We start from the raw sequence: 72,089 nt of genomic DNA on the forward strand, positions 1-72,089 counted from the left end.
CTCCTCCTCATCGCCATGATTCCACGTCACATACCTGCACACCACAAACAACAATTGAGATGCGTAAGTATTATCATAAATACAACAAATCAAGCAAACAAGATAAGCCATGATCATGCACTCACCTCTTTTGCAGAAAGATTCTGACTCAACAAAGACGAATCCAACCCTTAGAAGCCTTCTCCTTTGTTCCTAGCACCAGATCTCCACTCCACAGCAACAGATCTCACCACACAAGCCAAGAATCTCTCCAAAAGCCTCCAAACTCTAAAGAACACCTTTATTCTCTCTTTTCTCTTAGAACGGCAAGACAACCTCTTTCTACGACGTAGGTCGAGTTTTCCATTATATACATGGTTTAGACAACCCAATCAAATCAAACCAAACCAGAAACGACAATTAAAAACAACCTGGTCGAACCAAACATTAATGGTGTCGATCGACACTCCCCTTGGTGTCGATCGACACCCCTTCCCAATAACCAGAAATTGGTTCGCAGGTGTTACAGTTCTCCACTAGATCCCAACCTTCATCAACATCCTTGTTGAGTAAGTTACCATTGCTTGCGGTGTCCAGCAAAATCCGTATCTTAGGGACCACTCCTCGGTATAGTGTACGTAGAAATGAAGCATTGCTGAAACCATGATGAGGGAATCTAGTAGTGTATCCCTTGAAACGTTCCCAAGCTTCACTGATCGTCTCATTGCTTTTCTGAACAAAGCTGGAGATGTCATTTCGCAGCCTTGCGGTTCTGTAGTTGGAGAAGAATTTGGCTAGAAACGCCTTCTTGCATGCTTCCCAGGTGGTGATGGACTCCTTGGGAAGTGATTTCTCCCAGATGTGTGCTTTGTCTCCCAAAGAGAATGGGAAAAGCCGGAGTTTGAATCCATCTTCACTAACTCCATTGATCTTGGTTAGGCTACAGAGCCTATCAAACACATCCAGATGGTCCAATGGGTCCTCCATTGGCAATCCATGAAACTTGTTGCTTTGTATCATCTGGATGAGACTACTCTTTATCTCAAAGTTGTTGTTCTGAACAGCAGGTGGCACAATGCCATGTCTTTGAGTGTGAGTAGATGGAGCATCTTCTACTCCTATGTTTGTCCTTACTTGAGGAGCTGGTGGACCATTCTAGTTATTCATTTCCTCCTCAATTGTTGTTGGTTGTGGTTGCTGGACTTGTTGTTGACGTAGTAGCCTAGGTCTGTCGATGTTGTCGATGAAAGGACTCAAGTGTTGGCTACCTTAGGATCATGTTTGGATGCACAAACAGTTGACCAAGTGAATACACGAGGGTACTCAGGTTGTACCTGAAATGCAAGACAAACAAATACGAAAGTAAACAAGTCTGTAATTAACCAAAGTAAATTATAGAACTTGATCTAGCAAGTGTTGAAAACCTAAACGTAGCAAACTATATTCAACCAAATGGCAACAGTGCCAAATTGATAGTAGGATTTTCACCCAGGGTATCAATTCCCTATGCAGTTGTAGTACAAAGGGTTATCAATCCAAATGGTTGTTATGCTAGAAGATAGGATGCGATCAGAACTATGCAAGTCAAGCAAGCAATAAAAGGGGTTTTATCTAACAATCCTAGAATAATGAAAAAAATATTATAAACGAGAAACCACACGACCTAAGCACTCGATGCAAGCATTCGAGTACAGGATCGGGTGGGGTGATCGAGTAAGCAAGATGAGTATGAACAGCTCGAAGGTATACTCGAAGCAGGTGATCGTGTACCTGTTCGGGTAAGGGATCGAGTAAGGAATAAAAATGCAAACAATTAAAATGCAAAAGCTTCTAAGGATGGGGTAATCGACTCCTAAGTGTTCCTGACCAATATGGATGTCCTACATGCCTCAAGCAAATATTCTCTAGACAATGAATCTCTAAAATCTTGTTAAAACACTCTCGTGATAGAAAAAATCAACCTTGATCATTCCCCTACCCAACTCTCGTTGGAGAAACATGACCAAACAGGCAATACGAACCGATTCATTATTGTCAATAAACCCCTTAATCATCTAATCTCTTAGGCTAGGTGAGTAAATCTCTAGCATTGATTGATTCAAGCATTTAATCTACACCTCTCGATGGTAATACACCCTAGATCTAATCTCACCCTCTCGGTTTGTTGATAGAATTAAGAACACCAATCTAGAAGGGAATTTATAAAACATAAACAATCAAGCTAAGACATCCTAACCGATCAAGAACACAAAATCGTCTATCCTATCCCTAGAAACTCTACTTCACTACTCAGATCTCATTGCAGAAAACATAAAAACATAGATAAACGAAAATTGCATTGTATTTAAAATAGAAGTAGAGTAGAAGAGTATAAAGTAGAAATCTAAAAGGATAACAAAAAGATGTAAAATAAATCCTAACAAAGTGTAAAAAGAGTTTGAATCGCTCAGTTTCTCTCCTTGAAGCTCTCGCTCTCTGTTCTGAGGGTCTGCGGCGTGCTAGGGCGAGAGGAAGAAGAGGGGGGTTTATATATGGAAACCCATTAACCCTAGCATCCCAGTCCTGCCCGAGTATCTGCTCGATGAGGTGCTCGAGGATGAGCTCGGGTTGCTCTGCGGATAAGTCCTCGGGTTGGTCTTTCCTGCCCTTGGATCCTCTTCGATCGGGTTGAGTTTTGGACTGTTCTTCTTGCTCCATAGCTCCTTCGGGTACATGCTCAGATTAACTTTGGGTAAAGCACCTGTTTTCATCCAAAAAGTGCAAATGCAAGAATGCAACACCCCAAATGGCGTAAATGTGGATTCCTACAGTAAATGACCTAAAAATGCTAAGGTTAGGGCAAATACAATGCAAAATATGGACAAAAATAGATGCTTAAAACATGTAAATTAGAGAGTTATCAAACAGTGAGATAAATAAGACGACCTACCAACCTACGATAGGGAAACGAATCCGACAAACAAACACCTGGAGCCAAAGTCAGTGTATGATCTTGTTCAAGAGGAAGAGACGCCAGTTTAGATCCAAGTAAGCCAGTATCAGAAATGATATCGAGAGTGTACTTCCGTTGGCATAAATACATCCTGTCGAGTTGCGAGCAACCTCAATGCCTAAAAAATACTTGGAGATACCAAGGTCTTTCATATGAAAGCATGAACTCAAATATGTTTTGAAGCCAACAATAACCTCAAGAGAACTCCCAGTGTTGATGAGATCATCCACATACACAAGAACATGGAGTCGTATATCCGCATCAGCAAAAGCAAACAACGAGTAATCCTTAACACATTGCAGAAAACCATAGTCTTTCAAGGCAGTGGACAGCTTAGCAAACCAACATTGGGGAGCATGGCGAAGACCATATAGAGACTTATGAGTTTTGGAGAAGATGATGTTCACCATAATCATCACAGGGTGAGCTTTCTTCTCGGTTTGTAAATTAGAAAAATGAATGAAGATTTTTTTTTTTTTTTTTTTTTTTTTTTTTTTTTTTTTGTGGTTCTTCTTTTGTGCTTATTACAGGATCCATGTTCATCTTTTGTGCTTATTACAGGATCCGTGTGTATGGTAAATTATACTTATATGTTTCAGAATGGTGATTTTTATTCAGGTGGCGAAGTATGAAACAGGTTCTTAATTTACATTTAATTGTTTGGAAATGGTATGAAAGCATTGTGAGAAGGATATACGTATTGACGGAGTTCATAGGAAAACGAAGCCATATATGTATTTATGGAGTTCAACGAATTTGCTTGCATGTGCAGGTGTTGTAGTGATGGCTCACAATTCTTTACTGTGAAGTGTAAGCTCTCCTCTCATCTTAATTCTCATGCTCCCACTTCATGCACAATATAAATTGCTTTTTTTCCTTACGAAGAACACACTAGAAATATGATACAGGAACTCCAGTTTTTAATGCAGAAACACTCAATAGTTTTATTCTTGTGAAAGTCCTGTGACTATCATCTAGCCAACACACGGAAAATTCTTGTGGATTTAGTTTTTGATTTGAAAAGTTAGATTTGATTATTGTAAAAAATGTGGTGCAGGTTGGAAGGAGAACGTGTGGTGTTGGGTAAGGTAATATAAGGAATGAACAATGTATTCACCATTGAAGGTGGAGATGGAAAGAGATGACAAAGACCACATAAAATACTCATCACTTCAAATATGATAGTTTGTCTCTCTGTTATCTTCTTTCTATTTATAATATAGCACATGCGATAGTATGAATTTTAAACTCAATGTCAATGTAGTTAGTGTCAGTCTCAAAAGCTGGAATCATCTGTAGCTTTCTACTTCAAATTTTTCTCCAAAGTTTTCATGTAGACTTTATTTATATGATTTTTAGTCCAGTCTACACATTATAGAGATATCTTTATTCTCAAGGTTTTCACCTCTTAATACAGTTGTAACTTGTAAATATCATCTTCATTCACCTCTTAATTCGCATTGGATCCTAGCGGGTCTGTTCTGGTATATAATAACATATTCTGTTTCAAATAACATATTCGTATCAAATATCATCTTTCGTTCACCTCTTAATTCGCCAATTCACTTTGATATAAAAAATTAAAAGGTTGATATGATTATAAGACAAATAAAGAATAATAGTACTATTAACAGTTTAGAATTCGAAAATACCAAATAATAAGAATAATAATAATAATAAAAATAGCAATAATAATAATACAATATATAATTATTTTTTTTTTATAAATATAGTGTAGTAAAACATGTAAAAAAATATTATAACTGAACTGAAAAATGTGTCCCGCGGTGTACCGCGGGTTTAGAGCTAGTTATGTATGATTCAATAAGTCAATACATCTTGTTGTAGTTAATATTTGTCTCACATGGATCCATATATATGTTCTTTCCTATACAAAATTAACCCTAATAGGGTTAATTATTTGTTTATTTATAATAGTGAACTAATTAATAGATAAATTATATAGTCAATTCAATAAAAATTTGGGCTATGCGTTTGTTATCGTATTATTAATTATTTTTATAATCATTTTTTGTTAATAGAAGGTACCTATTAGTTTGTGAAACGACCCGACCCGTTTTTTTTGTTTTCAATAAATAATATATATAATAACAGTAATAATAATAAACTATACTAGTGGTCCCATATCCACTAACCACCTAACCATAACACTTAACAGCGGATAACATAACAATACCAATAACCAGTAGATAACCAATAACCAATAACCAATATTAAAACATAATAAATATCCAAACAACATGAATCAAAGAACCAGCAATCCTAAACAATGTTCTAATGACTCAACTCTAACAACATAGCAAGCAAGACATCAACCAAGTGAATCACTAGTACATCCTCCTCTTCATTGCCTTGATTCCACGATCATACTTTGTCTTTACCTGCACCACAAACACAAGTTGAGATGCATGAGTATTTTATAAACACTCAGTAAGGCAATCCTCCCACACACAAGCAATAGACACATCTCTAACCATCAACCAACAATCAATAACCAAACAACAACTGGGGTTATTGACCATGATCAATAGATAAGCCATGGTCATGCACATCTCTAACCATCAATAGATAAGACATGGTCATGCACTTACCTTTGCCAAGATGATTCTGAACCTTACACAAGAAAGAAAACGCTCCTAGGAAGCTCCTACAACGATCCATCTACAGATCTCTATAGGAAAAGACTCAAACTCCAAGAACTTCTCAAGAACACTCACAAAACTCTTCCTCTCTTTCTTTCTCTGCATAAACGGCCAAACCTCGTCCACAACACGACAAATCCCTTTTATACACGTTTTCAGGGTTTCCTAACCCCAAAACGCAACGTTTAACTTAAACTCGTCCGCGAGAACCAACCTTGCATCGACCAATGCACATAGTGCATCGACCGATGCATCCCCTAAACCGGAATTCCGGTTTGCGGATGTTTCAATTCTCCCCCATCAACATAGATTTGTCCTCGAATCTCGAACAACCATCAGTCAAAGACTCCCGTGCAACTGCCACCACAGCCCGTACTCCTCCGACCAATCCATGAAGGTCACCTTAAGGCGATAAACTCACGTTCCATGAATTATTTGCTCTCGACTTTTGGACTTTCTTTTACTCATAGGTCTCGACCTTGAGTTTTTATTGGCTCCTCATCAGGCCTAGGCCCGCTTGCCATAACATATAAGGGAGTCCAATATTCGTCCCTCGGGTTGCCACCCTACAACGCTCCATTGGATCGTCATCCGAAGTCGATATACCAACCATACTCCTAAGCCACAAAGTCCTAGAATATGACAGTACTAGGAGAACTAAAGTTTCCCAAGAGTCGCGAGCAAACAATTTCGATTCGCGGATATTGCTGTTTGATTTATCATTATCTTTACTTTGTGCTATAGAATTTGTTTTGTCATATTTATTAGTGTTTTATGATTTCATTATTCGTTTTTTAGTATATAGCATATATTTTTGCATGGTTATTATAACTGTTTTCTATAATTTTTATCTCCACACATATGTAACAAACAAATAACTTGTACAGTTACAACTTCAAAACATGAAAAGAGATTTTTTCTTATACAAATGTTGTCGCTATTCTTTTACTCTCAGTTTTTTTTAAAAAAAAATGAAGATTCGCCTTCTTTTGGTTGCAGTTTCACCATTCTTTAAAAATAGGTACTTGGACAGCAGAAGTAATTCGAATTTTTTACCATCATTATCCAAAAAAATCAATAAGTTCATTTTCATTCTCGGTTTTCTCTTACTCTTCATCAAAACCTGCATATGTTGAAGAAGAAATATTACCTCAATGTAGAGAAAATTATGCAGCAATATTTCTATATTCTATCGATAGTTAAAACAGAAGTAAACAATGACGTCGTTAATTAAAAATTAAAAAATATTAATTAATATTATTCATTAAAACTGAAAAAGAATGACACATGCCAAAATTTTGGGAATAATTTGGGAGCTTTTAAAAGCTCAAAAATATAATAAAATATATAAAAATAAAAATAGTAGGTTATAAATATAACTAAAGATAAGAAATCAAAAATTTATTAGTTTCTTATATAATATAAGAAAACTAAAACAGAAATCAAAATTTACCGCTATGCCGTATTTGAATTACTTGAACCTCTAATAAACATAATAATATGGATATCTACAAACTAAAACCAACATTTGCTTCCATATCTTCAAAAGTGATATAAATAAAATATTTGAAACATAATCAGTTATATAGAAAATGATGTTCTAGAATTCTAATTTTTATGGGGTGTTTGATATTTGATGGTGCTTAGTGAGGTGTTTACTATTTACAGGAATTTTGTTGATAACAAATGTGTAGGTCATGCAAAATTGAGTGTACGTCACAAAACTGATTTGAGTTAATGGTGTTTTTAATGCATTCAGCTATTTTTCAATGTAAAAAAATATCTTAGAGGTTAAAGGTCCCAAGAAATATGAAAAATGTTTTGATAGTATAATTAGTGGTTTAAATGAGTAAATTATAAATTTAAGATGATTAATGTTAAAAAGATTATAATACAAATACAAATTTCTAATGCATGGGTGAGAGACGAAACTCAACATAAAAAGATTTATTAGTTACTGAAAATATCCAACCCGTTTTTTTATATATAGTAATAATCTATTGATCCCATATTCACTAACCAGCTAACCACATTCAAACCAAACAGTGGAATAATTAAACATTAAACCAATAATCAAATAACCATTATTAATTCCATAACAATTAACCCAATGAATCAATTCAACATAAACCAATAAACCAACAATCCTAGACAACATTCTAAGGACTCCATTCTAGCAACCTAACAGAAGCCAGACCACAAACAACTGAGCCACTAGAACATCCTCATCTTCATTGCCTTGATTCCAAGATCACACTTTGCCTTTACCTGCACCACAAACACAAATTGAGATGCATGAGTATTCTCATAAACACAAAGTGAGGTAATCCTCCCATCTACTGAGCAATACACACAAGCAATTGAGAATCTCCAACCATCAAACAACAATCAACAAACAAACCAGGAAGCTGCATCGACTGAAACCAAACCACTGCATCGACCAACGCTGACTGGGGTTGCATCGACTGACACCAAGCCTGCATCGACCGATGCATGACTCGACTGCATCGACCGACACCAACACTGCGTTGACTAATGCATGCTCGAAAATTATTGAAATCCCTAATTGCATCGATCGATACTTCCAAATGGCATCGACCAATGCTCCAAGGTCTTATCGCGCCGTCCTCGCACTACATTGATCAATGCACATAGTGCATCGACCAACGTACATAGTGCATCAACCGACGCACATACTGCATCGGTCGATGCACCTACCGAGTATCGTCTTCCCCGAAGTTCCTCGACAGATCTTCGTTCCTAAACACATCAAAATCGATCCAATGCCACAAAGAAGCCACACAAAGCCCCATGTGACCGAAAAACATTCTAACAAGCCAAGGAATCTACCACATAACACATAAACACAAAAATCAGAGAAATCTCAAGCTTAGATAAGCTATGGTCATGCACTCACTTTTGCCAAAGAAGATTCTGACTCTAAAACCAACGAATGCACACTCCTAGCAAGCTCCTAACACGAACCCAGCTACAGATCTCCACTCCACCGGCAAGATCTCTCAGGAAAAGGCTCTAAAACTCCAAACTCTCTCAAGAACAGCTTATTTCTCTAATTTCTCTCTGAAAGAGGCCAAACTCCACGAACTTCTCCTTAAATGCTAGACCTTAGGGTTTTCTCAAAAAAAAAACGCAAACCGGAATCCGGTTTGTGGATGTTACAGTTACTAAAATGAGATTGCAAAACAATTTAATAATATTGTTGTGTAAAATATTTAGAGGTGTTGATAACAAATTAATATATATTATTTATGGTAATTCACATTCAAGTGTATTAATTTGTTGGTCAACCATGAACATGACCCAAATAGTTTGACTTAATTTTGTTTTGAATGCATATAATTGAGTTTTAATCTTGATTTGAATTTCCCCCATATATGTTTTACTTTCATCCTTGCATTTATAGATGATTTATTCGAGTCTTATGAGGATTTACTTATGCTAAATTAATAGCTGATTTCCTCAGTCTTCACCATAAGATTGTAAGTTCATATTGGCTTGCCTTTTCCCGTAATTACCTCCCAAGAGGCTCACAGATTTCTATTTTATAAGTGTAATTGCCAATTGACGGATCGTCAATTATTTTTCATGATTTTTCCATGATTGTTGTTGTGGTTAGAGATAATCATACGTGAAACGACCCGACCCGTTTTTTTAAAATTAAATAATAATAATAATATATATAATATAAATAAATACTTTAGAACTAGTGGTCCCATACCCACTAGTCTCCTAACCACAATTAAACCAAACAGTGGAAAAATACCAATACTAATAACCAACAAATTATCCAATAATTAATAACCAATAATTAAGTATATCAATTCCAATAACCAAACAACATGGAAACATAGAACCAACAACCCTAACAATGTTCTAATGACCCAACTCTAGCAACCTAGCAATGCCAGACAACAACCAATCGAGTCCCTAGACATCCTCCTCTTCATTGCCTTGATTCCACGATCACACTTTGCCTTTACCTGCACCACAAACACAAATTGAGATGCATGAGTATTTGATAAACACTCAGTGAGGCAATCCTCTCATCTACTGGGCTATACACACAAGCAACAGTAATTCCAATGTTCCAAACAAACAACAAACAAAACATACTAACCAGGAAAACAAACATCATCTCGCTGGAAGGGAGGTGTTGACCGACACCAGCCAAGTGTCGACCGACACTGGCATTGGTGTCGACCGACACTACCCCACAGTGTCGATCGATGTTGTTCTGCTGGTGTCGACCGACACCAAGTGGTGTCGATCGTCTCTACCCCTACAACTGCGATCCGCACGAAGCCGAGAGTCGAATCTCGCTCCCAAAAGTCCACCAAATCGTCCAATACTCAAAACCCAAGCCGAAAACATCCATAGGAACCTGTAGCAACCAATCCCAGCAAGAAAAACACACAAAACAACAACAAGCAAGCAAGAACAAGGAAATCAAAAGCTTAGATTAACCATGGTCATCTCGAACAACACTCAGCCAAGGACTCCCGTGCTACCAAGTCCACGGCCCGCACTCCTCCGACCGATCTACGAAAGGTCACCTATAGACGATAGACTCATGTTCCAGGCATTATTTGCTCTCGAATTTTGGACTTTCCTTTTACTCACGGGCCTAAACCTTGAGTTTTTTCAGACCGAAGCCTGCATGCCATAATATTGGTTCCCCATCGGGCCTAAGCCTGCATGCCATAATATATAAGGAAGTCCAATACTCGTCTCTCGGGTTGTCACCCTACAGCGCGCCCCGGGATCGTCATCCGAAGTCGATATACCAATCATACTCTCAAGCCACAAAGTCTTAGAATATGACGGTACTAGGAGAACCTAAGTCCCCCAAGAGTCACGAGCAAACAATTCTGAACACGTCTGAGTCCTATCCCTATCCAGTTTTCCTTCCCGTGGCTCGCGTAAGACAACATGATATTCTACCAACCACATATCCCCCTCACTGGAATACCTCATGACCACACAAGGATCATATACATGCCGCAAGGGCCACCACAAAGGCCATACAAATGTCCTAAACAAGACCTCCACCAAGGCCAAACAAATGTCCTAAACAGGACCGCCACTAAGGCCAAACAAATTTCCTAAACAGGACCGCCACAAAGGCCACTCGTCCCGAAGGACCGTCACAAAGACCATCTGTCCCGAAGGACCGTCACAAAGACCATCTGTCCCGAAGGACCGTCACAAAGACCATCTGTCCCGTAGAGTTGATATGTTACGGTTTTGACTCACTTTGACCCCGTTTATTTGATAGTTTTGTAGTTGTTTGAGTCCTTTTTAGGTTATAATACGAGGCTAGGAAGCTAAAAGCAAGGATTGGAACAGCAGGAGCAATCGGAGCAGAAAGGAGTTGAATTGGAGCAGAAAAGCTGATTTTAGACCTAGGAGCACATGCTCCCGATTTCCGAGCACATGCTCCCAACTCTACGGATTCATGACGACACATGGCAAGCATCTAGGCGCCGATTCCCTGCCTAATTCCCCTTATTTTAGGCGATCCTTTGTGAGAGAAAGAGGAGGAGATCGATTTTTAATAGGGAGATTTGATTTGGATTCTTTCCTTATTTTTCTCTACTTGTATGCTATTTAACCTAGGGTTTTTAGGAGAGAAAATATACTCTTTCTTTTTGTTTTTTTTGAGCGACGTTTTTGAGAGAGGGAGAAGAGCGGCTACCTTGTGAAGGATTCTCTGAACCCTTTTTATTTTTATGTCATTGAATTTCTCATCTTTTGCTATGATTCATTTCTCTATGTCTGAGTAGATTTCTTTGCTAGATTAGGGGTTTCAAAGGGGTTTCATGGGTTAGCAACAGAACACAAATAGGGCTTTATATAATCGATTGTCTTCACTATTGTTAGACTTAATGCTTAGGTTGATTTGATCACCCAATCTATGATTCTAGGTTTATCTATTCATCAAAAGTGTAATAGGTTGCTAGAAAAGACATTAGTGGGCAAATTATCCTAGACCTGCGAAAGTTGATGTGTAGGTGATTTGTGAACTTATCATTCCTGTTCTTTAATGCTTGTCTGCGATTCTGGGCTCAAACGACAGTTTAGGGTTTATGGACCGCCGAGCATGTGCTCCGGATGTCTGAGCACGTGCTCCGCGTTTCCGCACAGAATCGATCAGATAGAGTTATTGATGCCACGACAGTGGATCAGTTTATATTTATGTTTGAGTTCTAGACTAGTACTTAATTTATGTCCTGAATAGTTGTTTGGTTGATATCTCTGAAATTCCCGAGAATCACCCCTGATCTAGTGTTTTGTTTATTGCCTTTTTATACCGTTTTTAATCGCGTTACTGTTACCAAACAAACCCAACTTCGAATTGTCTTAGCTTGAAATTGAACCAATAGAACCATAGAGTAAAACTTGGTCTTCGTGGGATTCGACCCCTAAGTACTACTTCTTTGCTGTGCACTTGCAGTAGGAAAATAGGGTTTAAAACTCTGTGTTATCAAGTTTTTGGCGCCGTTGCCGGGGACCAAAATTTTACCTTTGGTTTTCGGCGAAATTACTAGACTAAGACCTTACTGATTTGTCTTTCTGCTTCTTCTTTGCGTGTGTTTCAGGTGCATGTCAAGAAGATCTACAAGAAGAAACAACACCGAAGAACTAATTGCTTTGTCAGCCGCAAAGCTCTCTTTGGCAGAAAGAACAAACCGCAAGAACAGAAAGTTTCAATCCGTCAACATGGGTGACAACAGAAACAATGAGGATATGGCTGCCGAGTTGCAGCAACTTCGACAACAGTTGGGGCAGTTGCTCCGTGCTCAACACGAAAGAGCCGCGCCGCCGCAAACGTCCATTGGGGACAAGGACAACCCGCATGTGTCCTACACCAACCGAGCGGCGATTGTTCCTCCCACCATCCCGAACCAAGATTTTGAGATCAAGCCACAGATGATCTCTCTAGTGAAGCAGCACCTATTTCACGGTCTCCCAGCTGAGATTCCGATGGACCACATCGAGAATTTTGAGGAGATATGTAGCACCACTGGTTCAAATGGGATACCGCCAGGCTTTCTGAAGTGCAAGCTCTTCCCCTTCTCTCTTGCGGATAGAGCTTCACGTTGGCTGAAGTCACTGCCACCTGGGTCTCTGACATCATGGGAACAGTGTAGGTCTGCGTTTCTGGACCATTTCTACACCAAGGCTAAGACCGCTGCCCTGAGGAACAAGATTTCATCGTTCCAACAGCACACTGGAGAAGCCTTCTGCGAGGCTTGGGAGAGGTACAAAGAGTACCGTAGAGAGTGTCCACACCATGGATTCAGTGATGAACAGATCCTGGGCATTTTCTATGATGGAGTTAACTGGGACTACAGAAACGTTCTCAACTCGGCCAGCAATGGGGATTTTATGACAAAGTCTAAGGAAGGAGCATATCAGTTGATTGAGAACCTAGCTGCAAGCTCCAGCAACAAGGCCCCTGAGTATGACAGGTCCGTGAAGGTCAACAGTGTCGATACGCAAAAGATTGATGAGTTGACAGCCAAGGTGAACCTTCTTCTGAAGGGGAGCCAGAAAACTGTCCATTTTGTCGATGAGACCGGAGACATGCCGCTAGCTCAGGAGATTTGTGATGGAGAGGATGACACGATGGAGGTTAATTATGTGAGTGGGCAAGGTTTTGTGCAGAATAGGGGTTTCAACCCAAACTACAGAAGCCATCCAAATTTGTCCTATAGAAGCACCAACGTGGAGAACCCTCAAGATCAGGTGTATCCGCAGCAAGGAGCTCAGAATCAGATGGGTTATCAGGAAACCTTCTCAAACAACTTCCAAGGCAAACAGTTTGTGCCCACTCAAAACCGTTTCCAAGGGGGGAACCAGCAGGCATATACAAGCGCTAAGCAAGCACTGCCTTACACTAACCAGCAGTTGGGACCTTCATCTGCTAGCAGCTCTCAGGATGAGCTGAAAAACATGATGCAACAACTCTTGGTGAATCAACAAAAAGCTTCAGTGGAAATCAACGCTAAGGTCAATACCATGTACAATGACCTTAATGGGAAGTATGAGGCAGTAATGTCACATGTGAAGAAGCTTGATGTTCAGGTTGTACAGACTGCTGAAGCCGTGAAAAGAACTCTTGGGACTCTGCCCGGAAAAGGGGAAGCAAACCTGCGGAACGAGTATGTCTATGCGATTGAGCTAAGGGGAGAAAAGAAGTTACCCCCTAGAGAAGCACCATCCGCTAGGATTGACAAGGGCAAGGGTATTGCTGAAGAATACCTTCCTCAACATGCTGCTGAGACTCCACCGTCGAGTCAAAAAGAAGCCGAAGCATCCGGCGAGCATGTGCTCCCATCCAGCGAGCACGTGCTCCCGACTCCCGATCAGACTGTTCCTACTGAGGTACCTCCTGCACGCGTGTACACCCCTAGGGTTCCTTACCCTGTTCCTCCTAAGAAATCTCGCAAGGATTTGGAGGATGCTAAGTGCAAGGAGATGTTGAGAGAATTGACGGTAAAACTACCCCTAGCTGATGCTGTTCAGATGATACCTGCTTTGAAGAGATATGTGAAAGGGTTAGTTTCTGGGAGAGTGTCAGAGGAAGAGAACGTGATGATGGTTTCAAGAGAGTGCAGTGTTGTGCTGCAAAACAAAGTGCTAAAGAAGAGAGATGATCCAGGACGATTTGTCTTATCCGTGAGAATCGGTAAAACAATTTTTGCAAACTCCCTCTGTGATCTATGTTCCAGTGTGAACCTTATGCCATATTCAGTGGCTAAAAGGCTGGGATACACGAAGTTCAAGTCTACACGGATTTCGTTAGTATTCGCGGATAGATCCACCAAGCGCCCCATAGGAGTGTTAGAGGATTTACATGTCCAGATAGGGGACACGCTTATACCAGCAGACTTTGTGGTTCTGGAACTTGAAGAAGAACCACGTGACCCCCTGATCTTAGGTAGATCATTCTTATGCACAGCTGGTGCGATTATAGATGTGCAAGGGGGAGCGATCGATCTCCAGCTGGGGGATATGATTGCAAGGTTTGAGATGAATAAGCTGCTCAAGAAACCTATGATAGATGGTCAGACTTTTGTGGTTGATGATGGTTCAGAGGTTGCACATGAGGTTACCGATGAAGTTCTCACTCTCGACCCGTTGGAGGTTGCCTTGACAAAGGCAGAAGGAATGTTGGAAGAAGATGCGGAGCACATGCTCGCAGGACGCGAGCAACCCGATGCACATGCTCGGCAAACTGAGAAAAAAAGAAAAAAAGATGCGGAGCACATGCTCGCAGGACGCGAGCAACCCGATGCACATGCTCGGCAAACTAAAAACAAAAGAAGAAAAAGAGAAGAGCGATTGGGCCAGGTAAGTTTAATGAATTTCAGGCCCATGCCCACCAGGCCCAGACCGATTTCAGTGATTTTTGAGACTAGATTGCTTTATTATCCACCACGTCGGAGACGCCGCCTTGCCCGTTTGGAGAGCGAGAGCCCAGACAATTCCGACGCCTGATCACGGTTACACACACCATCATTGTCCTATCCGCCTTATTTTCTTTTCATTTTTGTTGTTATCTTTATTTTTCTTCTTGTCTAGGTCTCTTTTTGGCTTATTTTCACACCGGAGACGGTGTGAAGTAAGTCCGGGGGAGGGTCACCTATGACCTTTGTTTTCTTTATTTTTTCTTTTTATTGAGTCAGTTTGTCATGTGAGTCGAACCAAAACTTGTGGGAATTAGGACCGAAATCTGTGATGTTTTTAACCATTTGTGAGTTTGACCGTTTCCTAGTGACCATTGTTGCAGAACTAAGAGTACAGAGACGAGCTAATACCTCTTCACATTCGGACCCTTCTCCTGGCCAGAAAAGCTTCATCCCATTAAGGTTTCACCGGAAAGACTTAGACTCTACCTTATTGGAACCTAACCGGATTTAAATTCTTCTCGTTTTGGGCATTAGGATAGGGAACGTGTCACATATTCAGGACTTCTTATTCATTTTGCCAATCTTGCTGATCCTGAATAGCTAGCTCATTTTAAGTTAGTACCCACCCCGAGCCTAACCTCCTTTCAAACCACTTGCACTTGTATTTTTGTTTTCTCATTTTGTGCAGCTATGTGCAAAACGGTCGGGGAGAGCAGGACTGACACAATCTCTAACTCGCTCTTGCTGGAGAACCAAAGAGGAAAGAGCCGGACGGACAGAGCACGTGCTCCAACCCAGCGAGCACCTGCTCCGAAATTATATACATCCGAGTCCGCGAGTTGTTTTGAGCAGAGAGAGAGCCTAGGATACGGTCCGCATGCTCCAGGGGCAATATCAGAAGAAGATCCCCCATCATCCTTCAATTCATCTAAAAAAAAAAAAAAAAAAAAAAAAAAAAAAAACGTTTAAGGATGATGGAAAGGGACCAGAGCTAGTGTTACACACCCCCGAGCATGCGTTGTAACCTGAGGAGAAAAGAGAGGCTGAGTTTGAGAAGATAAGAAGAGGAGAGCGATTAGAGGTTGTGGACACCAATGAGTCCACTCTCCCTTACCATTTTGTGCGATATCCTGCATCTCTTTCGAAGTAATGGTAACCCCTAAACACTCTATAGCTCCACCATTAAAACAGCCTTTTATCTACCAAGCCTCGATTTCACTAGCTTAATGCCTTTAATGAGAAGCTCACGCCAATTTTAATTGAATGTAAAGAGTCTTTGTCTGGAAAGTGATATTTTTCTGGGTTTGATTGCCAATTATGGTTCTGGTTTTGGAGATGTTTGCTGGAGAAGTTTTTGGTATAGCTTGTTCTAACACATGTGGTCTGCAGGTCATGGTCTACTCACGGTTTCTGAGATTTTTGCGAGTTCCCACCTTGGCTCTCTTGGCGCTTGGTTTGAGTTTGTTTGAGGACAAACAAAGATCTAAGTCCGGGGGAGTTGATATGTTACGGTTTTGACTAACTTTGACCCCGTTTATTTGAAAGTTTTGTAGTTGTTTGAGTCCTTTTCAGGTTATAATACGAGGCTAGGAAGCTAAAAGCAAGGATTGGAACAGCAGGAGGAATCGGAGCAGAAAAGCTGATTTTAGACCCAGGAGCACATGCTCCCGATTTCCGAGCACATGCTCCCAACTCTACGGATTCATGACGACACGTGGCAAGCATCTAGGTGCCGATTCCCTGCCTAATTCCCCTTATTTTAGGCGATCCTTTGTGAGAGAAAGATGAGGAGATCGATTTTTAATAGGGAGATTTGATTTGGATTCTTTCCTTATTTTTCTCTACTTGTATGCTATTTAACCTTGGGTTTTTAGGAGAGAAAATATACTCTTTATTTTTGTTTTTTTGAGCGACGTTTTTGAGAGAGGGAGAAGAGCGGCTACCTTGTGAAGGATTCTCTGAACCCTTTTTATTTTTATGTCATTGAATTTCTCATCTATTGCTATGATTCATTTCTCTATGTCTGAGTAGATTTCTTTGCTAGATTAGGGGTTTCAAAGGGGTTTCATGGGTTAGCAACAGAACACAAATAGGGCTTTATATAATCGATTGTCTTCACTATTGTTAGACTTAATGCTTAGGTTGATTTGATCACCCAATCTATGATTCTAGGTTTATCTATTCATCAAAAGTGTAATAGGTTGCTAGAAAAGACATTAGTGGGCAAATTATCCTAGACCTGCGAAAGTTGATGTGTAGGTGATTTGTGAACTTATCATTCCTGTTCTTTAATGCTTGTCTGCGATTCTGGGCTCAAACGACAGTTTAGGGTTTATGGACCGCCGAGCATGTGCTCCGGATGTCTGAGCACGTGCTCCGCGTTTCCGCACAGAATCTATCAGATAGAGTTATTGATGCCACGACAGTGGATCAGTTTATATTTATGTTTGAGTTCTAGACTGGTACTTAATTTATGCCCTGAATAGTTGTTTGGTTGCTATCTCTGAAATTCCCGAGAATCACCCCTGATCTAGTGTTTTGTTTATTGCCTTTTTATACCGTTTTTAATCGCGTTACCGTTACCAAACAAACCCAACTTCGAATTGTCTTAGCTTGAAATTGAACCAATAGAACCATAGAGTAAAACTTGGTCTTCGTGGGATTCGACCCCTAAGTACTACTTCTTTGCTGTGCACTTGCAGTAGGAAAATAGGGTTTAAAACTCTGTGTTATCAGGTCTCCTGAACAAAATCTGCCCCGTACATGCTCCTCTCCCCCACCTGAGTCCAGCATAACGGTGTACGACACGGTATCCCATACAAAACCCCATAAGGAGCAATGCCAATACTCGCTTGGTAACTGTTGTAAGCAAACTCTACCAAGCTCAAGTTTTCTGCCCAATGGCCACCCAATCCAACACACACATCCTCAGCAAATCCTTCAACGTCTGGATCGTCCTCTCTGACTGTCCATATGTCTGGGAATGATAAGCTGTACTCATGTGCACCTTAGTGCCCATCTCTGCCTGAAATGCCCTCCACAACACCGAAGTGAACTTGGAATCTCTATGAGACACAATGCTCGCTGGCACCCCATGCAACCTGACTATCTCCTTCACATACTTCTTAGCCAAGACCGCTGCTCCATCAGTCTTCTTAATGGCCAGAAAATGTGCCGACTTAGTCAACCGGTCCACAATGACCCAAATCGCATCAAACGTCCTAGACACTGGCAAACCAACCACGAAGTCCATAGTAATCATATCCCACTTACACTCTGGAATGGGAAGACTCTTCAGCAATCCACCTGGTACCTGATGCTCAGCCTTCACTAGCTGATACACATCACACCTCGCAACCCAACTAGCCACGTCCTTCTTCATCCCAACCTAGTGATAGTACCGCTTGAGATCACGATACATCTTAGTCGCTCCTGGATGAATAGAGAACATGCTCGCATGAACCTCTCTCAAGATCTCCTGCCTCAACTCCTCATCCTTAGGCACACAGATCCACCCATGCACCAAAATAGTACTATTAGCCGAAACCTGATACTCTTAATCAACATCCTTTGAGGCATTCACCAGCCCCAAATCCTTCTCCTGAGCCAACCGCACTCTGCTCAACAGATATGCTCTATCAGCTGCCGCCAAACCCAACGGCTCCTGTGAAACCACACACAGACTCAATGCACTGATCTCTCCTACCAGAGACTCCATATCCTGCTCCTGAGCCGAAGCCGCCCGCTTCTGACTCAAAGCATTAGCAACCAAGTTAGCCTTATCGGGGTGATAGGCTATCTCCAGATCATAATCTGCCACCAGCTCCATCTACCGCCTCTGCCTCAAATTCAGCTCAGGCTGAGTGAATATATACTTCAGGCTCTTATGATCTGTAAGCACCTGTACCTTTGCACCATAAAGATAAGATCTCCAAATTTTCAGAGCAAAAACTACAGCACCCATCTCCAAGTCATGAGTAGGATAGTTGTCCTCATGCTTCCGTAACTGCCGAGAAGCATAGGCAATCACCTTCCCATGCTGCATCAACACACACCCCAAACCAACTCTAGATGCATCTGTATAAACCACATAGGGTTCTCCCTGCTCAGGCAAAGCCAAAACTGGAGCAGTAGTCAATATCTCCTTCAGGCTTGCAAAGCCCTCCTTGCACTCATGTGACCAGACAAAAGGAACATCCTTCCCTGTCAACTTAGTCATAGGACGTGCTCTGCTCGCAAACCCCTGCACAAATCTCCTGTAGTAACCTGCCAACCCAAGAAAACTCCTGATCTCCGTGACACTACCTCCGCAACTGCGATCCGCACGAAGCTGAGAGTCGAATCTCGCTCCCAAAACTCCACCAAATCGTCCAATACTCAAAACCAAAGCCGAAAACATCCATAGGAACCTGTAGCAACCAATCTCAGCAAAAAAAACACACAAAACAACAACAAACAAGCAAGAACAAGGAAATCAAAGGCTTAGATTCCCATGGTCATGCACTCACCTCTTTGCAGGAAGTTTCTGAACCACAACAACGAATCCAACCCTCCTAGAAAGCCTCTAACTCCTTCCTAGACTTGGATCTCTCCAGAAACAGCAAGGAATCTCACAAATCTCTCTCAAAAGCTCAAGAACAAAGTTTTCTCCCTTTCTCTCTCAAAAACGTTAAACGGCGACAAAGACAATGCCAAAAACCCTTCCTTTCATCGACAAACACTTAAGTAACCCGGTTCAAAGGTTTCCCAAAACCAAACCGAATCAAATCGACGATTACATCAATCTGGTCGAAGCAGAAATAAGTGGTGTCGACTGACACCACCATGGTGTCAATCGACACCCTCCCCCAAAACACACAGTTTTGGTTTGCGGGAGTTACAATAGGAATCAAATGAAGTGTTTTTAAGACCTATTTAAAAGTCTGTACAAATAAAATGAATGGTTTTAATTTAGTGATTTGTCACTTTCTTTCTGGTTGAAAATATTTGGAGGAACACTTATTTGTTATACAGTAAAACTTCTATAAATTAATAAACACTATAAATTAATAAATTTTGCTGGTCCCAAGTCGGACCAGTGTAAAAATTAACAATATTCGATAAGATAATAAGATAATAATTTTTTCGAAATCTCCTTATAAAATATAGTCCCAATAATATCATAAATTAATAATTATGTAAATTTATATATATATATATACTGATATAATAGTGTATGTTTCTCCTAAAGCTCAATTCTATAGAATAGTTGTAATATTTTCAACCTATAATGATATCTCTAAAATATTTTATAACATGTCATACAAATAATTAAATTTAAAGTTTTAATTTTTAGATATGCATCATTTACAATTTGATAATTTGACAGATTATTAAAATAGGAGAATTGATATTATTATTCATAGATTTGAATTTATGTGTCTCATGTGTATAAGTCAATTTGTCTATAATATTTGTAATTTATTGTAAATAGTGCTTTCTAAATATTACAAGTTCAATTCCTAAACCATAAAATTTATAACATCCGAAAGTTTAATCTTATTTTGCTATAGTTGTTCCAATTCATAATTTTTTAAAAAATAAACAATTAAAAATATATCTATAAATTAATAATTATTAATTTACACTATAAAATAATAATTATTAATTTATCGATAAATTAATATCAATATAAATTAATAAAATGTCTTAGTCCCAACATTATTAATTTATAGAGGTTTTACTGTATTAGATACTATAGTAAATTCTTTTTTGAAATCTAAACTTTTTGTTATATCATATAATATGCTGAATCTGACTATAGGCATGTTCGTTTCATCGACGCAGGTGGCTGCGGCTGCGGCAGCGGCAGCGGTAAACACAACATTTTTAATCGCCGCATCTAATCAACGTTTAAAATGTGAAGATGTGTTTGCCGCAGTGTCACGTCGCAGGTATCTGCAGCAACCAAACGAACAACAATAGCTGCGGCTGCCGCAACCGCAGGTACTTGCGGCGATGAAACGAACATGTCCTATATTGTTATTTTTCTATCATACGTAATCAAAATTTGTTTATGTATATCAATTTTTTTTTTGTAAATATGTATGTTTACGTTGTTTTGTAGGCTTTCTCGATCAAATAATCATTTGTTACATATCTAGTCTGTTAATAGGCCTCTTTTGGACTTCCGAAATAATATAGTAGGGATACACAATAAATAATTGGTGAGTTCACTTCTATCCATTATCCAAACACATCTCAAACCATGGTATCGTAGCAATATAATATAATCATACATACATACATAATTTGTTCTTATATAATCTTATCATACATAATTTGTAAAAGCTCTTATTCAAGAAATATTTATGGCTCGTCTGCCATTTCTTCATGATTACGGTCTGTTGTAGCCAGTGCCGGCTTGAGAGTATTTGATGCTTAAAGCAAATCAGAAATTAATGGCCAATTTTTTTTTTCATATGACAAAATGATATACACTTAATCTTATTCATAAAAGTTCAATAAAAAAAATGTCAACAAACATCAGCAGACTTGTAAATGTATGACTAAAGAAGAAAAATGGATAGAGATTGAAGAAGATAGAAGAAAACTAGTTATTATTTGTTTTTACCAAATGATTTTTTGTTCAAGTATAACGAAACCGTTTGGTTTTTACTTTTTAATGGTTGTTTTCGATCAGTTACTCTTCACACGAGAAATTAAAGTTGTAATATTTGATGAAGTTGAGTAATGAAATTACCGTAAAAAGAAGAAAAAAACTTGAGATGTAGTATTTATTTTTTATAATAACTACAAGATTAACCCTTTATTATTATCTTCTACCATCCCTCTCTACCACCACTTCCGGCCACCAGCGCGGGCTGAAACGACCAGACCCATTTTTTTTTAAAATAATAAATAATAATAATAATAATAATAATAATAATAATAATAATAATAATAATAAATAAATAAATACTCTACAGTTAGTGGTCCCATACCCACTAGTCACCTAACCACAAACACACAACATCGGATAACATAAACCATAACAATAAACCAATAAATATCCAATAACCATATAACCAATAATTAAAGTATAATAATTCAAATAACCAAACATCAGGAAAACATAGAACCAGCAACCTAGCAATGTTCTAATGACCCAACTCTAACAACCTAGCAATGCCAGACAACAACCAATCGAGTCCCTAGAAGATCCTCCTCTTCATCGCCTTGATTCCACGATCACACTTTGCCTTTACCTACACCACAAACAAAAATTGAGATGCATGAGTATTTGATAAACACTCAATAAGGCAATCCTCCCATCTACTGGGCTATATACACAAGCAATTGAGAATCTCCAACCATCAAACAACAATCAACAAAAAAACCAGGAAGCTGCATTGACCGAAACCAAACCACTGCATCGACCAACGCTGATTGGGGTTGCATCGAACGACACCAAGCCTGCATCGACCGATGCATGATTTGACTGCATCGACCGACACCAATACTGCGTCGACCGATGCATGCTCGACAATTATTGAAATCCCTAATTGCATCGATCGATACTTCCACATGGCATCGACCGATGCTCCAAGGTCTTATTGTGCCGTCCTTGCAGACCAACGTACATAGTGCATCAACCGACGCACCTGCCGAGCATCGTCTTCCCCGAATTTCCTCAACAGATCTTCGTTCCTAAACACATCAAACCCGATCCAATGCCACAAAGAAGCCACACAAAGCCCCATGTGACTGAAAAACATTCTAACAAGCCAAGGAATCTACCACATAACACATAAACACGAAAATCAGAGAAATCTCAAGCTTAGATAAGCCATGGTCATGCACTCACTTTTGCCAAAGAAGATTCTGACTCTAAAACCAACGAATATACACTCCTAGCAAGCTCCTAACACAAACCCAGCTACATATCTCCACTCCACCGGCAAGATCTCTCAGGAAAAGGCTCTAAAACTCCAAACTCTCTCAAGAACAGCTTATTTCTCTAATTTCTCTCTGAAAGCGGCCAAACTCCACAACTTCTCCTTAAATGCCCGATCTTAGGATTTTCTGAAAAAAAAAAAACGCAACAAAACGAGTGTTTAACTTAACTCGGCTCGTGAAAACCGACCTTGCATCGACGGATGCACCTCCCATATCGGGAATCCACTTTGTGGATGTTACAGTTACTAAAATGAGATTGCAAAACAATTTAATAATATTGTTGTGTAAAATATTTAGAGGTGTTATATAAGATACTATTGAAAATATTTGGAGGAACACTTATTTGTTATATAAGATACTATTGTAAATTCTGTTTTGACATCTAAATTTTTTGTTATATCATATAATATGCTGAATCTGACTATATTGTTATTTTTCCAATCATACTGAATCAAAATTTGTTTATGTATATCAATTTTTTTTTGTCAATATGTATGTTTATGTTGTTTTGTAGGCTTTCTCGATCAAATAAACATTTGTTACATATTTAGTCTATTAATAGGCCTCTTTTGGACTTCCGAAATAATATAGTAGGGATACACAATAAATAATTGGTGAGTTCACTTCTATCCATTATCCAAACACATCTCAAACCATGGTATCGTAGCAATATAATATAATCATACATACATACATAATTTGTTCTTATATAATCTTATCATACATAATTTGTAAAAGCTCTTATTCAAGAAATATTTATGGCTCGTCTGCCATTTCTTCATGATTACGGTCTGTTGTAGCCAGTGCCGGCTTGAGAGTATTTGATGCTTAAAGCAAATCAGAAATTAATGGCCAAATTTTTTTTTCATATGACAAAATGATATACACTTAATCTTATTCATAAAAGTTTAATAAAAAAAATGTCAACAAACATCAGCAGACTTGTACATGTATGACTAAAGAAGAAAAATGGATAGAGATTGAAGAAGATAGAAGAAAACTAGTTATTATTTGTTTTTACCAAATGATTTTTTGTTCAAGTATAACGAAACCGTTTGGTTTTTCCTTTTTAATGGTTGTTTTCGATCAGTTACTCTTCACACGAGAAATTAAAGTTGTAATATTTGATGAAGTTGAGTAATGAAATTACCGTAAAAAGAAGAAAAAAACTATATCAATAAAGAATTGGTGAGATTTATTCATTATCCAAACACATTTTAAACCAGTGTAGCAGTATATCACACATAAACTTTTCGTCAATACATATGCTTATCCCATATACTTTGTAATATGTCTTATTCAAAGAAATACAAATTCCCGTCATAGCAACCACATATTCGTAAAAAAACTACCGTCTAGATTACTCTAATCACTACATGAAAACATTTAATTTCCTACACTGAGTTCCTATCGCAGATTACAAAGGAAAATAGAAGAAAACATTTGTTTTCTACTATTTTCCTTCGAAAAAAATGGAAGTAAACGTCCGTAGGAAATCAATTTTGGAAGGAAATTCGAAGAAAATTTTCTACGAAAATTCGTCGAAAAATCTTTCGTAAGAATTTTGAAGGAAAGTGGAAGGAGGTTTTTTGACTATTTTCCTACCAAAATATTTGTAGAAAATTCATTTTTACTATTTTCCTACCAAAGTGGTCTTATATTTTTCCTACAAACTTAATAAAAAAATAAAACTAATTAATGTTGTTTTCTATTGATTTCAAATTTAATAAAAAGTTAAATTATTAATCCGAATAATATATAAAATCAATTATTAATTTAATTAGAAATACAATTATTTTTTAAACTAAAATACAAACCTAAAAAACAACTTTTTACAAACTAAATATTAAATATAAAAAATTATTAGGTTTTGTCGTTTTGCTTGAGACGGATTCAGATCTGGAACTACTGGCTTCAACGATGGAGATTCTCATGTTATTTCGGCCAGCGTAGATTGGATTAGGCGGAGTCTATAGCTTATATGTTGGGTTTGTTAAATTGATTGTTGGTGATGTATGGATCGATTCAACTGTTGGTGATGTCTTGGTTTCTTTTCCAATAAAGAAGACAATAGAGATAGAAGAGGTAGAGAAAGAGATCAGTTGCTTCGATTAGAGAAAGCTGAGCAAAATGTTGGGTTTTCGTAGAAGAACAAAGGAGAAAGAGAAAGAAGAGGAAAAAGGAGGAGGAAAAAATTTTGACCCAGAAAAAAAAAGGAATAAAAAATATAGAAAGGGTTTGACCAAAAAAAAAAAACAGAAATATAGAAAGGAATGAGATGGAGGCTGGAGCGTAGAGTTTCTATATCTAGGGTTTTTACCAATTTTCCTACCAAATTTTCACTACAAAACTTTTTTATTTTTATTTTTAATTTTTTATAGAAATAAATTCGAAGGAATTTTTTCTACCAAATTAATTTTACGTCTTCTCCTTTTATATTTCTTCTGGGTTCCTACGAATTTTGGTTCAACAAACTTTTTGAAGGAAATTTAAAAGAAACATTCCTACAAAATTCATTCAACGTCTTTTCCTTCTATATGCTTTCCGTTTTCCTACAAATTTTTTCCTTTGACCAATTTATTTGTAGGATTTTCGTAAGAAATTTCCTACCATATTCTCAAAGTATTTTTGTATGAAATTATCTTCCTTCTTCCTACGATAGTTGCTTTTCGTTAAAATAAGGTAAGATTTTGGTAGGAAATTTTTTCTACCAAATTTTATGTAGGAAATTTTGTAGAAAAACATGACGTTTTCTTGTAGTGAATGCTATAATTCTAATATATTATAATTATATTAGTAGTTCTAATATATTATAATTAAGTTAAAGAGTTCATTTTTAAATCAAAAACAAATTTGAACCAATCATAAGTTTATAAATATCATCAAAGTATCTTTTGTTTTACTCACTTCGGACTCTCCTAAACCTCACCACTGGGGTTGGCCGGCTTCTTCTTACTTACTGGAACCTAATTATTAAAGAAAAATATAACTTTATTTACACTTAACACATCATCAATTAGGTATTACACTTTTTACGTACACTTGTTATAAGATTTACGTACACTTTTTACAGAGGAAGCATATGCCAACAACAACGCCCACGAAGCCTAGAAAAAAGATGCATAGAATCAAAATCCCCTCCACAGCCATTTTCCGTTACTTGCTCTTGTTCTCCCTAACAATTCTTTTATGTATTTTGTGTGGATTATGATGATCTTATTATAATCCAAATATTAGAAGTACTCATAGCAACATATAAAAGTGGTATTTTATAATCAAATTTGATCTTAACATGCCCTCAAATGCCCAATTTTGATATTAACCAGATCATGACATGTATGATATTTAATATTAAATAGATTGTGATATATGTATGTCATAAACTAATTTAGTGACAACATATATTTAAGTATATCTGATATTAAATAGATTGTAACATTTGTCAAAGAGTTTCCTCAAAACTTATAATGATTACAAAAAACAAACTTATATATACTAAGAAAATTTAATATATATATATATATGAATCTAACTGAAATAAATAATAAAATATACCCAAATCAGTAATTTAATGGTGAAAACTGAAAATATATGTAATGTATTGTAAAATGATATCATTGTAGCATTAATTAATACATATATCTTTTTCTCTACATATTTTTATCATCTTGTATAGAAAATAGAATGGGGAATTGCATTGTATAACCCAAAAAAGCTTTATAATTCATTGAGTAGTTATACTAACCATAAAAAGGTGATATAGTATTTATTTTATATAATAAATACAAGATTAACCCTTTATTATTATCTTCTACCATCCCTCTCTACCACCACTTCCGGGCACCAGCGCGGGCTGAAACGACCAGACCCATTTTTTTAAAAAATAATAAATAATAATAATAATAATAATAATAATAATAATAAATAAATAAATAAATAAATACTCTACAGTTAGTGTTCCCATACCCACTAGTCACCTAACCACAAACACACAACATCGGATAACATAAACCATAACAATAAACCAATAAATATCCAATAACCATATAACCAATAATTAAAGTATAATAATTCCAATAACCAAACATCAGGAAAACATAGAACCAGCAACCTAGTAATGTTTCTAATGACTGAACTCTAGCAACCTAGCAATGCCAGATAACATCCAATCGAGTCCCTAGAAGATCCTCCTCTTCATCGCCTTGATTCCACGATCACACTTTGCCTTTACCTACACCACAAACACAAATTGAGATGCATGAGTATTTGATAAACATTCAATGAGGCAATCCTCCCATCTACTGGGCTATATACACAAGCAATTGAGAATCTCCAACCATCAAACAACAATCAACAAAAAAACCAGGAAGCTGCATCGACCGAAACCAAACAACTGCATCGACCAACGCTGTTTGGGGTTGCATCGACCGACACCAATCCTGCATCGACTGATGCATGATTTGATTGCATCGACCGACACCAATACTGCGTCGACCGATGCATGCTCGACAATTATTAAAATCCCTAATTGCATCGATCGATACTTCCACATGGCATCGACCGATGCTCCAAGGTCTTATCGTGTCGTCCTCGCAGACCAACGTACATAGTGCATCAACCGACGCACCTGCCGAGCATCGTCTTCCCTGAATTTCCTCAACATATCTTCGTTCCTAAACACATCAAACTCGATACAATGCCACAAAGAAGCCACACAAAGCCCCATGTGACTGAAAAACATTCTAACAAGCCAAGGAATCTACCACATAACACATAAACACGAAAATCAGAGAAATCTCAAGCTTAGATAAGCCATGGTTATGCACTCACTTTTGCCAAAGAAGATTCTGACTCTAAAACCAACGAATATACACTCCTAGCAAGCTCCTAACACAAATCCAGCTACATATCTCCACTCCACCGGCAAGATCTCTCAGGAAAAGGCTCTAAAACTCCAAACTCTCTCAAGAACAGCTTATTTCTCTAATTTCTCTCTGAAAGCGGCCAAACTCCACGAACTTCTCCTTAAATGCCCGATCTTAGGGTTTTCTCAAAAAAAAAAAAAACGCAACAAAACGAGTGTTTAACTTAACTCGGCTCGTGAAAACCGACCTTGCATCGACAGATGCACCTCCCATATCGGGAATCCAGTTTGTGGATGTTACAGTTACTAAAATGAGATTGCAAAACAATTTAATAATATTGTTGTGTAAAATATTTAGAGGTGTTATATAAGATACTATTGAAAATATTTGGAGGAACACTTATTTATTATATAAGATACTATTGTAAATTCTGTTTTGACATCTAAATTTTTTGTTATATCATATAATATGCTGAATCTGACTATATTGTTATTTTTCCAATCATACGTAATCAAAATTTGTTTATGTATATCAATTTTTTTTTGTCAATATGTATGTTTATGTTGTTTTGTAGGCTTTCTCGATCAAATAAACATTTGTTACATATTTAGTCCATTAATAGGCCTCTTTTGGACTTCCGAAATAATATAGTAGGGATACACAATAAATAATTGGTGAGTTCACTTCAATCCATTATCCAAACACATCTCAAACCATGGTATCGTAGCAATATAATATAATCATACATACATACATAATTTGTTCTTATATAATCTTATCATACATAATTTGTAAAAGCACTTATTCAAGAAATATTTATGGCTCCTCTTCTTCCATTGTTGTGTACTAGATCTTCCAACATGACTTCGATCTCTTTTTCCTCCAACTCCAACTAAACCATGCTTCTTACCAAGAGTAATATTAACCTGTTCTAGTTGATGAACAATTGTAGAACCTGATAACGTCACTGGTGGTGATCTGGTTTTGATATATCCGTCAAAATTAGTTATATTTTGACGAAAATCATGATCTTGAAGAAGAAAGCGACGATGACCCTGAAAACAATTATTTTTTGCCATGGCGTAAACGTTGGCCGGTGCCATCAAAATTGCAGCTTGGACAAGCTGATGTCGTATATATATTCTAACCCGACAAATTTCCAAGACCAGGAAAATCACTAATTGTCCACATGATGGCTGCTCGCATGTCAAATGTTTGTTTTGTGGAAGCATCTACTGTTTTAACCCCATCAAACCATAATTCCTTCAATTCTTTGATAAGTGGCTGCAAATAGACATCAATATCATTACCAGGCATTTGCTTTCCATGGATAACCATAGAGAGGATCATTGATGTCTGCTTCATTGACATCTATGGTGGCAAATTATAAGGAAATAATATCACTAGCCATATGCTATAACTATTACTCATTGTACCAAATGGGTTAAAACCGTCAGTCGCCAAGCCTAGTCTGACATTTCTTGGATCAGATGCGAATTCTGGATATTTTTGATCAAATGATTTCCAAGCCTCTCCGTCTCTTGGATGTCGAAGCTTGCCATCATTATTAGACGCAGTTGCATGCCATATCATGTGGGTAGCAGTTTTTGATGACATGAATAAGCGTTGTAGTCTCGGTTTTAGAGGAAAATAACGCAAAATTTTTGCAGGAGTTTTTTTTGTTTTCTTCTTTGATCCAGATATTGTACCTTTTGCTGGAGTTTTCTTCTTTATTTTCTCTGATCCAGATACCGTACTTAGCCTAACCTTACTCTTGGCAGAAATATTCTGTTTCCAACGAGAAGCTTCACAAACTTTACAAGTCTCCCTTTCTGCATCTGCCTCCCAAAATAACATGCAATCATTTGGACATGCATGAATTTTCTCGTAACTCAATCCTAATTTACGAATAACTCCCTTCATGTCATTAAATGACTTTGGCAACTTAGCATGTGTAAATGCTTCTTTCAGCAAATCAAGCACCATAGATATGCCTTTGTCACTTATCCCACACATACAATTGATATGGTACAACTTCAATATAAAAGACAACTTCGTGAATTTTGTGCATCCATCATATAGCTCTTGGGTAAAATCAGCAAGCAACTCATCAAAACTTTCTTCTTTTCTAAAATTTCCACTTGAAGTTGATGGTCTATCGGTGTCCATAGGCTGCTCACAAGATCCAAATGCATTTTCACCATACATATTAGTATCAATACCAGGGAAAAGATCATCCAAAAGATTCAAAGTTGAATCCATTTCAACTTGAGCTAAATCATCAGTAGGTACTCTTGCATTTTCTGTGACAAATATTCTCTCTCCGTGAAACACCCAACTTGTGTAAGAACTTAAAAAGCCATAGCATATCAAATCACCTTCAATATCTTCTCTTGACTTGAATTTGGCTAGAGAACAACGGTTACATGGACATTTCATTGTGGCTGCAGTTGATTTACTAAATGCAAAATCCAAGAAATTTTTAACCCCTGATAAGTAATCTTGAGATAAACGTGGTTTCTTTATCCATGACTTATCCATCAAAACCTTAAAGAACGTTTTTGGGTTTTACTTTGGAGAAAAAAATAAACCTAGAAAAATTAAGAAGATTAATAAACACCTAATTAGGAATAGAATCGGCCTGAAGTTGTCCGGTTGTTGTGTGAATAAGAAGTCGTGGTGTAAGGCGAACCGAGTCGTAACTTGTTTGATTAATTCCAATATGTGTTGTTCAAGCCGAGTGTTTCTTCACAAATAAAAGTCAATTCTCAAGAAAATCCTGCGTGAGACCATAATTCTAGAGTCAAATAATTAAACAAACCCTGATGTCAATCTGTAATTAATTAAAGCTAATCATAGAATCAAAGTCAGAAAAACACTTACTTATGATTAAGGATCTAATTTGTGTTAAAAACTCCAAGAAGAAAAGAGATGCTAGTTGGGATTAGGTTTGTCGATGGTGATACAAATTATTAAAGATTGAGTTTTTTTTGTTTACGTTCACAAGTCTTTTTGTAAACATATTTATTAATTATATAAATATAATTTAATTTAGAATCAGTTTTATATTGATATAAGTTTTATATCGTTTAAAAAAGTGATTTTACAAAAAAAAAATAAAGACATCAATTATCTAAATGATATAAAAATATATTTCATATCACTTTTAATAAAGTGATACAAACTAATAAAAACTGAATCAGTTTTAAATAATTGACGTAATATTAAATAATTATAATATCAATTGATATGATTGATGCTAATAATATTTATTTGCGTCACTTGAAAATAAGTAATTTAAAATTACTTCATTTAATTTTGTGATACAAAATAAATGATATAACATACCTGTTTTTTTTGTAGTGAAATATTTATGGCTCGTCTGCCATTTCTTCATGATTACGGTCTGTTGTAGCTAATATTAGATAATAGCCAGTGCCGGCTTGAGAGTATTTGATGCTTAAAGCAAATCAGAAATTAATGGCCAAATTTTTTTTTCATATGACAAAATGATATACACTTAATCTTATTCATAAAAGTTTAATAAAAAAAATGTCAACAAACATCAGCAGACTTGTACATGTATGACTAAAGAAGAAAAATGGATAGAGATTGAAGAAGATAGAAGAAAACTAGTTATTATTTGTTTTTACCAAATGATTTTTTGTTCAAGTATAACGAAACCGTTTGGTTTTTACTTTTTAATGGTTGTTTTCGATCAGTTACTCTTCACACGAGAAATTAAAGTTGTAATATTTGATGAATTTGAGTAATGAAATTACCGTAAAAAGAAGAAAAAAACTATATCAATAAAGAATTGGTGAGATTTATTCATTATCCAAACACATTTTAAACCAGTGTAGCAGTATATCACACATAAACTTTTCGTCAATACATATGCTTATCCCATATACTTTGTAATATGTCTTATTCAAAGAAATACAAATTCCCGTCATAGCAACCACATATTCGTAAAAAAACCACCGTCTAGATTACTCTAATGGTATCTCACAAATATATAATATCAGTAGTTCTAATATATTATAATTAAGTTAAAGATTTCAATTTTAAATCAAAAACAAATTTGAACCAATCATAAGTTTATAAATATCATCAAAGTATCTTATGTTTTACTCACTTCGGACTCTCCTAAACCTCACCCGTGGGGTTGGCCGGCTTCTTCTTACTTACTGGAACCTAATTATTAAAGAAAAATATAACTTTATTTACACTTAACACATCATCAATTAGATATTACAACTTTGTTATAAGATTTACGTACACTTTTTACAGAGGAAGCATATGCCAACAACAACGCCCACGAAGCCTAGAAAAAAGATGCATAGAATCAAAATCCCCTCCACAGCCATTTTCCGTTACTTGCTCTTATTCTCAGTAACAATTCTTTTATGTATTTTGTGTGGATTAGAAGTACTCATGCCAATTCTTTTATTTTCCGTTATGATGATCTTATTATAATCCAAATATTAGAAGTACTCATAGCAACATATAAAAGTGGTATTTTATAATCAAATTTGATCTTAACATGCCCTCAAATGCCCAATTTTGATATTAACCAGATCATGACATGTATGACATTTAATATTAAATAGATTGTGATATATGTATGTCATAAACTAATTTAGTGACAACATATATTTAAGTATATCTGATATTAAATAGATTGCAACATTTGTCAAAGAGTTTCCTCAAAACTTATAATGATTAAAAAAACAAACTTATATATACCAAGAGAATTTAATATATATACTAGATATTCACCCGCGGTACACCGCGAGACCATTTTATTAATAAAAAATATAATCTGTTTTATAGATTAACTATATATATATAACGAATGTTTAATTTGTATATTTAAAAAAAAAATCAACCTACAAATATAGATATATTAGTTAGTATAGAAATTAGAAAGTATTTTGTTTAAGGTTTATTGTTTTATATTATAGTACAACATACAATTAAATAAGTAGTGATTTATAGAAAGAATATACTGTGTGTTTTTATTATTTTAAATTTTTTAAATATATGTACAGGATAATTTTGTATTGTAGTTTTGTATGTTTTATATATAAAGAATCAATTAACTTTAGTATATATAGTTTTGTTGTGAAATGTAAATAAAAGTTGATAACAGTTATTTGTTTGATATGAATTCCACATTGCTTTTCTTTTAATAAATTTTGGTTATTAAAATGGATCCAAGATGTATGTATATAATTTGTTAGAAATGAAAAATAGCTATTTGAACAAAAAAAAAACTAATTCAGTATACTAATTACTTACAGATATATATTACGTAACTGACTTTTGTTTTAAAGTAAACTAATATTATTTTTGTTTTGTCTAGACCGACATAATTATTCTTGTTTTTATATGACAAAACAAATCTATCATCTTCTTCGTCTTTGTTTTATCCCGTCCATTGCGACATTTCCGTCCATCTTGATTTTTAGTCAATCGATTTCATCATCCTTATTTGTCATAATTCGTCTATGGATATCAATGCGTTGAGATGGAAAATCTTGGCCACGGATCCTTCTCCAAAATTGAAAATCAATTCGTTTATTGATTAGGCCGATTGTTTAGGAAATGTCTATATGGAGAAAATATTGTTTTGTAAAATTGGAAACTTAATATTAATTAAATTAATTATAAACTTAATACTTAAACTTAATGTTAAAGGGGGTGGTTCTTGTTTTGGAAAATTTATTAGGATAGGAAATCTTGTTTCCAAAAATCAAAATTTAATAATAATTAATTAAATAAAAAAAAACAAATTAATAATTAATATCAATGGCATGCTTTTAAATAAGTTTGAACTTCATGATTTATTTCATAAATGCCTCCAAAAATGTATATATAGATATATATATGAATCTAACTGAAATAAATAATAAAATATACCCAAATCAGTAATTTAATGGTGAAAACTGAAAACATATGTAATGTATTGTAAAATGATATCACTATAGCATTAATTAAGACATATATCTTTTTCTCTACATATTTTTATCATCTTGTATAGAAAATAGAATGGGGAATTGCATTGTATAACCCAAAAAAGCTTTATAAGTCATTGAGTAGTTATACTAACCATAAAAAGGTGATATAGTATTTATTTTATATAATAATTACAAGATTGATGTGTGTAGAATTTCACTCCAAATCTTTTACTTGAAAAGACTACACAATGACTGAAAGTGCACAGTTAATCAGTGTAGTATTTTAGGATCGATCCCACAGAGAATAATAGCAAACACAAATTGAGTTATAAGAGAAAGAACTATGGCTAAGACTAAAGAAGAGATTGGGGTTTTGGTTTTCCTAATAACTATTGCAAATAAATAAAAGTAAATAAAAACAGTTTAAAACTATAAGACTAAGGCGTTGGGCGTTTTGGGAGTCATCTCAGGGTTTTCATGGTTCTAAGCAATATTAAGTGTAAGATCTAATAAGTAAATACTAATTTTCGATCTAGGTTCTCAACTACGAAACACTAATGAACTAACAAGCTATTCTCATAGAATGAAAGTCTAAAGTCTTCACACTCCGTTGCTCAACTTTCGCAGGCAACGACGCATGTCAACCACCTAGTTAAACAAGTTCCATACATTCACCAAACTTCGCAACTCAACTTACGCAGATTACGAGCAAGGTTTCGGTATAACACTAGTTCGGAGAAATAGGATAACGCGGTTAGCGCTCCCGTTCTCTAGATCAGGACTTGGTGATCAATCCAAGCACATGCATTAAGATAAAGATGTCCCAAAAGAACTCTAATATAAAACCGAAAATACGATCTAACAACCTAATTGAAGTGAACCATGAATTCCCCTTGAATCACCCCATAAAACCCAACAAAGTAAACTACTCGCTCATGATGCAAATAAACGACATTGATATTATAAAGTATAGCATCAAAAGTGAATCAATAAACAAAAAGGGGTTCAAAGGAAACTTCTCTATTTGTCACAAAAGTAACTTGATCCCAAAAGCAATGTAATTATGAAAGAACTAGAAAGAGTAGAAAGAGAGATTGATGGCAGATCTTCAAGCTTCAAGAGAGATGGCAAGCGAGAGAGAGAGAGCTTCTCTGGTCGTGGCTAGGGCGGCTCCAAAGGCTGTAGAAGATGCACACTCCAAAACCCTAGGTCTTAAGAGTATTTATAGGGTTTTGTTTAGGGTTAGGGTTTTGTAAGAGCAGAAACGTCTTTGATTCTTAAGTGCAGGACAAGGGGCGGCGAAAGAGGCTTCTATACTGTAAAGGAGTCTTGGACTGGGCCGTTGTGATGGTCGCTGGTCAGGCCTTGAATAAAAGCCCATCGGCTGGTTGCTTCTCTTCACGTCGGTTTATAACACGTCTTGGTAAATCGGGCATAACTTCCGGATAAGTGAATGGATTGACTTGATTCTACTTCGAGGAGAAAGATGACTCTTCTAGCTTTCCATAGACACTAAGCATGATATATTTTGAGTTCCGGAAGCTCTACAAAAGTTGTCCGTACTATAAAGCTCTGAAACTTTCCTAAAACGTATTTTCTTTGTATTTTGGTTCTTTTTGCTATAAAACCTGTAAAACCTTCTTCAAACCTGAAATACTTGATAATAGAGCTTTTATACTTGAAATATTATCAAACTCTTCCTAAATGCACATGAAAACTACAGCTAATATGAGTAAAATAATGATGTTATCAAAGATTAACCTTTTATTATTATCTTCTACCATCCCTCTCTACCACTACTTCCGGCAACCAGCGCAGACTGAAACGAACCGACCCATTTTTTTGTTAAAATAAATAATAATAATAATAATAATAATAATAATAATAATAATAATAATAATAATAATAATAAATTGCAATAATAATAATAATAATAATAATAAATATTCTACAGCTAGTGGTCCCATACCCACTAGCCACCTAACCACAAACACACAACAGCGGATAACATAAACCATAACAGTAAACCAATAAATATCTAATAACCATATAACCAATAATCAAAGTATAATAATTCTAATAACCAAACATCAGGAAAACATAGAACCAGCAACCTAGCAATGTTCTAATGACCCAAATCTAGCAACCTAGCAATGCCAGACAACAACCAATCGAGTCCCTAGAACATCCTCCTCTTCATCGCCTTGATTCCACGATCACACTTTGCCTTTACCTGCACCACAAACTCAAATTGAGATGCATGAGTATTTGATAAACAATTAGTGAGGCAATCCTCCTATCTACTGGGCTATACATACAAGCAAATATGATACAAATGTTCCAAACAATCAACAAACAAAGCATACAAACCAGGAAAACAAACATCATCTCGCTGGAAGGGAGGTGTCGACGGACACCAGCCAAGTGTCGACCGACACTGGCTATTGGTGTCGATCGACACTATCCCACAATGTGGATCGATGCCGTTTAACTGATGTTGACCGACACCAATTGATCGATGCCGCTTGACTACCTCTGCAACCGCGATCCGCACGAAGCCGAGAGTCGAATCTCGCTTCCCAAATTCCATCAAATCGCCCAATACTCAAAATCCAAGCCATATACGTCCATAGGAAGCAGTAGCAATCAATCCCAGCAAGAGAAACACACATAAACAACAACAAACAAGCAAGAACAAGGAATCACAGGCTTAGATCAGCCATTGTCATGCACTCACCTCTTTGCAGGAAGATTCTGACCAACAGGAACGAATCCAATCTTCCTAGCAAGCTTCTAACTCCTTCCTAGCCTTGGATCTCTCAAGAAACAGCAAGGAACCTCACCAATCTCTCTCAAAAGTTCAAGAACAATGTTTTCTCCCTTTTCTCTCTAAAACAACAAAGCAGCGACACAAAACACTTCCCAAAACCCTCTTCTGCGACAAAACACTTAAATAGTTCGGTTCAATGGTTTTCCCTAAACCAAACCGACCAAAATCGACAATTAAATCAATCTGGTCGAACCATAAACTAATGGTCTCGACCGACATCACCCTTGGTGTCGATTGACACCCACCCCCAAAACGCAGAGTTTTGGTTCGCAAGTGTTACAATTCTCCCCCGCCAACATAGATTCGTCCACGAATCTCGCACAACCATCAGTCAAGGACTCCCTTGCAACCGTCTCCACAGCCCGCACTCCTCCGACCAATCTACGAAAGTTCACCTCTAGGCGATACTCACATTCCAGGCATTATTTGCTCTCGACTTTTGGAGTTTCCTTTACTCACTGCCCTAAACCTTGAGTTTTTATTGGCTCCTCATCAGGTCGAAGCCTGCATGCCATGATATTGGCTCCTCAACGGGCCTAAGCCCACATGCCATAATGTATAAGGAAGTCTGATACTTGTCTCTCGGGTTGCCACCCTACAGCACGCCCCGGATTGTCATCCGAAGTCGATATACCAACCATACTGTCAAGCCACAAAGTCTCAGAATATGACGGTTCTAGGAGAACCTAAGTCCCCCAAGAGTCGCAAGCAAACAATTCTGAACACGTCTGAGTCCTATCCCTAACCAGGTTTCCTTCCAGTGGCTCGCGTAAGACAACACAATGTCCTACCAACCACATATCCCCTCATTGGAATACCTCATGACCACACAAGGATTATCTCAATGCCCCGCAGGCTCCCACAAAGGGCAAACAAATGTCCTAAACAGGACCACCACAAAGGCCAAACAAATGTCCAAAAAAGGACCGCCACAAGGCCACTGGTGCCGAAGGGCCGTCACGAGGACCACTCATCCCGAAGGACCGTCACAGAGACCACTCGTCCCGAAGGACCGTCACGAAGACCACTTGTCCCAAAGGACCGTCACAAAGACCATACATCCTGAAGGACCGCCTAAACAGGCAACATTGGCTAAACAGCCCGCCACAAAGGCCACACAATGGCTAAACAGCCCGCCACAAAGTCCACACACGGCTAAACAACCCCCCCCCCCCCCCACAAAGGCCACACACGGCTAAACAGCCTGCCACAAAGGCCACACAATAGCTAAACAGCCCGCCACAAAGGCCACACACGACCTCTTCAAGGCTCCCAACCACTTAAAATGGACAAATTCTAACTCACATAAAATTTTCCATTTTTAGATTTTCCACTTCTGGAAACTTTCCACTTTTAGAAACTTGTATCTCAGGAAACTTTCCCTCAAACCACCACCTCACAAAAATTTTGTACCCCGAACACCACCTCACTCTAGCCACAGACTACAACTGGGACCAGGATAGACAAGTTCAAGTCGCGACCTGCTTCTCGAACCACTTCTTGAACATTGCCTTCATCCTCGCCTCTAGCTCCCAAGTCTGCTCCTCAACACCATGACAATCCCATACGACTCTCATCAAAGGAATCTTATTCTTCTGATATTCGCTGATCCTCCTCTCGAGCACCCTCACTAGTCTCGCCTCCAAAGTCATGGTAGGCTGAAGATCCTCATGAATCTTAGCCAACAACTGATCATCCTCACGGAGACACTTCCGCAACATGGTCACATGGAAAACCTTGTGGAATGCACGCATAACCTCAAATAACTCCAGTTTCTATGCCACCAGTCCTACCCGCTCGATCACTCTGAACGGACCCATATACCTTGGACTCAACTTAGTCTCAGAAAATGACCTGTTCGGAACCCGCAACATGGCCACCTTGAGGTACACTATATCTCTAACCTGAAACTCAAGATCTCTCCTCCTCCTATCGGCATAACTCCTCTGCCTATCCTGAGTTTCCTTGATGTTCAGGTTGAGAACCCGAATCTTCTCTGAGGTCTCCTGAACAAAATCTGCCTCGTACATGCTCCTCTCCCCCACCTGAGTCCAGCATAACGGTGTACAACACGGCCTCCCATACAAAGCCTCATAAGGAGCTATCCCAATACTCGCCTGGTAACTGTTGTTGTAAGCAAACTATACCAAGCTCAGGTGATCTGCCCAATGGCCACCCCAATCCAACACACTCATCCTCAGCAAATCCTCCAGCGTCTGGATCGTCCTCTCTGACTGTCCATCTGTCTAGGGATGATAAGCTGTACTCATATGCACCTTAGTGCCCATCTCTGTCTAAAATGCCCTCCAGAACACCGAAGTGAACTTGGACTCCCTATCAGACACAATGCTCGCTGGCACCCCATGCAACCTGAATATCTCCTTCACATACTACTTAGGCAAGACCGCTGCTCCATCAATCTTCTTAATGGCCAGAAAATGTGCCGACTTAGTCAACCGATCCACAATTACCCAAATAGCATCAAACATCCTGGACACTGATAAACCTACCACTAAGTCCATAGTAATCATATCCCACTTCCACTCTGGAATGGGAAGACTTTTCAGTAACCCTCCTGGGACCTGATGCTCAGCCTTCACTAGCTGACACACATCGCACCTCGCGACCCAACTAGCCACATCCTTCTTCATCCCGACCCAGTGATGGTACCTCTTGAGATTACGGTACGTCTTAGTCGCTCCTGGATGAATAGAGAACATGCTCGCATGAGCCCCACTCAGGATCTCCTGCCTCAACTCCTCATCCTTGGGCACAGAAATCCGCCCATGCACCAAAATAATACTATTAGCCGAGACCCGATACTTATGAATCCACCTCTCTATAGTCATTCACCCAACCTCAATTCCTTCTCCTGAGCCAACCACACTTTGCTCAGAAGATCTGCTCTATTAGCCGCCTTCAAACCCAACAGCTCCCGAGAAATAGCACACAAACCCAATGCACTAATCTCTCCTACCAAAGTCTTCATAACCTACTCCTGAGTCGAAGCCGTCCACTTCCGACTCAAGGCATCGACAACCAAATTAGCCTTACTAGGGTGATAGGCTATCCCCAAATCATAATCTGCCACTAGCTGCATGCACCGCCTCTGCCAGGCTGAGTGAATATATACTTCAGGCTCTTATGATCTGTAAAACTTGCACCTTCGCACCATAAAGATAAGATCCCCAAATCTTTAGGGCAAAAACTACAACAGCCATTTTCAAATCATGAGTAGGACCATTGTCCTCATGCTTCCGCATCCGCCGCGAAGCATAGGCAATCACCTTCCCATGCTGCATCAACACACACCCCAAACCAACCTTGGATGTATATGTATAAACCACATAGGGCTTTCCCTCCGAAGTAGTAAGTATCTCCTTCAGGCTTGCGAAACCCTCTTCACACTCCTGGGACTAAACAAAAGAAACCTCCTTCCCTGTCAACTTAGTTATCAGTAGTGCCTTGCTCACAAAGCCCTGCACAAATCTCCTGTAATAACCTGCCTACCCAAGAAAACTTCTGATCTATGTGGCATTGTGCGGTCTAGGCCAAACTCGGATAGCCTAAAACTTCTTCGGATCTACAAAAACTTCCTCTGAAGACACAATGTGTTCTAGAAAACCCATCTCTCGCTGCCGGAAACTATATTTTCTCAACTTAGCAAATAACTTCTGCTCCCATAGCTTTTCCAGAACTGCTCTTAAATGCACTGCATGCTGCCCGAGACTCTTGAAATAAACCAGAATATCGTCGATGAAAATGATGATAGCCAAGTCCATAAAATTCCTGAGACACGCTGCTCATCAATCTCATAAACATTGTTGGCACGTTATTCAACCCGAAAGGCATTGCCACGAACTCATAAACCCATACCTCGTCCTTCTACTTGACGAACAGCACCGACGCTCCCCACGGTGAAGTGATAAGACGAATGAATCCCCTATTTACTTCCTCAGCTCTACTAGTCTAATAATCAAGTATGCCGACATCAACACACCGCCACCCGACTATCAACCCCTCTTGCCTGTCTAGGAGCCTCTAGTAACTTGTCTGTTAGGGAAACTTCCACAAAATAGCTTATTCCAAAAATAGCTTTTCCGCTTGGCAATTCTCCACAGCCAATCATCAATACGAGCGTAATAAAACAAACAAGTATCATACGTTCGCATATTCTGATTCACCGCATCAAATGCTTTGCAAGCCGCCAACTTAAACCACTTGAATTATTTCCTCCAACAAGCTTACCAAAACCTTGAATCTAGCAACCCTGTCCATCTCCAATGAACTTCATCCAACATCGTCGCAACAATTAGTTTTTCCTGCCATGAAGGCTTCTCGTGAACTTATGTATCTGGCAAACATGCTTTTCCCGGCTCATACCTGCTAAAACTCCCCTTCCAGGACTCCAGCACCACCGGCCGCACAATCCTGGCGCAACACCCACACATTCATGGCCTCTCCGGTCATAAAACCCTGACCCACTGGTCAACACATCCAAAACCCAAGATTAAACCACCATCACTCTCTGGAGCCCTACATTCAGTCGTTATGTTTATACTCACGTCCTAGGCATTGCTTGCTCCCAACACTTCCACCCTTAGGTCGCAACCTTCGAGGCATACCGATCTCACTCTCAGACCACCGTATTCGAGTTATACCGTCTCACTCTTGGACCATAATCCTCAAGATCTCGGTATCAGAGGAACTAATCATCCCCTCAGCCACTCTCGGAGCCCACAGCCCATTGAGCTATCAGTATTCAGGGGAATCACAACTCATAAGCAACAATCCTTAACGACTATAAACATCTCCCAACCAAAAGTACCTTCTGTGGTCCGGGTATAACATTGCAATGTTACATCTGCCCACTCAACTTCTAATATCCAACTTGATTACCCACCAAACAGAGAAATATCTGCTCCAACTGCATATATTTCTCTATCCGCCTCTCTAGGCTCGATACTTCTCGAGAAGAATCTCGTATCGTTCATCTACATTTGCTCGATCCTCCTACCATAAGTCGGAAACTCCTCAACATCTGCAGCCCTCGGCTGCACCCCGCCACATGCGGCACAACTGGAGCCTGCACTAGTACCCCTCTCGGTAACCGCTCCAACAGCACGTCAACAGATCCGCCAAGCGATCATCTCGACTTTAGGCTTCACTTGCTACCACCCCACAGCTGGGTTTCCAGCACATCCGGCACGCTCACCGGCCAACCCCCTCTGGTCCCTCTTGTTACGCTTGCGACCCTGTGACATACCTCTTTGTGGAACTCTAGACCACACACTCGCTGGCCTCGGGAACCCGCCGACCACGACCATGACAATGCCCACGTCCACGACCAAAAACCCAACCACCTTTAACCACTACTCTTCCAAGAACAAAGGCTAACAAGCATAGAAACAAACCAAAACCACACAAAAAAAAATAACATACCGTGGAATCTCATTGAAGGCTCGAGGAGGATGTTTTAGGACTCCATGCCACACACAATTGACTAACTCACATAATCAATCAAAGCATGCAATCCCTACATCAACAACAGAAACCTAGTGAACCCAAACCTAGAACCGTAAGGGCTCTGATACCAAACTAATACTAATAATAATAATAATAATAATAATAATAATACTAATACTAATAATAATAATAATAATAATAATAATAATAATAATAATAATAATAATAATAATAATAATAATAATAATAATAATAATAATAATAATAATAATAATAAATTCTCTACAGCTAGTGGTCCCATACCCTCTAGCCACCTAACCACAAACACACAACAGCGGATAACATAAACCATAACAGTAAATAAATATCCAATAACCATATAACCAATAATCAAAGAATAATAATTCTAATAACCAAACAACAAGAAACATAGAACCAACAACCTAGCAATGTTTCTAATGATTCAACTCTAGCAACCTAGCAATGCCAGACAACAACCAATTGAGTCCCTAGAACATCCTCCTCTTCATTGCCTTGATTCCACGATCACACTTTGCCTTTACCTACACCATAAACACAAATTGGGATACATGAGTATTTGATAAACACTCAGTGAGGCAATCCTCCCATCTACTGGGCTATACACACAAGCAACAGTGATACCAATGTTCCAAACAATCAACAAACAAGACATACAAACAAGGAAAACAAACATCATCTCACTGGAAGGGAGGTGTCGACCGACACTACCCTACAGTGTCGATCGATGCCTGATTTGCTGGTGTCGATCGACACTCCCTCTGCAACCGCGATCCGCTCGAAGCTGAAAGTCGAATCTCGCTCCCAACCTCCTCCAAATCACCCAATACTCAAAACCCAAGCCATATACGTCCATAGGAACTTGTAGCAACCAATCCCAGCAAGAAAAACACACAAAACAACAACAAACAAGCAAGAACAAGGAATCAAAGGCTTAGATTAGCCATGGTCATGCACTCACCTCTTTGCATGAAGTTTTTGACCAACAATGAATGAATCCACACTCCCAGCAAGCTTCCCACACGTTCCTAGACTTGAATCCTCACTCCCACAGCAAGATCTCACCACAAAGCCTTGAAATCTCACAATCTCTCTCTAGAACCTAAAGAACAATTCTCTCTCTTTGTTTTTCTCAAAAACGGCGTGAGACAAAACAAAAACACGACCTAGGTTGTTTTCTCACTTTAATATCTTGGTTCTATGATTTTTCCTAAACCAAACTGACCAAAAACGATAATTAAAACAATCTGATCGAACCAGATAACATTGGTATCGATCGACACCACCATGGTATCGATAGACACCCATCCCATAAAACCAATAATTGGTTCGGGGATATTACACTATTAGACTATCTAGACTAGTGTGGATGCTCTGACGGGAATTTGTATTTCTTTGAATAAGACATATTACAAAGTATAACCGATAAGCATATGTATTGACGAAAAGTCTATGATATATTGCTACACTGGTTTAAAATGTGTTTGGATAGTGAATAAATCTCACCAATTCTTTATTAATATAGTTTTTTTCTTCTTTTTATGATGATTTCATTACTTAAATTCATCAAATATTACAACTTTTGATTTCTCGTGTAAAGAGTAACTGATCAAAAACAACCAGTAAAAATCAAAAAAACAAACGATTTAATTATAGTTGAACAAAAAATCATTTGGTAAAAACAAAAAATCACTAGTTCTTCTATCTTCTTCAATCTCTATCAAATTTTCTTCTTTACTCATACATTTACAAGTCTTCTGATGTTTGTTAACATTTTTTTTATTGAACTTTTATGAATCAAATTAAGTTTATATCATTTTGTCATATGAAACAAAAATTTGGCCATTAATTTCTGATTTGCTTTAAGCATCAAATACTCTCAGGCCGGCACTGGCTACAACAAACCATAATCATGAAAAAATGGCTGACGAGACATAAATATTTCTTGAATAAGGGCTTTTACAAATTATGTATGATAAAATTAAATAAGAGCAAATTTTGTATGTATGTATGATTATTATATTGCTACGATACGACGTCTGAGATTTGTTTGGATAATGGATAGAAGTGAACTCACCAATTATTTATTACTATATTATTTGGGAAATACAAAAGTGTAACATGACTTTTTTTTGTAGATTTTAACAGATTATGGGTAATTATTTTGATAGGATATTATGGCATTCAAATTTAATTCACAGAAATTATAACATTTAAAATTATTAGGAATATAGTTTAGCAGTTTTATTTTCCTTTATTAAATTATTGATCAGGTTTTGAATTAAAACAATTAAAGAATTATTTCCAAATTTCTATCAGTTTTCAGGTTTATATCTGAAGTTGTCATGTCTGTCAACAGTGTAAAAGTGACAATGCAGCTTCTCCAGGCCTGTTGCAACCACTTCCAATTCCTGAAGCCTTGTGGAGCGACGTTTCCATGGATTTTACTGAAGGTCTTCCTCTATCTGCAAACAAGTCGGTTATCATGGTGGTAGTAGATAGGTTGAGTAAACCAGCCCATTTTATTGCTCTGTCCCATCCTTACAGCGCACTATCTGTGGCACATGCGTATCTGGATATTATTTTTAAACTCCATGGCTGTCCGAACTCTATTGTCAGTGATCGTGATGCAGTGTTCACTAGTGAGTTTTGGCGGGAGTTCTTTACTCTGCAAGGTGTGGAACTTAAGATGTCAACCGCATACCATCCTCAAAGTGATGGTCAGACTGAGGTTGTTAACAGGTGTTTGGAGACTTACTTGCGGTGTATGTGTCATGCTCAGCCGCATATGTGGTGTAAGTGGTTGGCACTTGCCGAATACTGGTACAACACTAATTATCACACTTCCACTCGAATGACACCTTAAAAAGCGGTCTATGGTCAGGCTCCACCAGTGCACTTGCCTTATTTACCTGGTGAGTCTAAGGTAGCGGTTGTGGCTCGTTCTCTGCAAGAGAGGGAAAATATGATGAAGTTGCTGAAGTTTCACCTGTTGCGTGCTCAGCACAGAATGAAACAACTGGCGGATCAACATCACACTGAACGAGAATTTGATATTGGCGACTATGTTTACCTTAAACTCCAGCCCTATCGTCAGTCTTCCGTCGTTCTTCGTATGAATCAGAAGTTGTCACCGAAATATTTTGGGCCCTATAAGATTTTGGACAAATTTGGTGCTGCGGATTATAAGTTGGACTTCCCTACAGGCACTAAGATTCATCCGGTCTTCCATGTCTCGCAACTTAAAGAGTTGGTTGGTAATGTTCCGCTGGCGACAACTCTACCTTCGGTGTTGCAGAATGTTTTTGACAAAGAACCTGAACTAATCCTTGAGCGGAAGATGGTGAATAGGCATGGTCGGGCTGCTACTAAAGTGTTGGTGAAATGGGTAGATCAACCTGTGGAAGAAGCAACTTGGGAGTTTCTGTTTGATTTTCAGAAGAGATTCCCTGACTTTGAGACTTTATGACCCTTGTGGACAAGGCTCTGCAAAGGAGGGAAATTTGATACAGCTATTTGAATAGCTAGATATTTTGCAGAGCTGCACGTGCGGGTTCTCACGTGGGAAGTCAAGTAAGTCTATCAAACAACACGTGTATGGTTCGTAGAGGAAGGCCGTTAAAGAGAAGACTCGGGAAGACTTTCTCTTATCTATATATGAGCATCTGTTAGCTCAGCTAAAATCTTGTCCAGAATAATCTTGTAAACATTTCTAAGTTTTCCGAAGGCGAGTTTCTCTCACTTTGAGAGCCGGTAAGTAATCCTGCGTGTTTCATGAACATCGAGAGATTAAGGTTTTATTAATTAATGTCATTCAGAAATTCTCAGATCTCTTTTGTGGTTTATCTGTATTAGTCAAGCAATGGGAAGCAGAGTTTCTCAAGGATAAAGATCTGGCGACAATCTTTCAACTCATTCTCGCTGCTAACTATCTCAACGTCAAAGGCCTTCTTGATCTCACTTGCCAGAACGTTGTAGATCACATCAAAGACATGACGCCAGAGGAGGTTCGTGTGATCTTTAATATCAAGAACGATTTCGCACCCGAAGAAGAAGAAAAAGTTCGCAAGGAGAACTTTTGGGCTTTTGAGGAACCAGCTGCTCCAAAACCTCAACATTTTCTTTTATTACTCTCTGTTGTTTGTTTTAATAACTTTTCCATATCTGATTTGGTGAATGAATGAATAATAATAATTTCCGTTTTTTATCAATTGATTTCACTTTCGTTGTTTTTTCTTTCTTTGCTGAGATATAATAACCACTGTATGAAGATATGCTTTAGTAATCCCTAATTATAATCACTGTATGTATATATATTGTAACTCTTCTTGACAATGAATACAACGAGATTCCGTAACCTGAACCTTGCTTTACATGTTCCAACATTGAAGAAGAGAAGCCCACTTTTGATTTTGCAATACAAGACTCTGGGCTCGATTCCTGACAACATGTAAAACATTTCGTAGAACAACAGAGGGAGGAAGTGTGGTTCCTCTCCCTCCCACATTCTTGTACATTTTTCTATCTCACGTTTTAGTTGTAAATTTATCGAACCTCTTATATAAGCAGCGATGTATGCCAACAAGGCCCAAATCGACACTTACTAGTTACTACTCTGAAAACATTAACCAATGGAACGAATCAATTAAATAGATTTGTTCCTTCCAACACCGTATCACTGAGTTCATCATGGGGCGACAAAAACAAATTTCAAGATAATAGTCATTATCTTTACTTTGGTCATTATAATGTTAATGGACTAGCAATGATCAAGCCATAACAAGGCTTAATAATACCTATATTACAAAAAAAAAAAAAAAAAAAGCTCAAAATTCAGGGCCATCTCCGTCAATTTATTGTTGGAAACAGATCATAACCGACAGAGAAAACCAGCATCGCATATGTAAAAAATACATATTTACCAAACGGGTTATTAAAGAAGAATGCGAAGGTTCTTAAATAAATAATCTATCCAACTTCTTTATCACTTTTGATTATTTTATATTATAATTCATATGTAGAGATGTTAATATGGGTAAGTACACTCCATTAAAACCCACCCCATTTAACCGTAATCCCATATAAACCCATTTTAATTTTGAAACCATTTAACCCCCCAGGTAAGTTATCTTGACCCGTTTAAACCCATAAAATATTGATTTGTTGTAAATTCGGTAATTAACTACTAATTATTTATTTAATAATTTAAAGATACTGATTATTGATTGTTTCACAAAATTTAATTGATAAATAACTGTATAATTGTATTTATTATTTTGACAAGAAACTGTGGTTCTACAATATATCTAATTTTGGTTAGAAGATGCGGTTTAGCTGTTTTGGGGCAAAACACAATTTTATGAACATATTTTAAGTCATAAAACACAATTTAGAAATTTTGGTGGGACATTGCAATTTTCACGGATTTCTAAGTTTTAAAAACTCATTAAGAAGTCCCATTGGAGATGACCCATATATGGGCTAAGACTCTTTTTCTAGATAGATTTATAAACTGTGGCATAAAAGAGAGTATAGTACTAGCAAAAAAAAAAAAAAAAAACACTATGTCTTCGAACAAGATTGTGTTGATAAGCTGTGATGGCCATGGCGAGTCTTTCCAAGTTGAGGAACTGGAGGCGAGAAAATTGCAGATCATCGAGTATTGCAAATGATCGAGGACGACTGCGCTGATAAAGCAATCCTGCTATCAAACGTCACTGGAAAGATCCTTGCAATGGTCATCGAGTATTGCAAAAGACACGTTGACGATAAAGATAGTGATTCAACTGAAGCAACGAATGATAGTGAAGCAACTGAAGCAACGAATTATAGAGAAGCCAAGGAGGAGCTCGTGAGGACTTAGGACAAAGAGTTCATCAAATCTCTCGATCTTGAAACGATCTTCTCAGTCATTCTCGCTGCCAACTATCTCATTACCCAGCACGTGGCAGATTACATCAAAGACAAGACACCAGAGGAGGTTCGAAAGATCTTCAACATTAAAAACGATTTCACATCGGAAGAAGAAGAAGAGATTCGAAAGGAGAACGCATGGGCTTTTCAAGATGATCCAAAACCCAAACTTTTTGTTTTCGTTTTAAAATTGTTGATTTCGATGTTCTTTAAACTTTGTTGATGACTTTCTTAAATATGATTAGATTAGGTCTCAGTAATGGGCTGATTTGATAATTTGATACCATAGCACATTCTTGGGGAAAAGGGTAAATGTCAACCCGTACTATTTCAAAAGTGTAAATTCCTACCCAAACAACAGAACCGTGTGTTTTTCAACCTAAACTCTCACTTAATTCAAATTTACTACCTAGACTTTTAATTGTTACCCATATTCCTACATTGACTCAAACAGCGTTAGTCAACCGTTAAATGTTTTGATTAATTTGACACGTAAGCGATGATCACAACTCCTTTGATTCACGCCTTGTTTCTTCTACACTTATCCCTCACAGTTATCTTCAATCCTTGTTCACCATTTTCGCCAAGCACACAATGAGATAAAGAGAAAGAGAGACACAAGTAGACTGAAATCAAACTTACTGAAGAACCCTAATTGAAGATCTTTCCCCCAATTCAAAACACGTCGTTTTAACCTTTCATTCCAAACGACGTTGTTTTAAGGTTTCGAACCCAACGACCTTGACACATCATCGTTTACGTGTCAAATTAATCAAAACATTTAACGGTTGACTAACGCTGTTTGAGTCAAATTCACGGACAAAAACATTCTTATTTTTTATTTATTTATTTATTTTTTGTGTTAAAGGGTTTTTTTGCATTAAAATATAATATAGAATTTTGAAAGTTTTACAAAGTAACCCTTGATGTCGGTCGACACCCCAGTAAGCCGACACGAGAAGGCGACCCTAAAGTTTTTCATAATTGCAAGATTAATCTCTGACGTGTTTTAGGACATATATATATTGTTTGTATGTTTTAGAAACTCTTAAGTTTTATTTTCTGCAACTTTTTGAGAGAGAGATTTTGAGAGCTTTTGGGAGACACGGATATGAATTCCATCTGTAGAGAGAAGATTCCTAAACTCCCTCTTTACTCTTTTAATTTATATTGCATATTATTCAGAAAGATGTTTTGGTCTTCATTGAATTTGTCTGAGTAGTTTGTTTGTTAGATTCAAGGTTTTTTCACAGGGTTTTTATGGACTATTAAATCTGATTATTTTAGATTCATTATCTTATGAAATCTTCATCATTGGTCGTTCTTAATATTTAATTATTGATTGATCACCTACAATTAATAACCTAGGAAAATAAAATAATATGTGAATATAATTGTTTTTTCTGATTAAACCTTTGATGAGTAAAATTACTTTTTACAAAAAAATTTGATTTAGTAATTTTGTGAATAATCTAAACTTGTTTTCAAAGCTGGTTTTCAACTTGAATTTTACAATGAGATTTGTATTTTCAGGTCTTAAACTTAGATAATATTTGTAGTGAGAGCTGATTTATTTTACAATTGAGTTTAGAGTTTTAGATCTGATTTTAATTACTTGAATCCTATTTCTTTATTGATTTAATATTCTGTAATTTCGTTAGAAATTCCCTAGGCCAACCTGTTTAATCCCCTGAATTTACACAGATTTTATTTAATATTTTGCATTGCTTTTTATTATAATGCAAATTTTTCTGTTTAGCGTAATTATAAAACTCTATAACTTATTGTGTGATTTTGAGTTCTTGTGGAATTCGATCCCTAAGTACTACAATGATCTCTTAATTTGATAGAGCAGCTCTAGGGTTAATTTGAGCATATCAATAGTCAACAAAGCAGTCTAAAATCCAAGCCCCCTTCTGGCTTGCTAAGACAAAGCTTATCACAAGCCACCTAGTGGAGCCCTCGCGATTGGCCAGACAAGCTCCATCAGAAATTAAAAATTTCACTAGGAAGCTTTCTCGTGACCGTTTTCAGAAGACGAAAATAGGACATAACAAATGTGGGAACAGCTGTGGCAATAGACTTAATAATGACCTCTTTCCCGCCTTTGGACAACAGCCTGGACGGCCATCCACCGGCTCGTGCCTGTAACAGTTCCTCAACAAAGGTGAAAACCTTCATTTTAGACCCACGCAAACTCTCTGGTATGCCCAAGTAGGTACTCATATCGACCAGATTCATAATCCCCAAAACACCTTTGAGTTCCTCTTGCAGATCAATATTGATATGCTCAAATTGTAATACCCTAATGGTACTAACAGCCTTGCAGTTGTAATACTCTAAGGATCGAATCCACAATGACTCTAGATCACACAATAGACTTATTAATCTTTTAATTATGCTAAATGAAATATTAATTTAAAAACAATGCAAAAACAGAATTAGAATGTGTTGTAAATTCAGGAAATTAAAAACGCTAGGTCTAGGGAAATTCTCAGGAATCTATGAAATATTAAATCAATTAATAAAGGGGGGAAAACAAAAATGTCCCCTTTTCCATTCCCCTTTTTAAAAATGCCCTTGGGAAGGGTCCATTTTTAAAGGTACCCCTTTTTATTTTGTAAAAGACAATTTTACCCTTAATGAAGTAAACCTAATTAAACATTATTCTCTTCGCCGTTGTTCTCTCCTTCTTCCTCAGTCGGCGATTATCGATCCTTCTTCGCGGCGATTTTCGATCCTTCTTCACGGCGATATTCGATCCTTCTTCGCGGCGATCTCTGTTTCAGGTTTGTGGTTAAGATTTTGTTTTTCTTCCTTCATCTTCTTTGTGGAGATCGAAAATTCATATGATGAATTTAGATCGAGAAATTTCTTTGATATCGATTTGGAATATGTAAACTCTTTTAAATTTGGATTTCGTAAAACACTTTTTAAAAGCCCCTTGTTAAACCATTTTCAAAATCCCGATTCAGATATGACGCATTCAGATCGATAAATGTGTTTGATATGGATTTCGAATTAGTAAAGTCTTGTAAATTTGGATTTTTGTTATCTCTTGTAAAACACTTTCTAAAAGCCCCTGTTAAACTATTTGATATCAATTTTCAGATCGGTCGTAGTTGAATTATGTCGATAAAGTGTGTTGATAAGACGACTTCAGATCGATAAAGTGTGTTGTTGATTTTTAAAAACCCTTTTAAATCTCTTGTAAATCCGTTGAAAACTCTAATTAAGTGTGTTTCTTTAACAGATGGCATCCAATGATTTTCAAGCCCTTGCACTACCCGAAAGCATATATGATATGGGTTTTGAACCAATTGGTGGAGCAACCATATGTCAACATTCGGACTTAAACCTAGTTGACAAGGTTAAAAATGTATTAGGAAAAGACTATTTCAAGAAGCTTCAAGCTTCCTTCCTTGGGCCTATCATCAAGCTTTCGGCCAGAGACATCAAATTTTCTGGGAAATTATTCCACTACTTGATGCTGAGAAGGCTGAAGACTAGAGGGAGAAACTTATGGTTTACAGTCGACATGCAACCTCTTCGGTTCTCCATGAGAGAGTTCTTCCTTGCAACAAGTAATTATAAAGTGTTTGCAATGGTTTTAAAAGGCTTTTAAAGGTTTTTAAAATTGTTTTAAAAGGGTTTTAAAAGGTTCTCAAAAGGGTTTTAAAAACCTTTGAATACTCTTTTAAAACCTTTTAAAAGGGTTAAAAGTCCGTTTAAAAGTGTTTTAAAACCCTTTTAAAACTGTTTTAAAACCCTTTTTAAACCAGTTTTACCGTTTTAGCAGTTTGAAAACCCTTTTAAAACCCTTTTAAAAGGGTTTTAGAACCGTTTTAAAACCATTTTAAAAGGGTTTTAGAACCGTTTTAAAACCATTTAAAACTCTATTAAAAGGGTTTTAACCAGTTTTAGCAGTTTTAAAAAACCCTTTTATAACCCCTTTAAAACCTTTTAAAACCCTTTTAAAACAGTTTTTTAATCAATAACCTCATATCTTAGGCAAGTTTGAACAAATTAACATCATTTTTTTTATTAAACATAGGGATTCAGTGCGAACCTATTCATAGAGAACCAAGGAATAACGGCAAAGATCCAATTAGTGAACCATATTCTTGGGCGGTGAGAGGAGACTACACTTTATCTCAACTTCAATATCGACTATTTAAAGAACCAGAAAAGGATGAAGAACCTTTGGGTGTTAAGGAAAAGGAATGTCTCGTTGCAGTGGTGTTAACAGAATGTATTTTGATGACACCAAATTCTTTAGAGAAAATATCACTGTCTCGGCTTGAGCATGCTTCAGATTTTGATATGTATACAGCCCAACCATGGGGCAAGGAAGCATATAACATCCTTGCTACATGCATTCAGAAAATGAATAAAGATTCTTGGTCAAAAGGTCAGTATAGTGTCCACGGATTTCCATTGGCATTATCAATATGGGCTTTGAGTGCTGTTCCAATTTTTGGTTCTACGTTTTGGAGAAGATGTGATTTTTCCAAAACCTTGTATCCGCTGTTTCTCAACTGGCATTCAAGTCGAGCTCCAAGGTTTGAAGAAATTAATGATGCTATTAAGTCAGCAACTTGTGTAAGTTTTGAATTCTATAAAAAGTGTAGTTTTGATTATTCATTGGTTATCTTATTTGATGAGTTTTGTTTTGATGGATTTTGATTATTTTTGTAGGTTGAAGTCAAAACTATAATTGGAGATCCACAAGAATATAAGCATTTAGTTGATCAAGATGACAATGATTTTGAAGAAGTTATTGGCTTGGTTATGAAAGGCTATTGATTGAACAAAGAAGAATTGTCTTCTAGATTAGTTGATATTTACTATGCCATGGGAGAGTTGGGTGACAAAATGGGGAAAAATTGCCAGTCCCAGAGAAAAATGAGAAAATGGAGAAAAATTAGTCAGATTCTGAAAAACTTGACATAATCCTCTTTATGTTAGAAGACATCAATAAAAGACTAGAAGCCATTAAAAAAGCTGTCAAAACCACATCAGAGAAAGATAAGGAGAAAGGAGTAAGATTCCAAGATCACACCTTTTCCCATACATTGGACACTAAACTCTTTAAATTGAGCTCCTTTTTTTTCTTTTCCCTTTGCAGTCTCACGAAGATAAAGATGAACATAATAGAAATGAAGATGTTATAAATGAAGAGGTCAGTATCTATTTTGTAAACGATTTTATAAAAGGTTTAATTAGTCTTTGCTAAGATTTTAAAAGGTTTTTAAAAGGTTTTCAAAGGTTTTACAACGTGTTTTAAAAGGGTTTTAAATGGTTTTACAAGGTGTTTAAAAAGTTTTACAATGTTTTTAAAAACTGGTGTCAAAGGTGACCTAAACCTTTTAAAACCCTTTTAAAACAGATTGTAAAACCTTTAAAATGATGTCATTATATGTTCTTTTGTTTTGTTGCAGGCTTTCAAACAAAATGTTGATGGAGATATTGCTAGAGAAGATTCCGTAGAAAGCCTGTCTGCAGATTCTGTCCGTCCGTCAAACACACAAGATGGGAGCTCGATGAAAACACCCAAAAAACTGGTGGTGATGATGGTAATTACTTTGAAGAAAAACCAAAGGTACATTGATTTAGTATTTTTATAAGTTTCCAAATACCCTTTTAGAAGCCTGTTGTAAACCACAATTGTTATCATCTTTGAAGGATAAATCTCCTTCTCCACGCCCTTCTACACCAAAATTTGATCTTTTTTCTCAAGAAGATCAGGATAGTGGAAAAGATAAAAGCATGGGTAAAGAGAAGGGAGCAAGCAGTAAGAAGACAGTTTTGAGAGAGAGAAAACAGGTAAATCATTAATTTTTTATATAGTTGTTATGAGTATTTTAAAATATTTCATCAAGTATCTCATTAGGTTTAAATTATGTAAACATTTTTTCTTAAAAAACTTTTTGAACTGAAGAAAAAGTGTAAGCAAAACAATGAAGGTGATGATGATGTTACGAACAGAAAAGAGGTTAGTATCTAGTTGTATAATGTTTTACATTTTATTAACGTTTACAAACAATTGTGATTTTCTTGTGGCACTACAGAGGAAGAAGCGTAAACCAAGTGACAATCCATATGCTGATGTTCAAGCTACAGAAGGGGTATGTATATAACTTAATAATTTCTATGAGTTATTTAAATTGTTTTCATAGTGTATCGATATAAAGTGCGATATTTTTTTGTTTTGTACAGCCTCAGAAAAAGAAGAGTAAATCTGATGATGTTGGTGGTGTGCAAAGAAAAACTGAACGAAATACAGTTCCTTCTATTCACACTCAGCCGCCTTACATGGGTGAGAAGAAGAAGCACCCAATACTTTATCCTTTTTCAAAAGTTGATAAGACCCGGTTAGAAATATTTACTGAATGGAAGAATTCAAGGAAAACAAAGTAAGTTTTAGTTTCTAGCAACAAAAGTAAAAGTTCAATTAGTCTTTTATAGACGTTTTAAAAGATATATTCATGGTTTTGTAAGTATTCATGGTTATTTTGTTTATTTTTGGATGTATGCAACTAATAATTCTTGGTAACAAAGTTGATGCTAGGTGGTTCACAACACTAGAGATGCCAGGGAAGTTGTTAACAACAATGGTATGATTACAAATCATAACGTTTTACAATGTGTTGTTAACGTTTCATGGGGCTTTAAATGTTTTACAAGAGTTTTAAAAGGGGTTTTAAAAGTTTTTACAAGAGCTTTAAAAATGTTTTAAAAGGAATTAAAATATGTTTTTTAAGCGTTTTCAAAATTTTACAATGTGTTTAAACTGGTTTACAAGATGATGTGTGACCGAGTCTGAACTTATTTATATGAATTATTTGACAACAAGAGTTGTTTTAATTTGTAAACTCTTTTAAATTTCAAATTTTATTCTAACCCGGTTTTTGTTGTTGTTTAGCATGTTAATACAATTGTGAAGTTTTTAAGCAAAAGAGAAGAAAGTTATCCGGAGTTCTATAAAAGCAAAGCATTGATGTTGGCGGGAGCATCTTTTTTGAAAGAGATTGATGAAAATTACTCCATATTCATTGACGACAAAGATGAATATGAGTTCCCTGAAGAAGGATTCAGTCAACTCTTCAAGAAAGCACCTACAAACAAAATATTGGCACCAATGATGGTTAAGGAAAAGCTTTGGATGCTATTGATGATCAATTTGGAGAAGAGGTTGTTGACTATCTATGATTTAGGCAAGTGTTTCTACAGTAACTACATTAAAGACAAACAGGTGGGTGCATATGTTGTTGCAATGCCGTATATTGCCCAGAAGAAATTTGGGATGAAAAATGATGCAGAGAAATCTCCATTCAGAATCAATATCGTGAATTGCATACCTCAGGTAAATACTGTTGAGCTTGTTTTCTAGTTTTATGATATATTCTCTGTAAATATTGTGGACCCTTCACTTTGTTTTTTCTTGATAGGTTGCTAAGATTGAAGATAGTGGTGTCTTCATGCTAAAGACAATCGAGTGTTTGGCTATGAGCATTACGACATATGGCAATCTTACAAATGAGTCAATTGGTGATTTACGGCAGAAAATGGCGGTTGACATCTTTGCAGGTCAGTGTAGGTTTTTACATGGTTATTTAAACTGTTTTTAAATGGGATAACAGGTTGGTATTGCAATGTATTTTAAAAGGTACTTACGTTAACTATATTATCTTTGCAGAATTAGGAAAATAAGTAGGATAATGGAAGTTTGCATCTTGCTGGTATATAAACGTGATCGCAGGAATGGAGCTTTAGCTTATTGCATCAAGAACAACAATAAATGGCAATATATTTCAATGTTTTGTTTACAAGTAGATTTAAAAAATTTGTGTTTTTACTGTGACACTATTCTAGAAAAATGTTAAGTTACTCCTTTTCGATTATTCAATAAATAGCGTTTGACATCTTTGCAGAATTAGCATATACTTCGTTTAAGTGTAGGTATTTACAATGAACTTTAAAACGTTGTTTTTCCTTTTTGAATCCTTTTAAAAACCTTTTAAAACTCTTGTAAATCCTATAAATTTCATTGAAATACCAAAAACAAAACCCTTTTAAACCTTTTAAAATCGTATAAAATTCATTGAAATACCCAAAACAAAACCCTTTTAAACCTTTTAAAATCCGTTTTAAAACACTTGTAAATCCTATAAAATTCATTGAAATACCCAAAAAAAAACCTTTTAAACCTTTTAAAATCCGTTTTAAAATGCTTGTAAAACCTTTTAAATGGTCTTAATACTATAAAACGTAATTTATATTTTAAAAGGTTTTACAATGTTTTTTATAATAAGGGTGAAAGCCCTAGGCCTAGGCCAATTGTAAAATATAACCCCCCCCCTGTATCATTTATCCCAAAAAGTCACCGGTTCCTCTTTCAAAAAGTACAGTTTTTCCGTCTGGGAGGTTGAAAATCGTGAAATTCACTCAAATCTGTATTTGCTTAAATTGGGTTCTCGATTTCGTCGGATTGTTGACACGAAGTCGTCAGATTGAAACTAGGAGTCAACTGATTGGGTACGCGAGGACTTCAAATTGCTACTTTCTTCGTCGAATTACGGACTCTTCTTCACCCTCGTTTTTCCTCTCAGTCCTCTCTTCAAATTCGTCGTCTCTTCTACTCCCATTTGTAATTTTGGTTTGGAACTTAATTTTGAATTCAATTTCTATTTCAATTTGAATTTTTATGATGTTTTGGTGAACTCGAAATACGAAGGTTGGAAATTTATCAATGTCTTTAAAAAGTTTTATATTGGTTTTAAAATAGGATTTATAAGGGATCTTGGGCGCATGACATGAATATGTTCTTCTCTGTAAACAATGTTGACAGGTTTTGTGATATGAGTATTTTTGAAGATTCTGCGAAGAAATTGTGCTTCCCAAAAAGATTCCTCACGCCAGGCACAGAGGGAGATACAATAAAGAGAGTAACTAAATATTCTTCTGAGAAAGCTGTTTTGGCGACTGTAAAGAAAGCATTAAAAAAAGAAGAGTTCAAGAAGTTATAGGAGTCTTTCTTTGGTCCAATTATAGAATTTGTTAATCGAAAAGAAATCAACTTCTCGAGTCAACTGGTCCACCACTTACTACAAAGGAGGATTAAGTCTGCGAAAAACGAGCTCTGGTTTGCATTTGATGATCAACCTATGCGATTTTAGCTAAGGGAATTCGTCATTACAACAGGCCTTCCGGTAGGTACTGTTAAATCGGAAAAAGATTTTTGGATGAATGATAAAATGACCAGCAAAGATCTTCTTTGTACTTTGGAATTTAAAGGAGAAGACATGAAACCTGGGGAAAGAATTCGATTAGGTGCTTTGTTATTAGTGGAGGGGATATTGATAGCACAAAATCCAGCAGTTCTAATTCCCTTAAAGAATTTGCAGAGAGCCAGTAGTTTTAAGAATTTCTGCAAGTATCCTTGGGGTGAAATTGCTTACGAATCATTAGTGATAGACGTGAAAAAAATGATTGTGGGATCGTTAGCAAAGATACATTATGGTATGGCTGGCTTTCCATATGCAATCCAAATGTGGTTGTTATCTTCAGTTCGCCAGATAGGGGAATAATTTGGTGTTAGGGAAAGCATTTCAAGGCAAAACCAACATCTCCCACTGATCTTGCAATGGCAAAAGACAAAATCCCCAAAACTCAATGAAATAAAATTTGTTCTTGAGTCTTGCAAGGTACTAATACTTCTCTAGAACTATTTTTTGTTTGTTTTCCAATAGTTTTAAAACACATTGTAAACCCTTTTAAAAGAGTGTTATTAACGTAATTTTGATTTACAATGTGTTTAAACTGGTTTACAAGACTTTACAACGGATTTACAAGGGATTTCGAGAGTTATAAAAGAGTTTTAAAAGGTTTTACAATATCTATATAAGACTTTTGAGATATAATATGAATCGATTTATCTTTGCAGTTTGAAGTGAAAACAATTGTTGGTGATCCCGATGAATATAGCCATTTGGTTATGCCACCGAATGTTGAAGACAAGGATTTTGATGAATTTGTTAAACTTGTAATCCAAGGCTATAGGATGACTAAGGAGGAATGGATTCAAGGATTTATTCAAGTTGTTAAAGGAGAACAAAATCAAAAAAAGCGTGTGAGAGAAGATGCAAAGCCATCCTTGAATCAAACTAACAAAAAAAAAGAATATCTTGTAGTGGGAAAATTGACATGATTTTAAAAACATGTCAACTTATTCACAAAAGAATAGTGAGACTGGAGAATCATGTGGGGATCACTACTACTGCTGCAACACCACAGTGGGAATCAAGGGCATATGAAGAAGAGGAAGTACCAGCCTCTGCAACTGCTTTTGAAGAAGAGGAAGTACTAGCCTCTGCCACTGCTTTTCAAGAAGAGGAAGTACGAGCCTCTGCCACAGATTTTGAAGAAGAGGAAATATCAGCCTCTGCCACTGCTTTTCAAGAAGAGGAAGTACCAGCTTCTCCAAGTGAATTTGTAAGTGAAAAAAAAAACTTATTTCCTTTTAAAATCATTTTAAAAGTGTTTTAAAGAGTTTTTAACAAAATCATATAGAATCGAAGTGTTAACAATGGTTTTAAAAGGGTTTTCAATAGTTTTAAATGGTTTGAAAAAAAAACATAATTCCTTTTAAAATCGTTTTAAAAGTGTTTAAACGAGTTTTTAACAAAATCATATAATCGTTTTCAAAGGTATTGCTAGTGTTTTAAATAGTATTAAACAAAATTTACAACATTTCTAGGTACCTAAAGAAGAGAATCAATATTATCAACATGAGAAACAAACTGACTTGAGAGGGGACCCAAGTGTTATTCCTGAAGAAAATACACAGAATACTAATGAAACTGATCAACAAGAGGCGGATATGAATAATGATAAGGTATGTGTTACTTGAATATGATCGACTAATTTTAAAAACCTTGTAAAAACATATTTGAAGATAATTTACATATGGTTAATGAAAATATAATTATTTATGCAGGATGAGAAGCCTAACAGTGCTGATGATGTAGACTCAAGCCAAGAAGAAGAGTACATTGTTATATCGGATGACGAAGAGTGTATTCATATTTCAGATACTGATGTAGACCCAAGCCAAGAAGAAGCTCCCACTCAACAAGAAGACCCAAGCCAAGAAGAACCTCCCACTCAACAAGAAGACCCAAGCCAACAAGAAGCTCCCACTCAACAAGATCACACCAGCCAAGAAATGAGCAGTTGTAAGTTGTTGAATTCTTTATTATAGATGATTTTCCCTTTTGAAAATGACATATAATATTTTTTTTCTTATGTTTGTATTAGTGCAAACACCTTCTACGCAGGAGAACAATATAAGTGACGAAGAAATTAAAAAAATCGAGGCAGTTATAAAACATTGGACTGAGCTCGGGGACATCACATTTATGCTTGAAAAAATGGATGAAGTAAGTTTGAAAAAATCATATACTTCTTATTATAAGCGCTAAATACTAACAAAATTTGGATGTTCTACATTGTAGTATCTTTGGCGAGGGAATAAGTGGGAAAAAGCCTATGTCATGGATTTGAAAACTAAAGAAGATGTAAGTAAAGTAGCAAGGAAGGCAATGTTAATTCTTCATCGTGACAAAATTCCTAAAGATGTTACTCCACAAATGAGATACCTTGGTACCCGAATGTTTTCAAAATTAAAGGTTAGTAAACCTCTACTTTTGTTAGATTTAATGCACATTTTACTGTTATTTAATATTAATTTAAATTTTTCATTTCTTTTACAGGAGTACAGGGACAAATACATCGAAAAAAATCCATAATTTGCAGAAATAGCAAGTCCTTAGGTTATGGAAGTTTGCATCTTGTTGGTATATAAACGTGATCGCATCAAGAAGAATAATGAATGGCAAAGTATTTCAATGTCAAGTTTGCAAGTAGATTTTAAAACATTATCTTTTTAATGTTAAGTTATTCCTTTTCGCTTGTCAAACCTTTTAAATGGTGTTAATCCTATAAACAGTTTGGTTTTACAAGACTATATCTTGTTTTTAGAAAGTTTTAAAAGGTTTTACAAGTTGTTTATAATGATATATATCAATATGACTTGCTTTTTTAAAGGCTTTACAAGTTGTTTATAAGGTTTTAAAACAGTAAAATCTGAATAAGAAATTCTTTAAAAATGGAGTTTACAATACCACAGACTGAAATATTTTATTAAAAAGAACAAATAAAAGTTGAATTATTCAAGAGTTTTGAAAATAGATTTGAACTATTTAAGTTCATATTTCAGTTTCCTCTCCCAGCGTAGTGGTTTGTAATCTCTCTAGCCATTGCTTCAAACCTTGCCCTATCAGATTTGTAGAGGTTGGCAAGATTTTTATTGATCTGGTCCTCATCATCGACCTCTGGTTCAATCAACTTCTCCACTAATCTCTTGAAAAGCAAAATAATCAACATGGGATGCCAATAGGTGGACTTCAACAATCTTAGGTATATGGCTCCGTTATCTGATATGTTTGGGTGGCAAATTTTTGTAACGAAACAAATCTGCATTACCAAAAAATTATATTTAAAAAACTATTGAGTTGCTGCAAAAAGAGGAGTCCTAATACACATGCTTGCTAAATAAAAGCGAGTATAATCAAAACAGATACCTTTGGGGGATTATTTGGGTAATCAGGCGGAAAGTTAATACTCATTTTAAACACTGCCCCTTCATATGGGGTGTTCACAGGTCCGATTAAAGTAGCCTCCCACTTGAAAATGCTGTCATCAACAATTACTAACAAAAGGCAAACACAGTCAATCTCTTATATCCTTAACTGTAAAACAAAACTAATCTGAAGGAAAAAGGCGTTTACCTGCTGTGACGTTTGTCGAGTGATCTTTGTTCAAATTTTTCAAGGTAAACCTTAGATGGCTTGAAGAAAGATGCAACATTTCTAGCGGATTGAAAGAAAAAGGTAATAGAAATTGACGAATCTGAGAGATGATTTTTACGTTTTCGTGAGACAAATGTTTAAGTCAAGAGCAAAAAGTATTTATAATACGTGAAGCGTTGCTTTGGTTAACAAAAACTACACCTTCGGCTTCATAAATACATAATTCTTACCCCTTCAACGTGTAATTATAACCGAACCAAAGCGACGCTTCGCTTATTACCTTTTCAATCAATTACGGTTTTACGAGCCTCTGGTAGCGCTGTTTCGAAATCTTACCCCTGCGCTGTTTCAAAAGCGACTCTTCGCGAATTACCCCTTCAATCGTCTTCCACAAAAGAAACTTTGTATAATTAAAAACTTTGTAGAATTAAACGCCCATTACGCCCATTATTCAAATGCCAGAATTTTGTAGGGCATCTCGAATGAATTTGGGGTAAAGACGATGACGATAACGTAATTGTGTCTATTTGGGACGTAATAAAAAGCCCATTAGGCCCATTATTCAATTACGTTTTCACTTGGCTGTTTGGTATCCTTTCAGAGGGTGGGCCAAAAAAACTAAATCTGAAAAGCATAACAGAAGTAATGGATTGAGTGCCAATCAGTTAAGATTTTTAAAAGGTTTTACAATGTTTTAAAAGGCTTTTAAAAGGTTAAGAGTATATGATTTACAAGAGTATATATGGTTTTTAGTAGGTTTTAAAAGGTTTTACAAGTTGTTTATAATGATTTAAAACAGTAAAATCTGAAAAAAATTTCTAAGAAAATGGAGTTTACAACACCACAGTCTGAAATATTTTATTAAAAAGAACAAATTGAAGTTGAATTAAAGAGAGAGAAAGAGTTAGATAGCAGCTACACAACTAGATTTGTTGTGTCCACACTGACCGCACCTACTGCATTTGTATTGTTTTGAATTTGTCTTAGCCTTTCTATGCTCCCATGAACTAGCTATTCTCTTTTTCTTTCGCCTGCCACTAGGTATACAAGTAGAAGGTGCCCGAATAGAAGTACTAACACTCTCTGGAATCTCCCAATACTCCATATCACCTACTAGGTGAATGCTCTCTGAATATCCTAAACGCCATCTGTAAAATAAAAAGAGGAAGATAAGACTTATAGAACTTTGATAAACTTTTGAAAAACCTTGTAAAACATTGTAAAACCTTTTTAAAACTACTTATAAACAACTTGTAAAACCTTTTTAAAACTACTTATAAACAACTTGTAAAACCTTTTAAAACATTGTAAAAACCCTGTCGGATCCATTACTTTAGCAACCTTTTCAAAACCAATTAAAGAAGGGAGTTATAACCTTTCAGTGAAATGATAATCATCAACAAACATGTTTTCATTGAGATTGACATGTTTGGCAGCAGCAATTCCATGTTCTCAAGGGAATTTGTCAATATCAAACATACAACATGTGCATTTCCTTGTGTCCAAATTCACCACATTGGTCTTTAAACCTGCTTTAACCTCGAAGACATTTTCATTTACTGGGCAAACTTCAAGCCAGCGGGTAGTATTATTATAAGATGCATTCATCTTATTCCCAACATTTGGAGTAACATCATATGGAGGTCGACAGCTCTCCTCACGTCGTTCATTAAACCACCTAGTCAAAATAGACCTGATTGTCTCAAACTGGCAGACAATTGGATACTCGCGAGTCTCTTTTAATAAGGAGTTAATGGACTCGGCACAATTAGATGTCATGATGTTGTACCGGTTAGAAGGAGAATATGCACGTGACCATTTTCTAATATCAACTTGCCAAAGATATTCTCCAAGTTCCGGATCACCATTGGAAATTTGACTGAACAAATAATCAAAATCATATTGAGTGTAAGCTCTTGAAGCATCATGAACAACTGGAAGAAGAGAAGCAGAAGATCTAAATCGTCTTTCCATGTTCTTTTGCAAGTGGAAAGTGTAGATCCCATGATGAGCATTTACATAATTTACTGAAAGCGCAATTGCAATTGAAGAAGCCCGATCAGACACGAAAACTAGATCCTTTTCATCAGGAATAATAGTCTTCAAACACCGCAAAAACCAATCCCATGATGCATCATTCCTAGAATCAACAACGGCAAAAGCAATAGGATATAACTGAAAATCACCATCCTGAGCTGATGCAGCAAGCAAAGTCCCTTTATATTTTGATTTCAAATGGGCGCCATCAATAGAAATAACTTTTCTCATCAACTTAAAACCTCTAATTGATGCACCAAAAGCCAGAAAAGCATATCTAAACTTATTATCAGAATCAGCTTTGATGTAAGTAATAGTACATGGATTCTTCTTTTCTATCATGTGGAACCAACTCGGTAAAACCTCATAACTATCTGCAGGTAAACCCCTAGCAAGTTTTGATGCATGTTCTTGAGCTCTCCATGCTTTTGAGTATGAGACACTAACTCCATGGTCATTCCTAAAAATTTCCAGGAGCTGTTTAGGTCTGAGAGGAAGCTTTCCTCCTGCAAAATGGTTACTAACCAAACCACCCAAAGTCCTTGCAGATGCTTGGCGATGATTAACATTCCTTAAAGCAGAGTCACAGCTGTGCTGACTAATATACTTTCGAACAACAAAGCTATCTGATGCTTTAACCTTAGTTGCATCTAGCCTCCAACTACATTTTTCATAAATACAATGAAGAACACACCTCTTGTTGTCTGACTTAAAAGTATGAAATTCAAAACTATGCTTGACTGCATACATCCAAATCTGACTTCTCATATCTATTTTGTCTTTGAATAACTTCCCACAAAACAGTGAATCAACGTCGATTAGGCCAGTTGAGTGTGAAGAAACAGATGGATACCCAACAGAGGTTGTCATGTTACGAGGAACACTCTCGACATATGGATTTGGTATTGGTTGACCCTGAAAGTACAAATCAATGAATTTTTAAAAGATTTGTAAAGTATTTAAAAGGTTTTACAAGTTATTTCAAAGGATTTAATAAGGTTTACAACTGTTTTCAAAGATTTGTAAAAGGGGTTAAATGGATTTACCAAAGGTTATAAAGTGGGTAATGCCATTGTAAGTTACCTGAGTATGAGTAGCAGTAAAATCATAATCGGTGCTAGTATGTTGACTTGAAGAAGCAACAGGAGAACAAGAAAAACGAGGAACACTCTCGACATATGGATTTGGTATTGGTTGATCCTGAAAGTACAAATCAATGATTTTTTAAAAGATTTGTAAAGTATTTAAAAGGTTTTACAAGTTATCTCAAAGGATTTAATAAGGTTTACAACTGTTTTCAAATATTTTTAAAAGGGGTTGAAAAGGCAATTTATGCCATTGTAAGTTACCTGAGTATGAGTAGCAGTAGAAACATCAAAAGCATTCCCAACAAACAGATTTGAGCTAGTTTGATCCTAAAATGATTTGTAAAGTATCTAAAACGTTTTACAAGTGTTTTCAAAGGATTTTATAAGGTTTTGTAAGCAAGAAATAATTAAAAATTCTAAAGTAGAAAGTTACTTGAGTAACAGCAGTAACACTCTCAATAAAAAGAGTAGAGCTAGGTTGGCCCTGATAAAGAAACATTCCTCAAAGCAGTTACTTTTCTAAAACAATATTAGAAAAAATAGGAGAATGAGTTTACTAAAAATACCTGCTCAACAGTCACACAAAAATCCTCAACAGTAACACATAGATGAAGAACTCCTCCACTTTGTGCATATTTGAGTTTAAAAGCTTCAAGTTGCCTATCATTTCTAATAAAAATAGGAATACTACCTCTGGTAGCAGACATAGCAGGCAATGTATAGCTAAGCTTTAAACATTGTGCCCGAATATCAATGTCAAAATCTTCTAATAGTATCTTTACCAAGTCACTAAATCTAGTATTCTCATCAATGTTAATCAAAGAAGCTCCCCTTTCATTATCCATCTCAAATTCCCAATGAATGTTGTTGTTCAACTTCCACAATCCACATACTGAGTACAATTCAATCATTTGTACACCCAAACAGGTCATGAGAAAACAAACCAATATCACGAATTACAAAACTACATTAAAAGAAGAGAGATCTCAACAACTATATCAAAGAACAATAGTAGATTTCCAGAGATCTAATAAAGAACTTTATAATCACGAACAGATCTAAAGAACAAGTGCTTAAGACCTAAAAATATTCTGACATCAAATTTGAAATCGAAACAACAATCTAATAGCTAACACAAAATTGAAATTGAAATCAAATTTAAAATTCAGAAACAAGCTGACATGATGGGAGAAGAAGAGACGACGAAGTAAAAGAGAGATTTAAGATTTTCGATCTGAATGCGTCAGATCTGAATCGACGAAGTCGGAGATTGTTGTTTAAATCGGAGATGGTGAGACAACGGAGATGGTGAGACAACAGAGATGGTTAAATTGGAGATGGTGAAGAGACGACGGACGGAGAAATCAACAACGGAGAAGCAGAATAAGATTGTCGGTACTAGGTATAATTATAAAGAAGGGCAAAATTGTATTTACGAAATAAAGGAAGGGTATAATTAAAAATGGCCACCAGAAGAGGCATTTTTAAAAAGGGGTACCAAAAAAGGGGCATTAGTAAGAAATTCTCATTAATAAATTAGGATTCAATCAATTAAAATCAGATCTAGAACTCTAAACACAATTGTAAAATAAATCAGTTCTCACTGCAAATATTTTCTAAATTTAAAACCAGAAAATCCAAATCTCTTTGCAAAATTCTAGGTTAAAAATCAGCTTTAAATATCAGGTTTAGATTGTTCACAAAATTATTAAATCTAATATCTTTGCAAGAAATAATTTTGTTCATCAAAAGGTTTAATCAGGAAAATCAATTATATTCTCATATCAATTTATTTTCCTAGGTATTAATTCTAGGTGATCAATCAAGAATTAATATGAAGAACAACCAAAGATGAAGATCACAGAAGATAATGAATCCTAAAATAATAGATCTAATAAACCATAAAAAGCCTATGAAAACCCTGAACCTAACTAGAGATCTACTTAGACATGTTTAATGAAGAACAAATCATTTTGAATATCATGCAATAAATATTGAAAAATAAAAGAGGGAGTTTAGAAATCTTCTCCCTACAAAGAATTCAGATCCTTTTCTCCCACAAGCTCTCAATAATCTCTCTCTCAAAAACTGCTAGAAAATAACTTAGGTCTAAACAATGACCATAAAAATCCTATAAATACTCTAAAACACGTCTGGGGCCTTAATTGCAAATAAAGGAAACTTGAGAAAATTTTGTAAATCTTCTAAAACTTGTGGAGAAAACTTTCGATTTGCTTGTGGCAGCTGCATCGATCGATGCTTTGGGTTGCATCGGTCGATGCATACTCTTGAATTCGTCTCCCACCTTCATAGATCAGCCTTAATGCTTTGATTATGCTCCAAAATCATCTTTTTTTAGCTCCTTTGCGTTCCATCCGTGCCAATGAGTACCTAAACCTATAAAGACTCAAAAACAACGTAGAAAAAAAATCAAAAGACTCAAAAAGACACTTATACCATGGTTAAAAACCACAAAAACCATGATATATCAACTCCCCCAGACTTAGCTTTTGCTTGCCCTCAAGCAAAACAAAAACTTAGACCTGTGAAAGAGGTTTGAAAACATGGAATTCACTCATCTGCAGGTAACCATTTTTCGCACTCTTCATCGCCTTGATCATCAAAACTTACTTCATATACTTTGTCAATTGAGAAGCATCAACATTCCTTACTCAAATCCCACAATCCTCTGGAATCACTGATCGCACCATCATTATCTCATTACATAAATTAAAGCAGTTACATGTGAGTTCTTACCTTGGTGTATCAATCAGTGGCAGATGGACTCTCTTCAGGCCAAGACATTCTTCATGCATCTTCTTTTCTCTCCTTTTTCTCACTTCCAAGGGATTGATTTTTTTTAAAAAAATCAAAGGTGTAAGCGAATATCGGGGTCATCGGTAATTTACCTACCCCTCGCTTCCAAGCTTTGTGTGATCATTTGCCTCAAGAGTAGAATACTGGGGTCACAAGTAATTTACCTATCCCTCTAAACTGATCAAAATCATCTCATCTTTTATTATCCTCTCTTCTTTTTTCTTTTCTGATCTTTTTTTTTTAAGTACTGAAGGGAAGAGAGAGGGGAGACATACTTTGGAAAATTGCAATGTCTTGTATGGCCCGAAGAAGAAGTCTAGTCCACTGATTTCCAATCCCAAAGTAAGAGATTAAGTCCGATTAAAATCCTGATAAAAGTTGAGACAACGTTAGTTTAATCCATATATCCTTTGGATAAGGGCTTTCGGGATTGTTGATACAGCTCATAGCTTTTCCAAACTTCAGTTCTTAGATCAAGCATAATCAAGATTCATAAGAGTGTTAGCCAAAGAACAGAAATCATTAGTTAGAGATCCTAATTCCAAAAGGAAAATTTTGACTCAAAAATATGGTTTTGACAGACACAACTCACACTCATGAAAAAAAAATGTTGTTAGTACTAATCTCCTCCAGACTTAAACAACACTATCCCCAATGTTATCAAGCCTAAGGTTGATCAAGAAAGAAAAATCAAATTGAAAAAGTAGTGAAATAATCAACCAAATACGTGGTACCAATCTGTTAGCCGTTGTGTCGACCGATGCAAATATTGCATCGATCGATGCAACATCGCCCAATGTTCTCCGACTCTGAATCCTTGTTAGTTGCATGTTAGTTGTGTGTTTCTCATGAAAGTCAGCTCTGTTAAGAATCACTCAAACACAACATTAAATGCAACATGATAGATAATGGTTCATAATGCAATACAAGTTCAATTTGAAACAAATGACAAACTGACTCAAGGAAAAATAAAAAAGACTCAAAGTGAAAGAGAAAAAGGATAAAAGAAACCTTAAACAGAAGTAGGATCAAGCCTCAGGATCAGCATCACCATCAGAAATATCAGCATCGCTACCACTCGCTCCACCAAGGGGAGGCGAACGTGATCTGCGCCTAGTGGGACGGATGCAGCCACACCAAGACAATCGAGCAATCGCGTTCCAGATGGCGCGCATGGTGGATGTCTGGTACTCCTGGTAGGCTCCCTGACTCATAGTAGTAGAAGGTTGTGGTGGCTCAGGGAAATCAAACGCTGTAGTGCCAGATGAAGAACCAAACTCAAAACCCCCAGCAGGATGATCATCAGCAAAACCAGCAGCAAGTGGCTATACAGGTGTAGCAGGACTCTGGCGACGGGAAGATGGTGTAACTAAATCAGTGGGTGGCTCTGCATTCTCTCCAATAGTGGTGAGGTCTGGTTGTGGCAATCTGATCAGATGAATACCAGTAGAATCTTTAAAACGCCATAGCATCTCCCTCTTCATCCAAGTGGAGTTCCTCAAATGCTCCTCATCAATAATGCACCTCTCCGTACAAATAGAGACAGAGTCAGTAGCAATACGCAGTCTCTGAAAAATAGGAGTAATCAGACTCCTAACATACTCTTTCTTCCCACGCCCAAAAGCCTTGACCTTTAGAGAGATCAAATGGGAAGCAAACACTGCACCATAGTTAACCCTCTCAGGGTCAACCCAACTATCATCCTCAGCAATCAAATCATAAATCCCATATGCCATTATTTCCAGCTCACTCACTCTCATCTTCCCAGGCTCCATCTTACACAAAATAGTGTTGGCTATGACTCTAAAAATGTACCTAATCACTGGATGCCTCACATCAGTCATAGTGGAACTTCGGGAATCATAGTCGCTAGTACCAAAATAGGACTAGAGATGCGAGACATCTACAAACTCTCTTGGAAGTGAAACTCCCTCTGGCTCTCTGCTAAAACCATAAATGTCACAAAGATCAGGTAAAGAAATCTCATACCGAACTCCTCTAATGAAGAAAGACAGCCTTCCTTCACTAGCTTTCGGGACATGCTCGTTCTGGAAAATAAGGCGGACAAAAGCCATGAATTGCCGAACCAGCTCCGGAAAACACTCATAGTAGCGAGTGCACATGGTCCCTAATCCAATCTTCTCCAGAAGTCTCAGTACCTCATCATGAATCCCAAGCCTCTACATAGTAGCAGGATCAACAAACCGAGTTGACTTGATCTCAACCTTCAGCCAAGCGTTGTAAAACAGATTCTCATACTCTCCCCAAGTATCAAATAGCGGTCGGTTGATGTATTCAAGCTTCTTAACTTCATCAGTTGGACGTCCAGGCCAAACATGCGGTGGCGGAATCCATAGTTCTTCTCTTCTTGGCCATGGATCATGACATGTGGCTTGAAGAGGTGCATTAGGACCTGGAAGTGGTCAGATTGGTCTCAATGGAAATGGGGGAGGGATCGCCGGCGGTGGAGAGTCACGGAGGTGCGGCGGCAGAATTGGAGCGGCGGAGTCTCTTCGATCTTTGGCTGGTCGCCATTGCTCTGAATCGGAAAACTGAGTATGGGATCGAGTAGAGGAGAGAAAATCGAGCAGAATGGGCTTTGAATCGATGGATTTGGGCAAGAAACAAGTGAGATATGGTCGATTTAGTGTCTGTTCTTTGCGGGTTCGAGTTCTAAGGAAAAGAAGCGAAGAAGACGAAGTCGGGGGACTTTACTCGCGACTCTAGGTTAACTTGCATCGTTCGATGCAAGGTTGCATCGGTCGATGCAGACTCTTGGGTCGATGCAACTGGGCTTTGTTCTGACCCAGCAAAATTGAATCTTTCAAACCCATCAGCCGGTTTAGCCTTCGATCCATTAATCAACATTCGGGCCATGAGTTGGATGAACAAAATTGAATAGAAGATTTTTGGAAATTTATTTGTTGACCGGAAACACGCTTGTACTATTGTATAATCCATAAGACAACCTCATATTGTTCCTTTGTGGCACGACCGAAAAAAGACTAACATTCGCAAATAGTAAATGAGAGATTGCTGGACAAGTAGTCAACATTTTAATCCCCACTATAAGCTTTGACTGGTCCGCCTTCCTAGGATTAGCAATAAGCACCTTTGTGCAAAGAATAAAAAGATAAGGTGACATAGGGTCGCCTTGCCGAATCCCCTGGTGAGGATTGGTTGAACCATCTCCATTAAGCATAACTTTTTATTCGACCAACATCAAACACCACATAATCCAGGATATCCACATATCACATAAGCCAAATTTACGTAACAAATGGTTAATAAAAAGACCATTCCACCCGATCATATGCTTTATTCATATCCATTTTAATAGCCATGAACTTTCCTTTGCAGGAAGGGTTGGTCTGAAGCCCATGAAACATCTCCTGAGCTATTAAAATATTGTAAATTAAGCACCCATCTACAAACGCCGATAAGTTTCTGAGAAGACAGAAGGCAAAAAAGCCTGTAACCGTTGACACAAAACCTTTGAAATAATCTTATACGTAACATTGCTTAAGCTGATAGGTCACAGCTCCGTCATCCTAGTCGGCTGTCCACCCTAAGGATAAGACAAATAATTGTCATATTTAATCGTTTATCAAAAATGCCACTCTACAAAAAAGAATGGACCAAAAGTACCAAATCAGCCTTTACAGTGCCCCACGCCTTCTAACAAAAAGAGTTGTCATACCATATGGACCTGGGGCCTTTTCAGGGTACATCATAAATAAAGCTTCCTTCATTTCTTTCTCAAAGGTTTCTTGAGTCAAAAGATCATTAATCTCCCCCATCATAACCGGTTGAATCTTGCCAAGTGCTTCCTCAAAATCAGAGGGATCCGAAAAGGTAAATAACCCTTGGAAATAAGAGACTGCTATATGTTGAATATATGTTTCCTCCATGGACCAAACACCATTTTTATCATGAAGACCAACAATACGGTTCTCAGCCCGCCGTTGCTTTGTCTCTATATGAAAATTACTGGTATTCTGATCTCCAAGCCTCATCCACCGGCTGCGACTCTTTCGGTACCAATACACCTCCTCATCCTTATACGCTTCTTTTAATTGCCAAGTCAATGCTGCAATTTTCTCAACAGAGCTAGCGTCATCTGTGTAATCTATTCTCTTGTTGTTATATATAAAAAAAAATTGTTTCTCTGAAATGAAGAAACAAATGGAGTATTAGTAAATTGGTAAAGAAGTTTATGGAATGTATCCTTCACTAGGATTTGCGTTTCGTTTTCATATTTGTTTGTGAGAAAAAGGAAACACGATAACCCCTGTTCTCAAATTGTGAAAATGAATACACAACACAATCAACCGACACTTACAATTATAAATAAAAACATTCATTGTTTCATTCCACAATCTGTCTGATTCTTCTTCATCACACGCTTTTTCCGACTATCCATCATAGTCTTCGGCACCGGTCCAAGGTATGTATCGGTTTCCTTTGACGGATTATGTTTCTGATGCTAATTTTTCACCAAGTCATTGGTTCTTTTTGATGGCTATTACTGCTAATGTTGAACCTAAGCATTTTAAATATGTTGTTCAGATCAAAGAGTGGAATGAAACAACCCTTCCCGTTTTTTTTTTTATATATTAATTATATTAACTCACTAGTGGTCACATACCCACTAATACCCTAGCAACAATCAACAACCGCGGATAACAAAAAGATTCCAATAAACCAATAAGAATTCCAACAATAACAATCCAATAACCAACAATGCCATAATCCAGAACCAAAAATGGAATAACCAAGTTCCAACATCCTACAATGCTCTATCAACTCAACACTAGCAACCTAATAATAGCTAGACCACAATCAATCAAACCTCTAGAACATCCTTCTCCTCATCGCCTTGATTCCACGGTCACACTTTGCCTTTACCTGCACCACAAACACATATTGAGATGCATGAGTATTGTCATAAACACTCAGTGAGGCCATCCTCCCATCTACTGGGCTATACACACAAGCAACTGAGATTCCAATGTTAAGATAAGCAAATAAACACAATCAACACATCATACCAGGCAAAATAAAACATCGGATAAGACTAGTGTCGACCGACACCAGGTCGGTGTCGATCGACACTGCTTCTGCAGACGCGAACTGCACGAACCCGAAAGTCGATCCTCCGTTTCAAATCATCTCGAAACCGTCCCAAAC

At 36.9% G+C, this 72,089-nt stretch overlaps 1 long non-coding RNA gene, 2 other non-coding genes and 2 pseudogenes across 3 annotated transcripts; 2 read left to right on the forward strand and 3 right to left on the reverse strand.

Moving 5' to 3' along the window:
* The first annotated feature begins 637 nt into the window (after positions 1-637).
* Positions 638-744, forward strand: LOC147945256 (small nucleolar RNA R71). The gene has a single exon (XR_015597865.1). It is a non-coding gene; the product is annotated as a small nucleolar RNA R71 (small nucleolar RNA).
* A 12,105-nt stretch (positions 745-12,849) lies between these two features.
* On the reverse strand, positions 12,850-12,956 carry LOC147945257 (small nucleolar RNA R71). The gene has a single exon (XR_015597910.1). It is a non-coding gene; the product is annotated as a small nucleolar RNA R71 (small nucleolar RNA).
* A 12,782-nt stretch (positions 12,957-25,738) lies between these two features.
* On the reverse strand, positions 25,739-26,317 carry LOC147945258 (uncharacterized). Its single transcript, XR_015596102.1, has 2 exons — positions 26,072-26,317; positions 25,739-25,975 (listed from the first exon to the last, which is right to left on the reverse strand). It is a non-coding gene; the product is annotated as an uncharacterized LOC147945258 (long non-coding RNA).
* Positions 26,318-28,614: 2,297 nt separating this feature from the next.
* LOC147945259 (uncharacterized) lies at positions 28,615-30,647 on the reverse strand (annotated as a pseudogene).
* A 17,089-nt stretch (positions 30,648-47,736) lies between these two features.
* On the forward strand, positions 47,737-48,308 carry LOC147945260 (SKP1-like protein 14 pseudogene; annotated as a pseudogene).
* The last annotated feature ends 23,781 nt before the right edge of the window (positions 48,309-72,089 follow it).

The sequence above is a fragment of the Camelina sativa genome, chromosome 4 (genome assembly GCF_030686135.1).
Source record: "Camelina sativa cultivar CO46 ecotype springtype chromosome 4, ASM3068613v1".
NCBI classification, from domain to species: Eukaryota; Viridiplantae; Streptophyta; class Magnoliopsida; order Brassicales; family Brassicaceae; genus Camelina; species Camelina sativa.